The 72,089-nt window shown below is 42.1% G+C and overlaps 1 protein-coding gene across 1 annotated transcript; it reads right to left on the reverse strand.

The window, feature by feature from the left end:
• Nucleotides 1–17,575: 17,575 nt before the first annotated feature.
• On the reverse strand, nucleotides 17,576–29,913 carry LOC106575389 (gastrula zinc finger protein XlCGF17.1-like). Its single transcript, XM_045696785.1, has 3 exons — nucleotides 29,859–29,913; nucleotides 23,611–23,859; nucleotides 17,576–21,506 (listed from the first exon to the last, which is right to left on the reverse strand). Exons 2-3 carry the CDS (start codon nucleotides 23,711–23,713, stop codon nucleotides 20,656–20,658), a joined length of 954 nt encoding a protein of 317 aa, XP_045552741.1. The 5' UTR covers nucleotides 23,714–23,859; nucleotides 29,859–29,913; the 3' UTR covers nucleotides 17,576–20,655.
• Nucleotides 29,914–72,089: the final 42,176 nt, after the last annotated feature.

The raw sequence follows: 72,089 nt of genomic DNA on the forward strand, positions 1-72,089 counted from the left end.
GCAGGAGTAAGGCTTCTCTCCAGTGTGCACTCTCTGATGAACTGTCAGAACCTTTGATGTAGAGAAATTCTTCCCACAGTCAGTACAGGAATACAGATTCTCTCCTAGGTGTATTTTTAGGTGTAATTTTAGTTTTGATAGAACTGAAAAATTCTCCTCACAATATGGGCAGTGGTGAGACCTCTTAGCTCCATAATCTTCCTGCTGTTGCTCTCTGGATGTAGAGAATGTCTCAACACGGTATCCTGTGTGAACAAAATCAGAAGAACCAGTCAGTTGTGTGATATACACTACAGGTCAAACGTTTTAGAACACCTACTCATTCAAGGGTTTTTCTTTATTTTACGATTTTCTACATTGTAGAATAATAGTGAAGACATCAAAACTATGAAATAACACATATGGAATCATGTAGTAACCAAAACTAAAATCTGTTAAACAAATCAAAATATATTATATTTGAGATTCATCAAATAGTCACCCTTGGTATTCTCTTACCATGAGAAACAGATTTCCCAATCTTCTCTTCTTCATCTTAATGTTGACATTCAGCTCCAGTGTTTGACTGCAGTCTTCCAGCTTCACTGATGTCATCTCTGGATCCTGCAGTGCAAACTGGGCTCCACTGTCACAATCAGGACCCAGTGACTGTAGGTTTAGACTCAGTGTGGAAGGAGAGAGGCAGGCTGGGTTTGTCCTCACTATTGATGTTACCGGCCTCAGACTTAATTCTAGTTGTCCTGTAGTAACATTGAGAAACAGACACAAAAAGTTATTGTCTTGACAGTTCTGGCACTTTATTCTCTATTAAATACATTATATTTCTTCTTGTTCAATTATCTAATTCAGTGCTTGACTTGGACTGAAATAGGTACCGGTACTGTTTATATTTAGGTTGCAGGAGCTCCACAATACTGTTGAGCTAATATTCTATAAGAGGAACATGATCTCAAACAGTAGACATTTGAGGTGACGGTACTCAGCTCCGGTGAACTCCTGTCCATGTCAAGCACTGACCTCATTTCAATAAATCTGGTAGCTAAGCACAGACAACAAAACATGAATTCATTGAAATTAGACAAAGTATACACTTTAAAATTAGTCTACACAACGTAAGTGCACTTAACCTCTCGTAGATTTTCCCAAATTCGCATAAATGACTAAAAAAACATTTAGTACAAGGTTTCTGTATGCTTTAAACAGCACTATGTACTATTTTCCTGAATAACCTCGTCTTCACTGTATTATTTAAATCAAAAACCAATTGTATTTCCCATTCACACCATAGTAGCATTTACAGATAAATATAGAAAGAACTGCATGCGTCTGAAGATTAGTACAGATGTAGAAAACCGATAATAATTACATTTAGCATTTAAACAGTAGAGCAACCGTAAAATGGTCTCCCTTTGCTGCATCCACACTGCCTGCACTGAAGTCTGTTGACGCAGACCGAGTGGGTGCCGCCATTTTACCAGCTTGTGAATGTTTCCTTTCATGGAGCTCTACGGACAACTCCTTCAACCTCAGGGCTTGGTTTTTGCTCTGACATGCACTGTCAAATGTGGGACCTTATATAGACAGGTGTGTGCCTTTCCAAATCATGTCCAATCAATTGAATTTACCACAGGTTGACAACAATCAAGTTCTAGAAACATCTCAAGGATGATCAATGGAAACAGGATGTACCTGAGCTCAATGTCGAGTCTCATAGCAAAGAGTCTGAATACTTATGTAAATAACGTATTTCTGTTTCAAATTTTTTATAAAATGTGAAAACATTTCTAAAAACCTGTGTTTGCTTTGTCATTATGGGGTATTGTGTGTAGATTGAGGAGTGTTTTATTTGATCAATTTTAGAGTAAGGCTGTAACGTAACAAAATGTTGAAAAAGGCAAGGGGTCTATATACTTTCTGAAAAGAAAAGGGGGATACCTAGTCAATAGTACAACTGAATGCATTCAACTGAAATGTGTCTTCCACATTTAACCCAACCCCTCTGAATCAGACAGGTGCGGGAGGCTGCCATAATCGATCTTCGGCGCCCGGGGAACAGTGGGTTAACTGCTATGCTCAAGAACAGAATGACATATTTTTACCTTGTCAGCTCAGGGATTCGATCCAGCAACCTTTCGGTTACTGGCCCAATGCTCTAATCACTAGGCTACCTGTACATATTCATATAAGTAGGCTGTATAATACAAAAGGGAATAAAAATTATTCTAAAAGTATCTCATAAGTCATGAATATGATGAGCTATACCATCCTCCACTCACTATCACAAGGGTTAGTAACTACAGACTAATTTCATAGATCTTTAAAATACTGGCAGTGTGTCTACTTCACTTCTTTAGTCTACTCTCTGATCACTCCAGGTAGCCCAGTGAATAAAACAAATTCTGGCAATACTGGTGTCAAACCATGCAAGTCTCAGTAGCATGAAATAACATCTACTTTCTCATTGAAACAGTTCATCATGAAACAGTTCTACTGCAACTTTTCATACACAGTGAGAAGTTGGAATGAATAACAAACTAAGTTAAATAGAACCTGTTCTTACCATGAGAAACAGATTTCCCAATCTTCTCCTCCTCTTCTTCATCTTTAATGTTGACATTCAACTCCAGTGTTTGACTGCAGTCTTCCAGCTTCACTGATCCCATCTCTGGATCCTGCAGTGCAAACTGGGCTCCACTGTCAAAATCAGGACCCAGTGACTGTAGGATTGGACTCAGTGTGGAAGGAGAGAGGCAGGCTGGGTCTGTCCTCACTGTTGATGTTACCGGCCTTAGACTTAATTCTAGTCGGCCAGTAGTAATGAAGAGAAACGGACACAAAAAGTTATTGTCTTGACAGTTCTGGCACTTTCTTTATTCTCTAAAAATATGGTTTACATTTAGGTGCAGGAGCTCCACAATACTGTTGAGGTAATATTCTATAAGAGGAACATGAGCTCAAACAGTAGACATTTGAGGTGACGGTTCTCAGCTCCAGTGAGCTCCTGTCCAAGTCAAGCACTGTTCTCATTTCAATAGATCTGGTAGCTAAGCATTGACAACAAAACATTAATTCACATTAGACAAAGTATACACTTTAAATTAGGCTACACAACTTAAGTGTACTTAATCTATAGTAGATTTTCTGAAATCACATAAATGCATCAATGACTCAAAAACCATTTAGTACAAGGTTGCAGTATGTTTTAAGCAGCACTATTTTCCTGAATAACATTTTCTTCGCTGTATTATTTCAATCAAAATCGAATATTATTTCCGTTCACACCATAGTAACATTTATAGACAAAGATAGAAACAACTGAATGTGTCTGAATATTATTACACATGTAAACTGATAATCATTACATTCAGCTCCAAAACAGTAGTGCAACCGTAAAATTGTCTCTCTGCTGCACCCTCACTGCCTGCACTGAAGTACGTTGATGCAGACCGAGGGGGAACCGCCATTTGACCATCTCGTGAATTTTACACAAAACCAAAACCACAAAACCAAAACAAATAAAGCGAATTCAGAAATCTCAAGTAAATAGATTCTTTATGAAAATAAATAAATTACCTTGAGAAAATTATGAGAAAATTATGTACATACACTCAGACAAACCCCAACTGCTCTAACTATTGTTAGGGTTGAACTGGATATTTGTTTGCATAACTTATATAATATACCGGGGAAGCTATGCTACAATATTAAGTATACTACAAATAAATCAACTGCTGAAGACAGGAAGAACGACACCCGGCGACAGGAAGTGCGTCACGAGGCTGGGACCAGCCTGCACGCCGACGATAGGAGGAGCAAGTTTAAACCACGCTCCTCCTCCCTCTGACAGGCCAGCATTGAGCAGGAACTATCTCTGTCAGAGAATAAAAGAGAGAACAAAGGAGGTGTCGTCCTCTTCTCTGTTTTTCCTGCGAGGTGTCACAGAGAGACCGTATACGAACGACATATTTACCATACACGTGTTTGCATTAATTAAAGTTCAGATAAATTAGAAGTTACTATGTGCTGACTATTTTGTTCTGATACCAGAAACGAACTGTCGCAATATTAACACTATGTAACTTGTAAAATAGTTGCCACTTCCTTCACTCGGCTTGACACAAAAAGAACACATCTTACCTTTACCAAACGTGATAATACCGTATCAGATGTATCCCCTAAAATGGTATCACATGTTCTTTCGATATTAGAAAGTTTAAACCTATTACATACCTGTAGTAATAAATATAAACGGACACAAAGGTTATCTTCTTGACTGCACCGTTTTGGCGCTTTCTTTACACTGAAGAATGGTGCGCGTCTGTCCGGAACTTCCTGTTCCCCAACTAACACCGTCCGTGCATTCCGGGATCCTTGGGATGGCCCTACTCCATGACATGAGAAGGGTTCGCTGTCTCCTCCGGGACACATCTCTTTTGCATAGAGTTGATCAAGCTGTTGATTGTGGCCTGTGGAATGTTGTCCCATCCCAGCTAGCACAGTGGATCTGGGCCGATTCCAGCTGAGAGTCAGACTCGGCCGACGTCTTGTGGCCCGAGTCTGGTCCGCCTTAGGCAGTCTTACTTATGGCTGGGATGCGGGGATTGAGCTCGGACCGATTCCGGTGTGAGTTTTCTGGACCAAATGTGTTACTTGGGGCTCGGGCCGATTGGGGCTACTCTCTGGCAGATGATTACACGTGCTGCTTTATATAATTAATAACATTCATTATTTATTTATTTTTCCAAATTTTCTCAGTTAACATTTAAATTCTTTAAGAGTCCTGTTTAAGTTGCATTTGAGTATTTTGATACTTTGTGCAAGGCAATTGATAAGCATTAAAAACTTTGTGGATGGAGCCTCCCGAGCCGCACAGTGGGTCTAATTTTTAAAAATGTAACCTTTTATATAACTAGGCAAGTCCGTTAAGAACACATTCTTATTTACAATGACATGGCAGAACAACAGATTTTCGTCTTGTCAGCTTGCGGATTCGACACAGCAACCTTTAGGTAACTGGCCCAAAGCTCTAACCGCTAGGCTACCTGCCGCATCAAGCAGTGCGAACTGCGTTCCCGTGCCGGCCGCGTCGTCCGAGTAAGGGCAGGGTTTGGCTGGCTGGGAATCCTCTTCAATTGCGAAGTTGCTAAACTCAGCAAAAAACGAAACATCCCTTTTTCAGGACCCTGTCTTTCAAAGATAATTCGCAAAAACCCAAATAACTTCACAGATCTTCATTTTAAGGGTTTAAACACTGTTTCCCATGCTTGTTCAATGAACCATAAGCAATTAATGAACATGCACCTGTGGAACGGTCGTTAAGACACTAACAGCTTACAGATGGTAGGCAATTAAGGTCACAGTTATGAAAACTTAGGACACTAAAGAGGCCTTTCTACTGAAAAACACCAAAAGAAATCGTGCGTGCGTGAACATGCCTTGGGCATGCTGCAATGAGGCATGAGGACTGCCGATGTGGCTAGGGCAATAAATTGCAATGTTCGTACTGTGAGACGCCTAAGACAGCGCTATAGGGAGACAGGACGGACAGCTGATCGTCCTCGCAGTGGCAGACCATGTGTAACAACACCTGCACAGGATCGGTACATCCGAACATCACACCTACGGGACAGGTACAGGATGGCAACAACAACTGCCCGAGTTACACCAGGAACGCACAATCCCTCCATCAGTGCTCAGACTGTCCGCAAAATGCTGAGAGAGACTGGACTGATGGCTTGTAAGGCAGGTCCTCAACAGACATCACCGGCAACAACTTTGCCTATGGGCACAAACCCACCGTCGCTGGACCAGAAAGGACTGGTAAAAAGTGCTCTTCACTGACGAGTCACAGTTTTGTTTCACCAGGGGTGATGGTCAGATTCGCATTTATCGTCGAAGGAATGAGCATTACACCGAGGCCTGTACTCCTGAGGGTCCGTCATGGTCTGGGGCGGTCTGTCACAGCATCATCGGACTGAGCTTGTTGTCATTGCAGGCAATCTCAACGCTGTGCGTTACAGGGAAGACATCCTCCTCCCTCATGTGGTACCCTTCCTGCAGGCTCATCCTGACATGACCCTCCAGCTTGACAATGCCACCAGCCATACTGCTCATTCTGTGCGTGATTTCCTGCAAGACAGGAATGTCAGTGTTCTGCCATGGCCAGCGAAGAGCCCGGATCTCAATCCCATTGTGCACGTCCGGGACCTGTTGGATCGGAGGGTGAGGGCTAGGGCCATTCCCCCAAAAATGTCCAGGAACTTGCAGGTGCCTTGGTGGAAGAGTGGGGTAACATCTCACAGCAAGAACTGGCAAATCTGGTGCAATCCATGAGGAGGAGATGCACTGCAGTACTTAATGCAGCTGGTGGCCACACCAGACACTGACTGTTACTTTTGATTTTGACCCCCCCTTTGTTCAGGGACACATTATTCCATTTCTGTTAGTGACATGTCTGTGGAACTTGTTCAGTTTATGTCTCAGTTGTTGAATCTTGTTGTGTTCATACAAATATTTACACATGTTAAGTTTTCTGAAAATAAACGCAGTTGACAGTGAGAGGACGTTTCTTTTTTTGCTGAGTTTATATATTGGCGGGAACTGGAACAAACTGTGGTACACGTCGATCCAGACCACCCCAAACAGGCTCAATGCCATGTTTGGTGAGTATGCAGGCCATGGAAGAATTGGGATATTTTCAGCTTCCAGGAATTGTGTACAGATCCTTCAGAAATGGGCGGCAGATGAATGGTTGGGCAATGGGCCTCGGGATCTTGTTATGGTATCTCTGTGCATTCAAATTACCATCGATAAAATGCCATTGCGTTCGTTGTCTCCCATACCATAACCCAATGCTACCATGGAGTACTTTGTTGACAACATTGACATCAGCAAATGCTCCCCACACAACACCATAAACGTGGTCTGCAATTGAGAGGCTTATTGGGCATACTGCCAAATTCTCTAATACAACTTGGAGGTGGCTTATGGTAGAGAAATTAACATATAATTATCTGGCAACAGCCAATTGCATGCTCCCTCAAAACTTGAGACATCTGAGGCATTGGGTTGTGTGATAAAACTAAACATTTGAGTGGAATTGTTGTATTTATATTTATTAGGGATCCCCATTAGCTGGTGCCAAGGCAGCACCTACTCAGCTACTCCTGTCCCCAGCACAAGGTGCACCTGTGTAATGATGATCATGCTATTTAATCAGCTTCTTGATATGCCACACCTGTCAGGTGGATGGATTATTTAGACAAAGGAGAAATGCTCACTAACAGGGATGTAAACAAATTTGTGCACATTTGAGAGAAATAATATTTTTGCGTGTATGGAACATTTCTAGGATGAAACATGGGACCAACACTTTACATGTTGTGTTTATATTTTTGTTCAGTACATACAATATACAAAAATAATACAAACTATCAATAACAAAATGTAAATTAAACTAAAATCAGCCTGCTTTTCTGTTCTAATCAGGTTCCTACACAGGCTCAGAAGGATCATTTTCTGGCAACAGTAGTCCTTGCAGTCCTTCTGCCGTGAAGTCTTGGAGGCCCAAAAACTTCTCAGCTGCAGATATAATTATGTCCAGCTTCTTGGACTTCTTGTGCAGTACAATTCATAACTGTGGCTATAAATACTAAAATATCCACCTTCTTCACAGGGGCGGTTCTGGGGGGGGGGGGACCAGTGCCCGTGACAACAATTTTGGACCCCCTTGTGGCCCCCCTAAATCAAATCAAATCACATTTATTTATATAGCCCTTCTTACATCAGCTGATATCTCAAAGTGCTGTACAGAAACCCAGCCTAAAACCCCAAACAGCAAGCAATGCAGGTGTAGAAGCACGGTGGCTAGGAAAAACTCCCTAGGAAGGTCAAAACCTAGGAAGAAACCTAGAGAGGAACCAGGCTATGAGGGGTGGCCAGTCCTCTTCTGGCTGTGCCGGGTGGAGATTATAACAGCACATGGCCAAGATGTTCAAATGTTCATAAATGACCAGCATGGTCAAATAATAATAATCATAGTAGTTGTCGAGGGTGCAACAAGTCAGTAACACAAGAGTAAGTGTCAGTTGGCTTTTTCATAGCCGATCTTTGAGAGTATCTCTACCGCTGCTGCTGTCTCTAGAGAGTTGAAAACAGCAGGTCTGGGACAGGTAGCACGTCCGGTGAACAGGTCAGGGTTCCAGCAGGTCTGGGACAGGTAGCACGTCCGGTGAACAGGTCAGGGTTCCATAGGCAGAACAGTTGGAACTGGAGCAGCAGCACGGCCAGGTGAACTGGGGACAGCAAGGAGTCATCAAGCCAGGTAGTCCTGAGGCATGGTCCTAGGGCTCAGGTCCTCCGGGAGAGAGAAAGAAAGAAAGAGAGAAAGAGAGAATTAGAGAGAGCATATTTAAATTCACACAGGACACCGGAAAAGACAAGAGAAATACTCCAGATGTGACAGACTGACCCTAGCCCCCCGACACATAAACTACTGCAGCATAAATACTGGAGGCTGAGACAGGAGGGGTCAGGAGACACTAAATGTGGAGTATGAAATAATTTTTACATAACTAATTTTTGCTATCGTTCTTTTTTTACATCCGTTATTAGACAGTGGCAACATGGAACACTAATGATTATGAACATGGTCTTTTGCCTGCTAATGCCTGCAATGCAGTGAAGAAAACGATATGAAAAAATAACGTCTAATGTAACTGGCCCCACTAACAGTACAACTGGGCCCAGCTTGGCCCCCCCAGTTGAAATGGTCTAGACCCGCCACTGCTTCTTCACAATAAGTGTATCCAGATCACTTGATTGACGTACAACATTTGCAACTGGTTGCAGTGCATCCACCACCATATCTTCTTCAGAACTGTGGCCTCTTGCCCCTATAACTCTGTTCACCACCTCCACATAGGAGATTTGCTGTACAGTCCTGATCCTTGACACCTCAACCTCTTTCACCCAAACAGGGCACTCTGGGAATTCGGTAATATGATCCCCACCACAGATGCAACATTTTACATTCACAAACTCTTCAATGCCCCCCAAAATAAAATGCTAATTAGCTGCTAATGTGGCTATCATAAAGAACTACAAGTGACATGATGGGCCAGACTGCCGAATCGAGGCAAAGGTAAGGATCTCTGGGTTAACTATCTAATGTTAGCTAAACGTCGTAATGAATAAATACGCTACATTTATTTAAATGGACAATTCTGTGAACTGTCTTGTGCAAATTTTAAATTGACACAATACCTGTTAGCAAAAGGTGTCAGCTAGAGATGATGTGATTGTTCTTTTGCATGATGTCTACTTCGATGCTAATTAGCATTATATCATCTCATATATCATCTCAAACACAGCCCTTATTTTAAGTGTTTCTAAAATGAATGAAAAATGAATGGTGTAAAACGATTGGAACTATTTCCCTGTTTGACTGCTAGGTTTTATGGGTATTATTACATCTCCACTGTGGGGCTCTATATGGCTACCATAAGGGCAAGTGGGTGTGTCTAAAGGAAAGTATTAGACGTCTGGAAAGGAGTGGGTGTGTCTAAAGCGCTTTAGGTTAGATGGTTTTGATTGAGCAGTGTTTTTTCTCTTCTGTTTCTTACCATGCAACTACTGTACTTTTCGTTATAATGCCATTGATTGGCTAGCTAAATGGGTGGTGGTACCCATACAACAGGATGTTTACATTGCAACATGGTGGACTCACAGCAAGGTTGTTGGCATGTGGACTAATATGTTGTTGAATTGTGTTCTTACACTGGTACAGTCATGCCCTATGAGAGATGTATGACTGCGCATGTGCGAAAATAAATAAAGTGCATTTTCCCCCGTTCTGGTTGAAACACCAATGATGAACATGTGTGTTTATTCCTCCGTTAAGTAAACCGGTATTCCTGTCCTGAAGATGTCAGCACCAACAGGTTATGGGCCCAGGAGGGAACATGGAAGCCGATGGAATAGATTATATTTCGACGGAGATGAAAAAAAACTACGAGTTATGGGAGACAAAGTTTTTGGGGCACTTGCGTTTGCTTGGGCTAAAGGCCGCCATATTGAGCGTGGATGAAGATGAAGAAGACGGAGAGAAAAATGAAGAAGCCTACGCCGAATTGATACAGCTTTTGGATGATAAAAGTCTTTCCCTGATAATGAGAGAAGCAGCAGATGATGGGAGAAAAGCGTTGAAGATATTGAGGGAACATTATGCAGGTAAAGGGAAGCCACGTGTGATTAGCCTCTACACTGAACTAACTTCTCTTCAGAAAGCCGCTGACGAAAGTGTTACGGACTATATCATTCGTGCTGAGACGGCTATTACAGCACTGAGAAATGCTGAAGAGACTTTAAGTGACGGGCTGTTGATTGCAATGATTCTGAAAGGTTTGCCCGAATCATTTAAGCCGTTTGCCATCCACATTACGCAGAGTGACGAGCCGACAACTTTTGGCAAGTTCAAAACCAAGTTGAGGAGCTATGAAAGCACCGAGAAGTTTAGCGCCATTTCCACTGACAACGTGATGAAGGCAAGTAACATTAAAGTTAGCTGGCCAAGAGGGAGAGATAAAGGGACCGAGATAACCTGCTTCAACTGTGGCCAGAAAGGGCACAAGGCCCGGGAATGTACCGTTACTGGAGAGCGCAAAGAACGGAGACAGTGTTGTAGTTATTGCAAGAGATCCACTCATACTGACGCAAATTGCAGACGAAAAAGAAGAGACAATGTGAAACAAGCAACAGATGCTGAAAGCCACACATTTGCATTCAGAATAAGTGACTGTCAGGTTAGTGGACTGAAACAGAAAGGGCTGATGGTGGATACGGGAGCAACGTCACATATAGTCACGGACATCGGGAAGTTTAAGGAGTTTGACGAGACTTTCAAACCGGAAAAACATTCCGTGGAGCTGGCTGACGGAACAAGAACGAATGGTGTCGCGGAGAGGAGAGGTGCAGCGGAGGTTTACCTGAGAGACAACACGGGTCGTCGGGTAAAAACAACGCTGACGAAGGCGCTGTACGTGCCGTCGTTTCCACGGGACATTTTCTCTGTTAAAGCAGCGACAGCCAACGGAGCTTCAGTCAACTTTCGACAGGGGTGTAACAAGCTCATCCACAAGAACGGTACCACTTTTGACATCAAGGAGTACGATAGACTTTACTATCTTAACACTGTAAGTGATGAAAATGATGATGGATGTCATGGGTGCTATGATATTCACACATGGCACAAAATTCTTGGCCACTGTAATTTTGAGGATGTGTCAAAGTTAGAAAATGTGACAGAGGGAATGAAAATCACAGGTAAGATTGACAAATCTACCCTCAACTGTGAAATCTGCACTCAGGGAAAATTTGTTCAGAGCAGAAACAGAGAGCCTGATGAAAAGGTAAAAGCGGCTCTTGAGCTTGTGCACACTGATTTGGCTGGCCCTATTGAGCCAGAGGCGAAAGATGGGTTCAGATATACTCTAGCATTTACGGATGATTATTCAGGGGCAGTTTTTGTGTATTTCCTAAAAGCAAAGAGTGATACTGTAAAAGCTACTGAGAAGTTTATTGCTGATGTGGCCCCTTATGGGAAAATAAAGTGTGTCAGGTCAGATAATGGCACAGAATTCACAGCCAAAGAGTTCCAGTCACTGCTCAGTAAGAACGCCATAAGACATGAAACTTCAGCCCCTTACTCACCCCATCAAAATGGGACCGCTGAGAGAAATTGGAGAACACTGTTCGAAATGGCAAGATGCATGCTACTTGAAAGCAACCTACCAAAGAACTTGTGGACATATGCTGTAATGACTGCTGCAGTAATTCGCAATAGGTGTTACAATAAGCGTGTAGGACAGACTCCACACTACATGTTTACTGGGAGAAAGCCTGATCTTTCAAAGATGAAAGAATTTGGATCTGTTTGCTATGCATATAGACAGAACAAGAAAAAGTTAGACTCAAGATGTGAAAAGGGTATTTTTGTCGGGTATGATAAAAATAGTCCAGCATACCTAGTCTACTACCCAGACACTGGGAAAGTTCTTAAAAACAGATTAGTCAAGTGTGTTACAAAAGGTGTAGTCGAACACCAAACTCAGACAGATTTGGAAAACAGTGATGATCTTCATGGGGAGAGATTTGAAAACCCCATGCCGAAAGCCAAGATGGCAGATCAAAACTCAGAAGAGACACAAGATGTGCAAATTGAGACTTCAGATGGTCAGAGTCCATGCTATCCAGACAGAGCGAGGAAGAAACCCCAGTACTTAAAAGACTATGAGTGTAAAGTGAAATGTGATGACCAGATACCACCTAGTGTTGACTACTGCTACAGAGTAATGTGCAATGCACCACAAACCTTCAAAGAAGCAATGATTTCACCAAAATCAGAGATTTGGGCTACTGCTATGAAGGAGGAGATGGATTCCCTTAGGGAAAATGATACATTCACATTAACCACACTGCCAGAGGGTAAAAATGCAGTGGGGGGCAGGTGGGTCTATGCGGTCAAAAACAATTCAGATGAGACTGAGACATACAAGGCAAGATATGTTGCAAAGGGGTATAGTCAAGTGGCAGGAATAGACTATAAGGAGACTTTTTCTCCAACTGCAAATATGACATCAGTACGCTGTTTGATGCAGCTAGCAGCTCAGTATGACTTAGAGTTACATCAGATGGATGTCAAAACAGCATATCTACATGCTCCTATTGACTGTGAAGTGTACATGGAGCAACCAGAGGGTTTCGAAGTCAGGTCAGATACAGGTGAGCAACTAGTCTGTAAACTGAACAAGTCACTGTACGGCCTGAAACAGTCAGGAAGGAACTGGAACAAAATGTTGCATGATCACCTTAGTGAAAATGGTTTTACACAGAACCCAGCTGATCACTGTGTTTATAACAAACAAACTGCAACAGAAAGGATCATTTTGATAATTTGGGTCGATGATCTAATTATCGCTGCTAGTGATAGTGACTCACTCACAAGTGTAAAAGAAATGTTAAGTGAAAAATTTAAGATGAAAGATCTTGGGAGGCTTGGACATTTCCTAGGCATTGATTTTACACAAAGTGAAGGGAAAATAACGATGAACCAAACAAGGTACATAACAAAGATACTGGAAAGGTTTGGTATGTCAGACTGTAAGACAAGGTCAACACCATGTGAACAAAAACTCAACTTTGATGGTGATGGTGAACTTATTGATTCAAAAAGGTATCGTGAAGTGATAGGCAGCTTGATATATGTGATGACATGTACAAGACCGGATATCAGTTGGATTGTCAGCAAGCTGTCACAATACCTATCAGAACCAAAAGAGCAACACTGGATAACAGCTAAACATGTGTTGAGGTACTTGAAGGGAACAATGAATCAGGAGTTGTGTTACAAAAAGGGGGTGGAAAAACTCAACCTCGTAGCATATAGTGATGGTGATTGGGCAGCAGATCAAAGTGACAGACGAAGCATAACAGGGTATTGTTTTAGTTTAACTAAATGTGGACCTGTCATTTCATGGAGGTCTAAGAAGCAGCCAACAGTAGCTTTATCTACATGTGAAGCAGAGTACATGGCACTGGCTGCTACTACACAAGAAAGTTTGTACCTTGTACAGTTATTGGGCGAGATGGATAGTGAGTGCCAATATACACCAGTAACAATCTTTGAAGATAACCAAGGTGCAATTGCTCTGTCAAAGAACCCAGTATGTCGTCAGAGATGTAAACATGTCGACATCAGATATCATTTCATTCGATCTGCACTCAGTGATGGTAAAATAAGTATTGAATATTGTCCAACGGCAGACATGGCTGCAGATGTTTTGACTAAACCTGTAACGAAGTTCAAAAATGAAAAATTCTTGGGTTACATGTTTGGAATATAAACTGACATTTGTGAGATGAATAACTGTAAGCTAAATGTGTTGATAAAGTTAGGTTGAATACGACTTGTACAGTATAAGAGCAAGTGGGGGTGTTGGCATGTGGACTAATATGTTGTTGAATTGTGTTCTTACACTGGTACAGTCATGCCCTATGAGAGATGTATGACTGCGCATGTGCGAAAATAAATAAAGTGCATTTTCCCCCGTTCTGGTTGAAACACCAATGATGAACATGTGTGTTTATTCCTCCGTTAAGTAAACCGGTATTCCTGTCCTGAAGATGTCAGCACCAACAAAGGTGCTTGTTATCATGTAAGAAATCTAGCTAGCTAATTCAGCCAAATGCTATTTCAACATGTTTTTGATGATCTCATTTATGTAAAGATTTGTCAGTGGATATCTCTAATGGTAGACTCAGTAATTCCAGTCTGGCTATAAACCTTTTTCTGATGTGATGTCGTTCTTTGGATTTCATCAATCAATTATCTAAGGTTAGCTAATGTCCCCCATATAGCTAGTAATGTCACACATTGCATTCATCCTAGCTATTGTACTATCAACTGGCTTGCTGTATTAGGCAGCTCTAGAAGCGAGGGGAAACTTCATATATTTGTATTATCTATCAAGTTTATAAAAAGGCCATTAGGTAACTAGCTAGGATGAAACTGCTGGGGATTAGCTATATAGCTAGCTAACTCCCACTATAAACTGAATTCATCAATGTATCTAAGGATATATTTTTTGAAAATAAACAATATATTAAGCACATAACACCCAGACAGATGTAGAACTTCAGAGACCTCCTGAGCATCAAGAAAATCTCCTTGTTCTTGAGGTTTATTCTGGGGAACACATGTTAGATAAAAACACAGCTAACTGATGGAAACACAATAGAAAAAAAGAAAGTCTATATACAGTGTGTGTAAATGGCATGAGGAGGTAAGGCAATAAATAGGTCATAGTAGCAAAGTAATTACAATTTAGCAGATTAACACTGGAGTGATAGATGAGCAGATGGTGGTGTGTAAGTAGTGATACTGGTGTAGATTGGGTGGGTTATTTACAGATGGGCTATGTACAGCTGCAGCGATCGGTTAGCTGCTCAGATAGCTGATGTTTAAAGTTAGTGAGGGAGATATAAGTCTCCAGCTTCAGCGATTTTTGCAATTCGTTCCAGTCACTGGCAGCAGAGAACTGGAAGGAAAGGCGGCCAAAGGAGGTGTTGGCTTTGGGGATGACCAGTGAGATATACCTGCTGGAGTGTGTGCCATGGGTGGGTGTTGTTATCGTGACCAGTGAGCTGAGATAAGGCGGAGCTTTACCTAGCATAGACTTATAGATGACCTGGAGCCAGTGGGTCTGGCGACGAATATGTAGCGAGGGCCAGCCGACTAGTGCCTACAGGTCACAGTGGTGGGTGGTATAAGGTGATTTGGCAACAAAGCAGATGACACTGTGATAAACTGCATCCAATTTGCTGTGTAGAGTATTGGAAGCTATTTTGTAGATGACATCGCCGAAGTCGAGGATCGGTAGGATAGTCAGTTTTACTAGGGTAAGTTTGGCGGCGTGAGTGAAGGAGGCTTTGTTGCAAAATAGAAAGCCGATTCTAGATTTGATTTTGGATTGGAATGTTTGATATGAGTCTGGAAGGAGAGGTTACAGTCTAGCCAGACACCTAGGTATTTGTAGTTGTCCACGTATTCTAGGTCAGAACCGTCCAGAGTAGTGATGCTAGTCAGGCGGGCGGGTGCAGGCAGCGAACAGTTGAAAAGCATGCATTTGGTTTTACTAGCGTTTAAGAGCAGTTGGACGCCACAGAAGGAGTGTTTTATGGCATTGAAGCTCGTTTGGAGGTTAGTTAACACAGTGTCCAAAGAAGGGCCAGATGTATACAGAATGGTGTCGTCTGCGTAGAGGTGGATCAGGGAATCACCTGCAGCAAGAGCGGCATCATTGATATATACAGAGGAAAGAGGCGGCCCGAGAATTGAACCCTGTGGAGAGACTGCCAGAGGTCCGGACAACAGGCCCTCCGATTTTACACACTGTACTCTGTCTGCGAAGTAGTTGGTGAACCAGGCGAGGCAGTCATTTGAGAAACCAAGGTTATTGAGTCTGCCGATAAGAATGTGGTGATTGACAGAGTTGAAAGCCTTGGCCAGGTCGATGAAGACGGCTGCACAGTACTGTCTTTTATCGATGGCGGTTATGATATCGTTTAGTACCTTGAGCGTGGCTGAGGTGCACCCGTGACCAGCTCGAAAACTGGATTGCACAGTGGAGAAGGTACGGTGGGATTCGAAATGTGTTAAATGTGTAGTGTAGCCTACACTGTGTAGGACTATGAATTGGGCAGCTATAGGCTATTTGTTAATAGGATAATTATGTTCTGGCCCACAGACTAGCTACAAGTGTCACGCCCTGATCTGTTTTACCTGTCCTTGTGCTTGTCTCCACCCCCCTCCAGGTGTCACCCATCTTGCCCACTTATCCCCAGGGTTTTTATACCAGTGTTTTGTGTCTGTCTGTGCCAGTTCGTCTTGTTAGTTCAAGCCTAACAGTGTTTTGTGTCTCAGCTCCTGCTTTTTCCAGTCTTTCTTTTCTCTCCCTCCTGGTTTTGACCCCTGCCTGTCCTGACACTGAGTCCGCCTGCCTGACCACTCTGCCTGACCCTGCCTGCTGTCCTGTACCTTTGGTTTTACTCTGGGTTACCGACCTCTGCCTGACCTGACCCTGGGCCTGCCTGCTGTCCTGTACCTTTGGCTTTACTCTGGGTTACCGACCTCTGCCTGACCACTCTGCCTGACCCTGCCTGCTGTCCTGTACCTTTGGCTTTACTCTGGGTTACCGACCTCTGCCTGACCTGACCCTGGGCCTGCCTGCTGTCCTGTACCTTTGGCTTTACTCTGGGTTACCGACCTCTGCCTGACCTGACCCTGGGCCTGCCTGCTGTCCTGTACCTTTGGTTTTACTCTGGATTACCGACCTCTGCCTGACCTGACCCTGGGCCTGCCTGCTGTCCTGTACCTTTGGTTTTACTCTGGGTTACCGACCTCTGCCTGACCTGACCCTGGGCCTGCCTGCTGTCCTGTACCTTTGGCTTTACTCTGGGTTACCGACCTCTGCCTGACCTGACCCTGGGCCTGCCTGCTGTCCTGTACCTTTGGTTTTACTCTGGATTACCGACCTCTGCCTGACCTGACCCTGGGCCTGCCTGCTGTCCTGTACCTTTGGCTTTACTCTGGGTTACCGACCTCTGCCTGACCTGACCCTGGGCCTGCCTGCTGTCCTGTACCTTGGCCCCACTACTCTGGATTATCAACCCCTGCCTGCCTTGACCTGTCGTTTGCCTGCCCTTGTTGTTACAATAAACATTGTTACTTCTACACAGTCTGCACTTGGGTCTTACCTGAAACCTGATAACAAGTTAGGCAAGAAATTGACTGAAGGCCACACCTAGTTTCCAACCACTGTTGTATATTGTCAATTCAATCTCCCCCTTCACCATCATCATCAAACAGATCATTAAAACGTGTGGATATAGTGCTAAACTTGAAGGACTCATTGTCTCAGTGAATTGAAATTATGTTCCCCACCAGTGACCTCAGAAGAGGAAACAATGATACAATGTAGTCTAACATCTCTCTCAAACAGCACAGATGTGAGATGTGTTTCACTGTAGAAGCACTGGTCCTCTTACATTTTAATTCCAGGTTACATATTACAATATTTAAGGGCATATCAGATGGTCTGCTCTGCCCATAACAGTCACACCAAGCATAGGGTTGGTTGGTAAAAGATTGAAAGGAGTAAATAATGTACCTGTGAAAAGCTCCCCAATACCATCTGATGTATATATTTAATGTATTACATGAATGGTGACCACAGCCCTTCCAACAATACATTTGAATCGTATTTTACTGTGATTGAATACATGCAGCAGGGTGGAGACAATGTAATCCATTTCAAATGTGTCTCCAAGTGCAGCGTTACTTCCGGGCTATTATGACACATCTGTCAGTTTCTTCTATGTTCCAAGTTTTGTGGTCCCTACCATTCCACAACAATACCATGCTATGTATTTTTAATTGTACTACAATCGTACATTTTTGTAAGGGCTGTTCTTCACTTCAGAGTGCTGCTGCAGGCTCTCTGCGTCTCTTGACCATCTCGGGCGGGCCGGGTACAAAGTTCAAGGCGGCTCTCCACTTCCCTCCAGTAGTTATATAGCCTGATAATACGTCACTCCCGAAAGACACAAGCAAAAACTCTTGCATAAATGTAGCAGCCTAAACACAGACTCATTAGTGATCTGACATGCTGTATTGCATGGAAACTGTAGGCTACTAACAACAACAGCTACATAATCTAGCTTACTATGGCCCTGTCCGTCTGACCAGGGTAAACAAAGTGGTAATGTTGTGTATTGTATATACAGTATTTCACTTCAAACAGTTTATTTCATTTAATTATACACAAGAGAAAAAGAAGTGGTTGCGCACCGGGGCAGCAGGTAGCCTAGTGGTTAGAGCGTTGGACTAGTGACCGGAAGGTTGCAAAATCGAATCACGAGCTGACAAGGTAAAAATCTGTTGTTCTCCCCCTGAACAAAGCAGTTAACCCACTGTTCCTAGGCCATCATTGAAAATAAGAATTTGTTCTTAACTGACTTGCCTAGTTAAATAATGGTAAAAAAAAAATCATGTACAAACATTTTTCATTACATTCTTGTCACTTTGCAGATGCTCTAATCCAGAGCGATTTACAGGAAATATTCAGGGTTAATTGCCTTGCTCAAGGGCACAATGACAGATTTTTCACCTAGTCGGCTCGGGATTCAAACCAGTGACCTTTCAGTTACTGGCCCAACACTCTTAACCGCTAGGCTACCTGCCGCCAGATCAATTACCTTCAATACAGTTATTCAAATACATTTATCAATGACTAAAATAATACATCCAGTATTAAAATACAGTTCATAGTCTGTTTATCATTAAACAAAAGTTGTTTAGTAATATAAAATAATCCACCCAAACTAATGCTAAAAACTGATCATTTCACCATCTTTATCTGATATACACGGAGTGCACAAAACACTAGGAACACCTTCCTAATATTCAGTTGCAGCCCCGTTTGTCCTCAGAACAGCCTTAATTCATCAGGGCATAGAGTGTCCAAGGTGTTGAGAGCGTTCCACAGGGATGCTGGTCCATGTCGACTCCAATGATTCCTACAATTGTGTCAAGTCGGCTGGGAGTGGATCTACTCCGAATAGCTCGTTCCATCTCCTGCCACAGATGCACAATTGGATTGAGAACTGGTGACTCAGCAGGCCACCGCAGAATTCACTGTCATGTTCTTGGAACCATTCCTGAACAAGCTTTGTGCCATGGGGCATAATCCTGCTGAAAAAAATCTATTTGCAGATGGATACACTGCTGCCATGAAGGGATGCACCTGATTGGCAAGGATGTTTAGATATCCTGTGGTATTCAAACGCTGCTCCACTTCTATCAAGGGGTCCAATATGTGCCATGAAACACACTCCACACCATCACCACCAGCCTGCAATGTTGACACAGCAGGGATACATGTACTCGTGGTTTCCTCCATTCCCTAGTCCTCCCATCAGCATGACACAGCAGGAACCAGGATTCATCAGACCAGTCCATGTTTTTAAAATGTTCCAGTGTCCAGTGTTTTCATTCCTTAGCCCACTGCAACCGCAGTCTCTTGTTTTCTGCTGGAAGCTAATGAGGATCCATAATAAATACACAAAAACTACATCATTAAGGATCATAGCTTTTCACCTGGATTCACCTGGTCAGTCTATGTCATGGAAAGAGCAGGTGTCCTTAATGTTTTGTACACTCAGTGTATGTTGTGTCAACCATCTCATGGAAGCAGTACCACCCAGTCAACCACTCCATTGTGAGACGCCTCACAGAGGATATTCAACCCTAAGGGCAAATCCATGGTCATCTCAATATCTTTACAGTAGAAGCTAACAAAACACACCAAAACTGACAAGGTGCACACTGATCAGTAAAGAGAGGCTAACATTCTGTAATGCTCCCTTTCCTCTGCACAGTTCTCTCACAGTGAGAAACAATAGGATTTCAATAGAGTGTTCTACACTTTCTTCACTTGATCCAGTTCACAGTTATCACTTATTTTACGAGACTTAAGGGATGGAGTGACTTTAATCTCAGCTGGTCTTTGAGAACTGAAGAGGCTCTTCTGATTTTATGTATATTTTATGTATTTTTTGTGTCTTTTTAACTGGCCCATTCGAGAGAAACTCTTTCCAAAGTCTGAGCAGGTGTAAGGCTTCCCTCCTGTATGCATACGATTATGTTTTTAGGTGGCCCAGTCGAGAGAAACTTTTCCCAGTCATGAACGTATGCATACACAGTCAGAGCAGGAGTAAGGCTTCTCTCCTGTGTGTGTTCTCTGATGACCTATTAACCCAGAGTATGTTGTGAAGCATTTTACACAATCAGAGCAGGAGTAAGGCTTCTCTCCTGTGTGTGTTCTCTGATGACCTTTTAGCTCAGTTGATGTTGTGAAGCATTTTACACAGTCAGAGCAAAAGTAAGGCTTCTCTCCTGTATGTATACGTTCATGTGTTTTTAAGTTGCACATTCGAGAGAAACCCTTTCCACAGTCGGAGCAGGAGTAAGGCTTCTCTCCTGTATGTATACGTTCATGTGTGTTTAGGTGGCCCAGTCGAGAGAAACTCGCCCCACAGTCAGAGCATAAGTAAGGCTTCTCTCCTGTGTGTGTCCTCTGATGAATTTTTCAGCTTCGTCGATGATGTGAAGCTTTTTACACAATTAGAGCAGGAGTAAGGCTTCTCTCCTGTGTGTGTTCTCCGATGACCTTCAAGCCCAGAGCATGTTGTGAAGCATTTTAAACAATCAGAGCAGGAGTAAGGCTTCTCTCCTGTGTGTGTTCTCTGATGAACTTTTAGCTCAGTTGATGTTGTGAAGCATTTTAAACAGTCAGAGCAGAAGTAAGGCTTCTCTCCTGTATGTATACGTTCATGTGTTTTTAGGTGGCCGAGTCGAGAGAAACTCTTTCCACAGTCAGAGCAGGAGTAAGGCTTTACTCCTGTATGCATACGTTCATGTGTTTTTAAATTGCCCAGTCGAGAGAAACTCTTTCCACAGTCCGGGCAGGAGTAAGGCTTCTCTCCTGTATGTATACGTTTATGTGTTTTTAGGTGGCCCAGTCGAGAGAAACTAGCCCCACAGTCAGAGCATAAGTAAGGCTTCTCTCCTGTGTGTGTTCTCTGATGAATTTTTAGCTTAGTTGATGATGTGAAGCATTTTACACAATTAGAGCAGGAGTAAGTCTTCTCTCCTGTGTGTATCCGTTCATGCACTCTCTGATGAACTGTCAGAACCTTTAATGTTGTGAAATTCTTCCCACAGTCAGTACAGGAATACAGATTCTCTCCTGTGTGTATTTTTAGGTGTATTTTTAACTTTGATAGAATTGAGAAACTCTCCTTACAACGTGGGCAGTGGTGAGACCTCTTAGCTCTGTGATCTTCCTGCTGTGTCTCTCTGGATGTAGAGAATGTCTCAACACGGTGTCCTGTGTGAACAACATCAGAAGAACCAGTCAGTTGGTATTGGTAAAAATAAACCTGTAATGTCAGATCAAAAAGACTGGTTCTAATGAAATAAAGATTTCATGGTAAAAACAAAAAAATATATAATTGCACAAGGGGTTCAGACTTTCAAGCAGCACTGTATATACACTGCTCAAAAAAAATAAAGGGAACACTAAAATAACACATCCTAGATCTGAATGAATGAAATAATCTTATTAAATACTTTTTTATTTACATAGTTGAATGTGCTGACAACAAAATCACACAAAAATAATCAATGGAAATCCAATTTATCAACCCATGGAGGTCTGGAGTCACACTCAAAATGAAAGTGGAAAACCACACTACAGGCTGATCCAACTTTGATGTAATGTCCTTAAAACAAGTCAAAATGAGGCTCAGTAGTGTGTGTGTCCTCCACGTGCCTGTATGACCTCCCTACAACGCCTGGGCATGCTCCTGATGAGGTGGCGGATGGTCTCCTGAGGGATCTCCTCCCAGACCTGGACTAAAGCATCCACCAACTCCTGGACAGTCTGTGGTGCAACGTGGCGTTGGTGGATGGAGTGAGACATGATGTCCCAGATGTGCTCAATTGGATTCAGGTCTGGGGAACGGGCGGGCCAGTCCATAGCATCAATGCCTTCCTCTTGCAGGAACTGCTGACACACTCCAGCCACATAAGGTCTAGCATTGTCTTGCATTAGGAGGAACCCAGGGCCAACCGCACCAGCATATGGTCTCACAAGGGGTCTGAGGATCTCATCTCGGTACCTAATGGCAGTCAGGCTACCTCTGGCGAGCACATGGAGGGCTGTGCGGCCCCCCCAAAGAAATGCCACCCCACACCATGACTGACACACTGCCAAACCGGTCATGCTGGAGGATGTTGCAGGCAGCAGAACGTTCTCCACGGCATCTCCAGACTCTGTCACATGTGCTCAGTGTGAACCTGCTTTCATCTATGAAGAGCACAAAGCGCCAGTGGCGAATTTGCCAATCTTGGTGTTCTCTGGCAAATGCCAAACGTCCTGCACGGTGTTGGGCTGTAAGCACAACCCCCACCTGTGGACGTCGGGCCCTCATACCACCCTCATGGAGTCTGTTCAAACGGTCAGAAACAGACACATGCACATTTGTGGCCTGCTGGAGGTCATTTTGCAGGGCTCTGGCAGTGCTCCTCCTGCTCCTCCTTGCACAAAGGCGGAGGTAGCGGTCCTGCTGCTGGGTTGTTGCCCTCCTACGGCCTCCTCCACATCTCCTGATGTACTGGCCTGTCTCCTGGTAGCGCCTCCATGCTCTGGACACTACGCTGACAGACACAGCAAACCTTCTTGCCACAGCTCGCATTGATGTGCCATCCTGGATGAGCTGCACTACCTGAGCCACTTGTGTGGGTTGTAGACTCCGTCTCATGCTACCACTAGAGTGAAAGCACCGCCAGCATTCAAAAGTGACCAAAACATCAGCCAGGAAGCATAGGAACTGAGAAGTGGCCTGTGGTCCCCACCTGCAGAACCACTCCTTTATTGGGGGTGTCTTGCTAATTGCCTATAATTTCCACCTGTTGTCTATTCCATTTGCACAACAGCATGTGAAATGTATTGTCAATCAGTGTTGCTTCCTAAGTGGACAGTTTGATTTCACAGAAGTGTGATTGACTTGGAGTTACATTGTGTTGTTTAAGTGTTCCCTTTATTTTTTTGAGCAGTGTATTTGCCACTGATCGACTTAAAAAAGCTTGGTCGACCAACATCTACCCACCAAACAATCGATCAGTTGACTAAATAAGGTCAGCAATTTAGGCCAAAAGGGCATAAGGGGTGAATATTATGAGTCATATCATCCTCTGCTCACTATCACAAGGGTTATTAACTTCACAGACTCATTTCATAGAACTTCAAAACACTGGCAGTTTGTCTACTTCACTTCTTTAGTCTACTCTCTGACCACCCCAGATACCCCAGTTGTTCAGGGATGTGTGATGTCAGAATTACAGAATTCAACCTATCAATAGACTGGGTCATAACTTATGGAGGTCTAATTTATGAAGATAACTTATACATAGATAGAACCTGATCTTACCATGATTAACAGATTTCCCAATCATCTCCTCCTCTTCTTCATCTTTAATGTTGACATTCACCTCCAGTGTTTGACTGCAGTCTTCCAGCTTCACTGATGCCATCTCTGGACCCTGCAGTGCAAACTGGGCTCCACTGTCACAATCAGGACCCAGTGACTGTAGGATTGGACTCAGTGTGGAAGGAGAGAGGCAAGCTGAGTTTGTCCTCACTGTTGATGTTACCGGCCTCAGACTTAATCTGAGTCGGCCTGTAGTAATAAAGAGAAACGGACACAAAAGTTAGTCTTGAAAGTTCTGGCAATTATTCTAAAACTATACTAGATCAGGTAGCTAAGCATTGATAACAAACCATTCAATCAATTTCAAATTAGACAAGGCTCACACTATAAATTAGTCTACACAATGTAAATGCACTAAACCTATAGTAGATTTCCTAAATGCACACACAGAGCACTGGGAAAATATTCAGACCCCATGACTTTTCCACGTTTTGTGAAGTTACATCCTTATTATAAAATGGATTAAATAGTTTTTCCCTCACCAATCTACAGACAATACCCCATAATGACAAAGCAAAAACATGTTTTTTGATTTTTTTCCCCAAAATGTATTAAAAATTACAAATTGAAATATCACATTTACATAAGTATTCAGACCATTTACTCAGTACTGTTTTGAAGCACCTTCGGCAGCGATTACAGCCTCGAGTCTTCTAGGGTATGACGGTACAAGCTTGGCATACCTGTATTTGGGGAGTTTCTCCCATTCTTCTCTGCCTTTCCTCTCATGCTCTGTCAGGTTGGATGGTGAGCATCGCTGAACAGCCATTTTCAGGTCTCTCCAGGGATATTCGATCTGGTTCAAGTCCGGGCTCTGGCTGGGCCACTCAAGGACATTTAGAGACTTGTCCCAAAGCCACTCCTGCATTGTCTTGGCTGTGTGCTTAGGGTCATTGTCCTGTTGGAGGGTGAACCTTCACCCCAGTCTGAGGTCCTTGGAAGGTTTTCATTAACCTCTCTGGGATCGTTCGGGATGCTAGCGTCCCACCTCGCCAACAGCCAGTGAAATTGCAGGGCGCCAAATTCAAACAGAAATCTCATAACTAAAATTCCTCAAACATACAAGTATTATAAACCATTTTAAAGATAAACTTCTTGTTAATCCAGCCACAGTGTCCGATTTCAAAAAGGCTTTATGGCGAAAGCACACCATGTGATTATGTTAGGTCAGCGCCTTGCCACAGAAAACCATACAGCCATTTTCCAAAGAAGGAGAGGTGTCACAAAAGTCAGAAATAGCGTTAAAATGAATCACTAACCTTTGATGATCTTCACCGGATGGCACTCCCAGGACTCCATGTTAGACAATGCCTCGTGTGTTTTGTTCGATAAAGTTCATCTTTATGTCCAAAAACCTCATTTGAAATTGGCGCGTTATGTTCAGAAATGCATTGTCTCAAACAAACATCCGGTGAAATTGCAGAGAGCCACGTCAAATTACAGAAATACTCATCATAAACATTGATGAAAGATACAAGTGTTATACATAAGATTAAAGATAAACTTCTTGTTAATCCAGCCGCTGTGTCCGATTCCAAAAAGGCTTTACGGCGAAAGCACCATGCGATTATGTTAGGTCAGCGCCTAGCCACAGAAAACCATACAGCCATTTTCCAACCAAGGAGAGGTGTCACAAAAGTCAGCAATAGCATTAAAGTTAATCACTTACCTTTGATCATCTTCATCTGATGGCACTACCAGGTCTCCATGATAGACAATAAATGTTTGTTTTGTTCGATAAAGTTAATCTTTATGTCCAAATACCTCCTATTTGTTTGCGTGTTTAGTCCAGTAATCCAAATGCACAAAGTCCAGACGAAAAGTCAAAAAAGTTCCATTAAAGGTCGTAGAAACATGTCAAACGATGTATATAATCAATCTTTAGGATGTTTTTATCATAAATCTTCAATAATATTCCAACCGGACAATTCCGTTGTCATTAGAAAGGAAAAAGAACGACCATCGTGCTCATGGCCACGCGCGAGACTAAACTAAAAGCTTTCAGCCTGACCACTTGTTGAAACAGCTCAGATCCCCTTTCACAATACAAGCCTGAAACACCTTCTAAAGACTGTTGACATCTACTGGAAGCCTTAGGAAGTGCAATCTGACCCCATAGACACAGGATATTGGATAGGCAATCACTTTAAAAAACTACAAACCTCAGATTTCCCACTTCCTGGTTGGATTTTTCTCAGGTTTTTGCCTGCCATATGAGTTCTGTTATACTCACAGACATTATTTTAACAGTTTTGGAAATGTTAGTGTTTTCTATCCAAATCTACCAATTGTATGCATATCCTAGCTTCTGGGCCTGAGTAACAGGCAATTTACTCTGGGCACGCTTTTCATCTAAACTTCCCAATGCTGCCCCCTATCCGAATGAAGTTAATTTGCTCCATTCTTCTTTCCCTCGATTCTGACTAGTCTCGAAGTCCCTGCCGCTGAAAAACATCCCCACAGCATGATGATGCCACCACCATGCTTCACTGTAGGGATGGTGCCTGGTTTTCTCCAGATGTGTTTCATCAGACCAGAGAATCTTGTTTCTCATGGTCTGAGAGTCCTTTAGGTGCCTTTTGGCAAATTCCAAGCGGGCTGTCATGTGCCTTTTACGAAGGAGCGGCTTCCGTCTGGACACTGCCATAAAGTCCTGACTGGTGGAGTGCTGCAGAGATGATTGTCCTTCTAGAAGGTTCTCCCATCTCCACAGAGGAACTCTGGAGCTCTGTCAGAGTGACCATCGGGTTCTTGGTCACCTCCCTGACCAAGGCCCTTCTACTCGATTACTCAGTTTGGCCGGGGGGGGGGCAGCTCTAGGGAGAGTCAATCCTGTCTCAGAGCTCCGCAGACAAATCCTTCGACCTCATGGCTTGGTTTTTGCTCTGACATGCACTGTCAAACGTGGGACCTTCTATAGACAGGTGTGTGCCTTTCCAAATCATGTCCAATCAATTTAATTTACCACAGGTGGACAACAATCAAGTTGTAGAAACATCTCAAGGATGATCAATGGAAACAGGATGCACCTGAGCTCAATTTTGAGTCTCATAGCAAAGGGTCTGAATACTTATGGAAATAAAGCATTTGTTTTTTGCAAACAAATCTAAAAATCTGTTTTCACTTTGTCATTGTGGGTTATTGTGTGTAGATTGATGAGGAATTGTTTTATTTAATCCATTTTAGAATAAGGCTAACGTAACAACATGTGGAAAAGGGGAAGGGGGTCTGAATACTTTCCGAATGCACTGTAAGGAATTGGCAACTCGTTCTCATTCTGAGAAATAAGGTTGGCCACTTGATTTTAACATCTGAACAAAGTGGACAGGCTAACAAGCTTTTCAAACAGTTGGAGACAGAAAGAAGGGTGTGTTCATAACAATTCAACTGTTCAACCTTGTTAGCAAATAGATCCAAGTTGACTAAACTTGAAATATAAAGATTAGCTGGCTAGTCACTAGCATGTGGGCTTGAGAGATTTTTGAGACCTGTGTTAATTTTCTATAATGCCTACAATAAGTTAGTCATTGCTAGTTACATTTGTAACAAAAAAGGGTATTTTAATAGACTTGAAAGCCAGATCAGTGATTATTGCGACAACAACAAAAAAACAGGTTAAACAATTTTTATCAAATAACAAATTATTAGTGGGTGTTATGGTTGTGGAAGGCTTATATTTAGCCTCGGTATAACTTCACAAGCCCTGAATTCATTCCATTATTGCTGACTGTTAGAAAGGCAGTGTATTTGACCTTTAATTGTACAACTTACTTAGAGAAAAACTAAATAGAAATATATATCGTGAATCACCATTAAGTTTGAAAAACTGAAGATACAGCTGTATGATTTTTAGTCCATATCGCCCAGCCCTAACGGAGTGCATTAGAGTAAAGTAGAGTACAGTACATTATACTGTACTATACTCTATACTGTTGTCCTGTACTGAACTAACCGTTAAGTACTCTACTGTGCTTTCCAATCTTGTGAAACAGTAGCTATGTTTCCAAGTTATCCAGTGATTGTTTTGTTGACATTTATTAAAGGTTTGAATAGAAAATAGATCAGACAATTGCCCGCTAGTGTTTCCATTTAACTATCTTGTGTTGATAAAAACAGCTGGACGTAATGACGCACTCCATATTATCAAAATGATTTGGCAATGATCATTTATTTCATAAATACTGTTTTCTTCCTCATTTGTCAGAATAAAGAAACTTTGACAAAAGAAAGATCCACCCGTCAAACAGATAAAAATGTTGTCGAGCATTAAAATATTTCTCCTATATCTGGCGTTTCCATTACACATGTCGCAAATACTGTTTTTGCCACATAGCTTTTGTTGAATTCACCCGAGTCAATGGAAACCTGCCTAATGATGTCTGAGTGAGTGGTTCATACTTGGTCAGGTCTAATGTTTGGGTCAAGTAAAAAAAAAAAAAGACATCCAAAGACGTCGACGTCAGTCCGTGCTTACTGGGGTGTATCCTACAGTGTCGGCCTATAACTTTATTTTATAAATGTCCATCCATGTGGTAGGCCTAGCGTTTGTAAAACAGCCAGTTGCATTGGCTTTATTAGTCCTGGTTCCTGTGACTAATCATTTTGTCTATTTAAGCTCTGAATAGACCCATCAGCTACCCAACTTTATCAGGAGTTATCCTGAGCCTATTGGAAATGAGAATCAATGCGTTTACACAGCGGAAATGCAAAAATATTTTTTGCTATGATCAACTCATCAAAAATGTAGAGAAACTTGAAACCACTGATGATCATGACAATTTAGCTGACGGGGTTCAACTCCCGGACAACAGTGGTTTCAGAGTCCTGCAATAGAGCGGAAATGCTAATATTTGTGTAAACTCGACATAGTTGTGTTCTGTGGGTGTCACTGAGTAGACTGAACAATCCATAGGTAAGGCTGTAGAGTGCAATATGAATGTCCAACACAAACAAAAGACCCTCCATATTCAACTGGCGGACTGCGGTCCGGATCCGCGGTCCCCCTAATTTTTGCCTTTGGGCTTCGACCCCTGGTATCATATAAACACACAAAACAGGTTTAGAATTGAATTGCAGGAAATTAGCTTTAAAACAGCTAAATGTTTTCTCCGCCAATTAGAGGGTTGTTTAGATTTTGGGGTTGCAAGTTTGAGGTTTGTTACTACGCCAATAAATGACAATATCCATCTGGACCTTTGCCACCTAGGAAATTTGTGTGACTGGACCTTCTCAAATAGTACTGGAGTATCCCTGCAATAGACTGACTGGGAAGGTGATTTTTCAGTCAAAGTACTGCAGTAAGAGCTAAGACGCTAATATTTGTGTAAACTATTGGTAATTGTTTTCTGTGGGTGTCACCTGTTTCATGGGTGCACAATCCAACTAGATTCATAAGTGCATATATGAATGCCCCCAATGTTATTTTGCGGTCTAAAACCACCAGTGTGATTTCAACAGTTTTTTTCTGGTTATTTTTAAACTTTTTAATACATTTCCTTAACTATGCAAGTCAGTTAAGAACAAATTCTTATTTACAATGACGGCTTAGACCGGCCAAACCTGGACGACGCTGGGCCAATTGTGCGCCGCCCTATGGGACTAATACCTTATTGTAATTTATTATAAATTAAGTAACAACATTCAAACCATGTTTAGCGTTACCTAGTCCAAATATGGCACGATAACAGTATTTTGTATCAGTTTGCGTCACTTTCAACGAGGGACTTATTTTGAGGGCGAACCGCAAATTCCACTATTGTGGCAAATCGTTAATGTTGCTATCTTCACATAGGTAGGGACAAGCGAGTACCAGGGCTGAGTCCAGCAGGAGGACGGAGACGTTGGACACATTCAGATATAAATGTATTATGTAGAACAAACATGCCTCTGATCCTAAGTAATCAGGTCAGTTTTTTTCATTATATTTCTATCTGCAATTTTCCAAAACGTTTTTGTTCTGAACATCCCCAGGCGAAACCCACTGAGCTATAAACGAAACTGCAAAGCCTCACAAATGAACGTGTGGTGAACTCCGCATCGTGCGCTTGTAAAATATTTTTTGCACGTTCTTCACTCACTCGGTTTGGCACAAAACCTTTCCCAAACGTGATAATACCTTGACGGGTGTGTTATCTAACATGTTATTGCGTTCTTTCGATATTAGACAGTTTAAACGTGGTATTACATACCTGTAGAAATAAAGTGAAACGGACAGCACAGTTTAGGCGTTTTCTTTATTGAAAAGATTGGTGTGCGTCTACCGGAACTTCCTGTTCCCCCCACTACCACAGTACTCCAAATAGCGACATCCATTGGATTGATGGACTTACTACTGCTAAAGCATGTAGAATATAAAAGTGAGATTGATTAGCTACACAAATAAAACTTGGTTTAAAAAACGAAAGCGGTGTCTGTTTTAGTATCTAAGTTTTCAATCCATTACATATTCATTGTAGATGATCTCTGTGGAAGGCCAAGAAGATCATCAAGAATCTCAGCCACCAGAGACACAGCCTGTTCACCCTGTTACCATCTATCAGGCGGAGACAGTACAGGTGCATCAAAGCTGGGACAGAGAGAATGAAACCACTTCTATCTCCAGGCCATAAGACTGTTAAACAGTCATCGCTGATTTGATTTAGAGAATATTGGTGGCTAGCAAATTGTCTTGTCCCAGTGTGTAGAGGTGTCGTGACATGTATTGAGTAGATAAATACAGATATACAGTACCAGTCAAAAATTTGGACACACCTACTCATTCCAGGGTTTTTCTTTATTTCTTACTATTTTCTACATTGTATAATAATAGTGAAGACATCAAAACTATGAAATAGCACATATGGAATCATGTAGTAACCAAAAAAGTGTTAAACAAATCAAAATATATTTGAGATTCTTCAAAGTATCCACCCTTTGCCTTGATAACAGCTTTTCACATGTTTGGCATTCTTTTAACCAGCTTCACCTGGAATGCTTTTCCAACAGTCTTGAAGCAGTTCCCACATAAGCTGAGCACTTGTTGGCTGCTTTTCCTTCACTCTGCGGTCCAACTCAGCACAAACCATCTCAGTAATGTGTTGAGGTCAGTGATTGTGGAGGCCAGGTCATCTGATGCAGCACTCCATCACTGTCCTTCTTGGTCAAATAGCCCTTACACAGCTATTCCTGTTGTTAATTTCAATGCCATGAATTAAACAAAAGCATTATATTTACCCCCAAAACTACAATGATTCAGTACATCAATAAAGTTACAGTTCTCTAATAGGTCTCACAGCTGATTATGCTGACAGAACATGTTAGAGAATAGGTCAGATTTAGCTTTGTGATGCTCCTTTCAACATCCTGTCTTGTTCAGCTTCAGAAAAACAGTAAATATGTCACTTGAAACATCGTTTTTTTAGTAATTCATTACACAGAAGAGAAGAGTTTGATCAGTATGAATTCATGTACAAACTTTAATTTTCATTGGCAGATAAATCAAGCAGGTTTCAATTAAGTTATCCAAACATATTCATAATTAAAATAACTAATCTAGTTTTAAAATACAATTTAATAAACAAAAAGTATCCACCCAAACTAATGGTGAAAACTGATCATCACACCATCTCCATCTGATACATGTTGTGTCTACTAACTCCTTCCCACAGAAAACTGCAGAGGGAAGCAGTACCACCCAGTCAACCAGCCTCACAGAGGGTATTCAACCCTAAAGGCAAATCTAAGGTGCTCCAAATATCTCCACAGTAGAAGCTAACAAAACACACCAAAACTGACCAGGTGCTGATCAGTAAAGTAAAGAAAGGCTACATTTATATAACGCTCCCTTTCCTCTGCACAGTTCTCTCACAGTGAGAAACAATAGGATTACAAAAGAGTGTGTTACAATTTCTTGATAATTAAGTGATGGAATGATTTTAAATCTTCACTAGTCAGAGAACTGATGAGGATTCTCACATTTATGTATATGTTGGTGTCTTTTTAAGTGACCAAGTTGAGAGAAACTCTTCCAACGTTCAGAGCAGGAGTGAAGCTTCTCTCCTGTGTGTATAAGTTGGAGTGTTCCTAAGTTGCTCTGCTGAGAGAAAATATTCCCACAGTCAGAACAGGAGTAGGGATTCTCTCCAGTGTTGAATTATGAACTGTCAGATCCCTTGATATTTTGCAGCTCTTCCCACAGTCAGAGCAGGGATACAGATTCTCTCCTGTGTGCATTTTCAGCTTTGATAGAATTGGAAAAATCTCCTCAATGTAGGCAGTGGTGAGACCTCTTAGCTCTGTGATCTTCCTGCTGTTGCTCTCTGGATGTAGAGAATTTCTCAACACGGTCTCCTGTGTGAACAACAGAAGAACAAGTCAGTTGGTGTGATACACATGTCAATCAAATGTATTTTATAAAGCCCTTTTTACATCTGCAGTTGTCACAAAGTGTTCTACAGATAACCTAACGTATCAGGCGTAAAAGATACACAAGCTTGCGGATTTCAGGCTTTGGCTTCCTCTGCCTTTTCCCTGAAAAACGGATGCTTCCCGTGTTTGTTGACTCCGCTGAGGGTGCAGGTACCGAGACTAAAACCCCAAAGAGCAAGCAATGCAGAAGCACAGTGGCTAGTAAAAACTCCCTAGAAGGAAGGAACCTAGGAAGAAACCTAGACAGGAACCAGGCTCCGAGCAGTGACCGGGCTCTGGCTGGGCCACTCAAGGACATTACGAGACTTGTCCAGAAGCCACTCCTGCGTTGTCCTGTTGGAAGGTGAAACTTCACCCCAGTCTGAAGTCCTGAGCGCACTCTGGAGCAGGTTTTCATCAAGAATCTCTCTGACATCTACTGTCAACTGTGGGACCTTATAGAGACAGGTGTGTGCCTTTCCTAATCATGTCCAATCAATTGAATTTACCCCAGCTGGACTCCAATCAAGTTGTAGAAACATCTCAAGGATAATCAATGGAAACAGGATGCACCAGAGCTCAATTTCAAGTCTGATAGCAAAGCGTCTGAATACTTGTGTAAAAAACTATTTCTGTTTAAATTTGTGTTTTTTTGCTAACATTTCTAAAAACCTGTTTTCATTGGTATTATTGGGTATTGTGTGTAGATTGCTGATAAACGTTTTATTTAATACATTTTAGAATAAGGCTATAAAGTAACAAAATATGGAAAAAGTCAAAGGGGTCTAAATACTTTCCAAAGCACTGTAGTTAATTTAGAAAAACGGGATTGTCTTTTTGTCCTCCTTTTTAATGTTACAAATAACAATGGAAATCAACAACTCTGTCTCTGTTGTCATATGTTTCTTTCTAGTAGGCATTTTCCCATCCTGGAGTCTGAGACCTTGTGGAAATCTGTGGTAGAGAAGAATGTATGACAATTTAGACACTACGTTACCCTATAATAGTTATCATCATGCTTTCCATAGCTTTCCATCATGCTTTCCATAGCTCGCTAGGCCTTGCTAACTGTAGTTATTTTGTTGTCCAGCTAGCTATAAAAGTGCACGCTAACACGAAAGATTTGTATAACTTACCCAAGATTGACCACACCCTGTTGTTTCCAATTGGGGACTTTTATTATGAAGGCGAGCCGTAAATTTCCACTGATGAGGATAATCGTTATTGTGGCTAGCTTCACACAAAGTTGAGCCCAGCTAGCTAGCGAGTAGCGCCCATATCATAGCTATTTGTCAGCTTTAGGTTAGGTAAATCAGCTAGCTACAGTAGCTAGTCGAGGTTAGAAAACTACCTAGCTAATCCAAACAAAACTCAACATACTACATGGAAAGTATATTCTGTACAATGTGATATGGTAACCAGTTAGCAGGCCTAACAATAACGCTAGCTAACGTTTGCTACCTAACTAGGTACGTTTGCTAGCTACAGTTATGGCACTGCAGTTAGCTAGCAGGCCAAAATGCTAGCTAGCTAACTTCCAATGCTAAATCGCCCAGCAGAATCCATTTATCCCCAAAAGAAACTAAAATTAATTGGTAAACGTACCTTTCTCTCAACTGTCTTGACGTTTTTATCTCGTCTATAACGTTTTTTCTTTCACGACAATCTACTAGACTATATACTTGACATTTATAGAACAAATCATACATAGTTTGTTTCTGTGACAAAATGTGAATTAGTTGTTTTATACAGTTTTATGACATTTGACCGATTGTATTTCTATCAAGTCAAAACTGGAAATTCTACTCAAAACAAAGGTTGTAAAAGTATGCTAGACATTTATAGAATAAACCATATCTATTTTTGTGACCATCAATTTATTAGTTATTGATTTTTCGATTTTAAATGGCGTTTGACGAATGAATGAATGAATATAAAACCAACTTTACCTCGGTCTGCCTACTCATGTGATTTAAAAAAAAATATATATTTAACAAGGCAAGTCAGTTAAAAACAAATTCTTACTTACAATGACGGCCTACCAGGGAACAGTGTGTTAACTGCATTGTTCAGGGGCAGAGAGATAACATTTTACCTTGTCATTTCGGGGATTCTATCCAGCAACATGTTGGTTACTTGCCCCAACGCTCTAGGCTACCTGTGATGCTGGAATATGTATGATACGCAGTGAGAGCTATTGTGAAGAAGCCACTGCAGTTATGAAATTGATCAAATAATGGCCATGTTTCAAGTGTGTGCCGACGGAATCTATTAGGTATATATTAATTAGGATACCCATTAGCCGCTGCAAAAGTATCAGAATTGTTCACTTCTCTCATTGACTTCTCAAACCCCGGCTTGGTCCGCTTCACAGGCGTTCTCTGAAGTCTCGCGTTGTTACGTCTCTGGGTTTAGAAACTGGTAGTGGGGAGAAGGCAGTTCCGCGCAGGCGCGCATCATTCTTCAGAATAAAGGATACGCCAGAATTGTGCAGTCGAGACGACAACTTTGTGTCCGTTTCAAATATATTACTACTGATATGTAATAGCACGTTCTAATACCGAAAGAACATGTAATAACATGCTCGGCAACAAATGTTATTATCACGTTTGAAAAAGGTTTTATGTGCTATTTTTGCATCAAACCGCATGAGTGAACGTGATCACTTTTTTACAAGTCACAGTTATAGACTTTGGGTTAGTCTGAGTGGATGTATATCACTTCGTCAAGGTCATTTCATTAAGGATCAATTTATTTGATATTTCTGGGTTCGTTTTACATGTCGTCTTTTGTTTTGTGTAAAATTCACGAGATGGTAAAATGGCGGTTCCCCCTCGGTCTGCATCAACGCACTTCAGTGCAGGCAGTCAGGTTGCAGTAGAGAAAGACAATTTTACGGTTGCACTACTGTTTTGGAGCTAAAAGTAATGATTATCAGTTTTCTACATGTGTACTAATATTCAGAGACATTCAGTTGTTTCTATCAATAAATGTTACTATGGTGTGAACGGAAATACTATTGGTTTTTGATTGGAATAATACAGTGAAGACAAGGTTATTCAGGAAAATAGTACATAGTGCTGCCTAAAACATACTGCAACCTTGTACTAAATGTTTTTGAGGCATTTATGTGAATTCAGGAAATGTACTATAGATTAAGTGCATTTAAGTTATGGAGCCTAATTTAAAGTGTATACTTTGTCTAATCTGAATTAATTAATGTTTTGTCAATGCTTAGCTACCAGATCTATTGAAATGAGATCAGTGCTTGACTTGGACAGGAGCTCACTGGAGCTGAGTACCGACACCTCAAATGTCTACTGTTTGAGCTCATGTTCCTCTTTTATAGAATATTAGTTCAACAGTATTGTGGAGCTCCTGCACCTAAATATAAACCATATTTTTTGAGAATAAAAAAATTCTTGACAGTTCTGGGACTAACCTTTGTGTCCGTTTCTCTTTATTACTTCTGGCCGACTCAGATTAAGTCTGAGGCCGGTAACATCAACAGTAAGGACAAACCCAGCCTGCCTCTCTCCTTCCATACTGAGTCCAAACCTACAGTCACTGGGTCCTGATTGTGACAGTGGAGCCCAGTTTCCACTGCAGGATCCAGAGATGACATCAGTGAAGCTGGAAGACTGCAGTCAAACAAGATTGGGACATCTGTTTCTTATGGTAAGCACAGGTTTGATCTAAGTTTGTTATTCATTCCAACTTCCCACTGTGCATGAAAAGTTGCTGTAAAACTGTTTTATTTATTTATTTTCACCTTTATTTAACCAGGTAGGCCAGTTGAGAACAAGTTTTCATTTACAACTGCGAGCTGGCCAAGATAAGGCAAAGCAGTACGACAAAAACAACAACACAGAGTTACACATGGGATAAACAAACGTACAGTCTATAACACAATAGAAAAATCTATATGCAGTGTGTGCAAATGTAGAAAGATTAGTGAGGTAAGGCAATAAATAGGCTGTAGTGGTGAAATAATTACAATTTAGCATTAACACTGGAGTGATAGATGTGCAGATGATGATGTGCAAGTAGAGATACTGGGGTGCAAAAATGAATAACAATATGGGGATGGGGTAGTTAGGTGGGCTATTTACAGATGGGCTGAGTACAAGTGCAGTGATCGGTAATCTGCTCTGACAGCTGATGCTTAAAGTTAGAGAGGGAGATATAAGACTCCAGCTTCAGTGATAAAAAAAAAAATAAATTGCAATACGTTCCAGTCATTGGCAGCAGAGAACTGGAAGGACAGGTGGCCAAAAGAGGAGTTGGCTTTGGTGATGACCAGTGAAATATGCCTGCTGGAGCGCGTGCTACGGGTGTGTGTTGCTATGGTGACCAGTGAGCTGAGATAAGGCAGTTCTTTACCTAGCAAAGACTTATAGATGACCTGGAGCCAGTGTGTTTGGCGACGAATATGAAGCAAGGGCCAGCCAACAAGAGCATACAGGTCGCAGTGGTGGGTAGTATATGGGGCTTTGGTGACAAAACGGATGGCACTGTGATAGACTGCATCAAATTTGTTGAGTAGAGTGTTGGAGGCTATTTTGTAAATGACATTGCCGAAGTCGAGGATCGGTAGGATGGTCAGTTTTACGAGGGTATGTTTGGCAGCATGAGTGAAGAAGGCTTTGTTGCGAAATAGGAAGCCGATTCTAGATTTAATTTTGGATTGGAGATGCTTAATGTGAGTTTGGAAGGAGAGTTTACAGTCTAACCAGACATCTAGGTATTTGTTGTTGTCCACATATTCTAAGTCAGAACCGTCCAGAGTAGTGATGCTAGTCGGGCGGGCGGGTACGGGCAGCGATCGGTTGAAGAGCATGCATTTAGTTTTACTAGCATTTAAGAGCAGTTGGTATTGTATGGCATTGAAGCTCGTCTGGAGGATAAACACAGTGTCCCGTGTGAACATAACAAGATTCAAGAACTGAGACATAAGCTGAACAAGTTCCACAGACATGTGACTAACAGAAATTGAGTAATGTCTCCCTGAACAAAGGGGGGGGGGGTCAAAATCAAAAGTAACAGTCAGTATCTGGTGTGGCCACCAGCTGCATTAAAGCTCAGTTTGAAGAACTTTCCACCTCAAAGGCTGCAAACAGCTTAACTAGGCTGAAACAGTCCTTCTATGATCCAGGTGAAAACCTGGTAAATTGCTGGCCTGGCGCATTAAGAAGTTCAATTCAGCCAGAGCCATTAATGCAATTGATAATTAACAAGGACAATTATCAATGGATCCTGTAGAAATAAACCAAACATTTGCTTCCTACTACAACACACTTTACAACTCTGAATCTCCTGAGAACTAATCAGGTCTTGATATTCCCTCTAGTTCAGAAAACACTAAATTTGATCTGGAAAAGGAAGTAGATGGTGTTGAAATATCTGATGCTATTTTCAATATGAAGGGAGGTAAAGAGGCAAGTCCAGAGGGGCTCCCAATAGATATTTAAGGACAAACTTCTAGGTCCACCTCTGGATATGTACAGTGTATTGGGATATGGTATCCTCTAAAGCTCAGAGACAATAAACACCCGTCTGAGATAGTTGCAATACAATTGGATAATGAGAACCTATATCACCCTTGTTAAGCTCCACAAATGTGACCCTAATATCCCAGACCTGTGTGTTAAATGTAACACACATTTACGCACTTTGTATCATTGCCTGGAGGAATGTGCTGAGAGCTCAGTACTGTGCTATATCTCTTAGATGACCTCTACCCTAATACCACTATTCCCTAAACTATGCCTCCTAAATCTTTTTCCATAGAATATCTCTTTACATAGGAGAGAAAATAAAATGGTTGACCTCAGTCTATTACAAGCTAGACATTCAATTGCTCTCCACTGGAAGTATGTCAGTCCCCCCTCACTTGGTCATTGGTTAAAATAACCAATGACCAATTTAGTGTCTTCTGAACAAGAGGGAACATCAAGACCGGATTAGTTCTCAGGAGATTCAGAGTTATAAATTCATATATAAATGAATGATGGAGGCCACTGTGTTCTTGGGGACCTTCAACGCTTCAAGGGGCGCCTGAGTGGCGCAGCGGTGTAAGGCATTGCATCTCACTACAGACCCTGGTTTGATTCCAGGCTATATCACAACCGGTCATGATTGGGAGTCCCATAGGGTTGCGCACAATTGGTCTAGCATAGTCCGGGGTAGGCAGTCATTGTAAAAAATAATTTGTTCTTAACCGACTTGCCTAGTTAAATAAAGGTTCAAGAAAAAATAAACACTGCGGAAATGTTTTGGTGCCCTCCCCCAGATCTGTGCATCGACAGAATCCTTTCATGGAGATCTATGGACAATTCCGTCGACCTCATGGCTTGGTTTTTGCTCTGACATGCACTGTCAAATGTGGGACCTTATCTAGACAGGTGTGTGCCTTTACGAATCATGTCCAATCAATTGAATTTACCACAGGTTGATAACAATCAAGTTGTAGAAACATCTCAAGGATGATCAATGGAAACAGGATGTACCTGAGCTCAATGTTGAGTCTCATAGCAAAGGGTCTGAATACTTACGTCAATAAGGTAATTTTTTTTTTTTTGTGAAAACATTTCTAAAAACTGGTTTGCTTTGTCATTATTGGGTATTGTGTGTAGATTGAGAAATGTTTTATGTACTCAATTTTAGAATAAGGCTGTGACGTAACAAAATGTGGAAAAAGTCAAGAGATCGCACTCCGGATTTCGCGATTGGGGATAATAATTGTGACTCGAATTGCTCTCCGGAACAGGGCGGCATTGAAAGGAGTGATAATGGGATTAGGTTTAAGTGTTAAGGAGGAGCAGTTGAAATGGAAGATTCCAGGTGTCTGTGATGCTCGCCGTTAGGTGAGACGTAGATCCGGTGTAGAGCGTTGGGAAACGGAGAATACATTGTCATGTGGAGTTTTGATGCAGAGTCTCTGCCAGAAAGGTAAAGGTAGAAAGTGTCAGTTATCCCGTGGGCGCTTTTGTTCCGTAAATACTGCAGTGTTTTAGGTGTCAGGTTTATGGGCCTGTTGCAGCAGTGTGTAGGCGTGAGAAGTGTGCAGGAGGGCATGAGATGAAGGAATATGTGGTATCGTGGAGAAAGTTCTCTGTGTTAGTTGTGGGGTAACCAATGGGGCTGGAGATCTGAGGTGTCAGGTGAGAGAAAGGCAGATTGAGGATGCCAGGGTTACAGTAGTACAGAAAGTGTTGTATGCCGATGCAGTGAAGAGAGTGGTAGAGGAAGATGGGTACAGGATGAGGGATACTGAGAGGATTCCTGTGAGTAGGCAGAGACATAGAGAGAGTGATGGGAAAAATATGTGCTTCAGCATGGTGGGCTTTTTAGCATTTATAGCCATGGTTGTCAATTGTACTGCAGAAATGGATAGAAAGTCACAGAAAATAGAGGTTGTGATGGCCGCGGCAGAGAAGTACTTGGGATATTGAGGATTTACTGCAGAGCAGCTACAGAGGGTGTTGATTGGTAGTGGTCTGGTGTAGGACTAGATAGGGTTAACTGCCTTGTTCAGGGGCAGAACGACAGATTTTTACCTTGTCAGCTCGGGGATTCAATCTTGCAACCTTACGGTTAACTAGTCCAACGCTCTAACCACCTGCTTTACATTGCACTCCACGAGGAGCCTGCCTGTTACGTGAATGCAGTAAGAAGCTAAGGTAAGTTGCTAGCTAGCATTAAACTTATCTTATAAAAAACAATCAATCAATCATAATCACTAGTTAACTACACATGGTTGATGATATTACTAGTTTATCTAGCCTGTCCTGCGTTGCATATAATCGGTAGGTACACGTTGCTCCAACATATACCTAACCATAAACGTCAATGCCTTTCTTAAAATCAATACACAAAAGTATATATTTTTAAACCTGCATATTTAGCTAAAAGAAATCCAGGTTAGCAGGCAATATTAACCAGGTGAAATTGTGTAATTTCTCTTGCGTCCATTGCACGCAGAGTCAGGGTATATGCAACAGTTTGGGCCGCCTGGCTCATTGCGAACTAATTTGCCAGACTTTTACGTAATTATGACATAACATTGAAGGTTGTGCAATGTAACAGGAATATTTAGACTTAGGGATGCCACCCGTTAGATAAAAGACGGGACGGTTCTGTATTTCACTGAAAGGAAAAACGTTTTGTATTCGAGATGATAGTTTCCAGATTCGACCATATTAATGACCTAAGGCTCGTATTTCTGTGTGTTTATTATATTATAATTAAGTCTATGATTTGATAGAGCAGGCTGACTGAGCGGTGGTAGGCACCAGCAGGCTCGTAAGCATTCATTCAAACAGCACTTTCATGCGTTTTGCCAGCAGCTCTTCGCTGTGCTTCAAGCATTGCGCTGTTTATGACTTCAAGCCTATCAACTCCCAAGATTAGGCTGGTGTAACTGATGTGAAATGGCTAGCTAGTTAGCGGGTGCGCACTAATAGCGTTTGAAACGTCACTCGCTCTGAGACTTGGAGTAGTTGTTCCCCTTGCTCTGCATGGGTAACGCTGCTTCTAGGGTGGCTGTTTTCGATGTGTTTCTGGTTCGAGCCCAGGCAGGAGCGAGGAGAGGGACGGAAGCTATACTGTTACACTGGCAATACTAAAGTGCCTATAAGAACATCCAATAGTCAAAGGTGTATGAAATACAAATCGTATAGAGAGAAATAGTCCTATAATTCCTATAATAACTACAACCTAAAACATCTTACCTGGGAATATTGAAGACTCATGTTAAAAGGAACCACCAGCTTTCATATGTTCTGAGCAAGGAACTTAAACGTTAGCTTTCTTACATGGCACATATTGCACTTTTACTTTCTTCTCCAACACTTTGTTTTTGCATTATTTAAACCAAATTGAACATGTTTCATTATTTATTTGAGGCTAAATAGATTTTATTGATGTATTATATTAAGTTAAAATAAGTGTTCATTCAGTATTGTTGTAATTGTCATTATTACAAACAAAAAAATCGTACGGCTAATCGGTATCGGCTTTTCCGGTACTCCAATAATCGGTATCGGCGTTGAAAAATCATAATCGGTCGACCTCTAGTTTCAGGCTTTTTCTCTGAAAAATGAGGGAGAAACACCCCTTTCAATGAGAGGACAGTAGACATTTCCAGACATGAGTCCAGCGCGTAACCGGGAGCGCACCTTTCTTGTTTCTCCTTTTCTATTGATGAAGCTATTGTCCGGTTGAAATATGATCGATTATTTATGACAAAAACAACCTGAGGATTGATTATAAAAATAGTTTGATGTGTTTCTACAAACGTTTATGGTACTTTTTTTATTTTTCGTCTCTCTGTTGTGACCGCGCTTTGTTCCAAAACGCACCAACAAAACAGGTTTTTGGACATAAAGAGGGATTTGATCGAAACACAACGGACATTTATTGGCTAACTGGGAGTTTTGTGAGTGTAACCATATGAAGGTCATCAAAGGTAAGTGATTAATTTTATCATTATTTCTTATTTCTGACTTGATTTGTCTGCTGTGCGCTGTTCTCAGATAATCGCATGGTTTACTTTCGCCTTAAAGTCTTTTTGAAATCTGACACCGTGGTTGGATTAACAAGAAGTTCATCTTTAAACCGATGTATAACACTTGTATGTTTCATGAATTTTCATAATGAGTATTTCTGTTTTTGAATTTGGCGCTCTGCAATTTCACTGGATGTTGGCCATGGATGTTGGCCAGGTGGGACGGTAGCGTCCCACACACCCTAGAGAGGTTAAATAGTGGAATGGGCTGGTGGATTTTTATTGTGGAAAGTCACCACAAAGGGACTCAGTCAAACTTAAATGAATAATTTTTTATTATCAGCAAGCTGGAGAGGTTCCAACAAACCTAAAGCACCAGAGTACACGTCGGTCGGGAGCTCTGCCGGGGCAGCCCCGTTAGTTCTCCTATGTACTGCTTAGACATACAAGTTCTATTTGAATGATTTAGCTTATTCATTATTCATAATTAATTCATCATTAACGTTTGGTTCCTGCATGTGACCGACCAGTACCTCACAAGCCTTCTTCTTTCCAAGCTGACATTTTGAAACTGAGATATCCCTTTTGGTTCCCAGAACAATGTTCCGGGCGTACTGACAATTGGTCTGAGGAGGAGGTCACAATCTCATGCACTAATTATTTTTCACATTTTTTTAGAGGGCTAATAGTTAGCAAGGCATTTCTGTATTAATTACTGTATCAGTGAATTGAATGTATGTAGGCTGTGAAATCCCTCACACCAGTACAGTAGGTGGAGGTGTATCTAGCTGAAAGTTGCGATCTGCCAACCAAATCCCAAAGAAGAAGGACGCAAATGCACGTCTCTTGACCCGTATGTAGAATGTGAAAAAGCAGCAAAGTTACTCTAAATCAAACATCAATAATAGATTATCTACCACCCTATGTAAAGTTGGGATATATAAGATACCCCATAAGAGATTTGGTGTAAAACCCGATGCAATGGAAGAAATGTAAAAGGTTTGGCCACATGTCAAGTGTTTGCAGACAGACACTTTTTATTGAAGAGTATGTGAATGTAAAATGTTGCAACTGTGGAGGGGGTCATGTTCCTGAATTCCCAGAGTGCCCTGTTAGGAGATTTGCTGTACATTCACCCTATGTGGAGGTGGTGAAGAGTGTTATAGGGCCAAGAGGCCACAGTTCTGAAGAAGATATGGTGGTGGATGCACCACAACCAGTTGCAAATGTTGTATGTCAATCAAGTGATCTGGATACACTTATTGTGAAGAAGGTGGATATTTTAGTATTTATAACCACAGTTATGAATTGTACTGCACATGAAGTTCAAGAAGCTGGACATCATTATATCTGCAGCTGAGAAGTTTTTGGGCCTCCAAGACTACGACTACTGTCACCAGAAAATGTTCCGCTCTTACAGGATCCTTCTCAGCCTGTGTAGGGACCTGATTAGAACAGAAAAGCAGGCTGATTTAATTTAAATGTTGTTATTGATAGTTTGTATGATTAAAAAAAAATCTGTTTACACTGAACAAACAAACGTAATAATGTAAAGTGTTGGTCCCATTTTTCATGAGGTGAAATAAAAGATCCCCGAAATGTTCCCGACAGAAACTTATTTCTCACAAATGTTGTGCACAAATTAGTTTACATCCCTGTTTGTGAGCATTTCTCCTTTGCTAAGATAATCCAACCTTCTGACAGGTGAGGCATATCAAGAAGCTGATTAAATAGCATGATCATTACACAAGTGCACCTTGTGCTGGGGACAAGAGTAGCTGAGTAGGTACCTTGGCAGCAGCTAATGGGGATCCCTGATGTCAACGTTGTGAACAGAGTGCCCCATGGTGAGGTTATGGTATGGGCAGGCATAAGCTACAGACAATGAACACAGCTGCATTTTATCAATGGCAATTTGAATGCACAGAGATACCATGACACGATCCTGAGGCCTATTGTCCTGCCATTCATCTGCCGCCATCACCTCATGTTTCATCATGACAATGTGCAGCCCCATGTCGCAAGACTCTGTACATAATTGAAAATGCTGAAAATGTCCCAGTTCCATGGCCTGCATACTCAGACATGTCACCCTTTGAGAATGTTCGGGATGAACCGGATCGACGTGTACGACAGCTTGTTCCAGTTCCCTCCTATATCCAGGAATTTCACACAGCCTTTGAAGAGTGGGATAACATTCTAGATGCCACAATCAACAGCCTGATGAATTCTATGCAAAGGAGATGTGTCCCGGAGGAGGCAGCGGCAGCTACCCACTTCTCCAGTGCTTACTGTGTACATTGGGAGGTGCTGGAACCAAAAGTGAGCCCGAGAACACATTAAATAAAATACCTTTATAATAAAGCATTGCATGCATTTTCATGACTTTTGCATACTGGCATATTATACTTGTTTTATTTTATTTAACTAGGCAAATCGGTTAAGAACAAATTCTTATTTACAATGACGGCCTACCCATACCAAACCCAGACGATGCTGGGCCAATTGTGCACCGCCGTATGGGACTCCCAATCACGGCCGGATGTGATACAGACTGGATTCGAACCAGGGACTGTTGTGATGCCTCTTGCACTGAGGTGCAGTGCCTTAGACCGGTGTGCCACTTGGGAGCAGTGGTGTTGAGCCCCTTACAGAAGTTACACACATGGAGTACATGTGGATCCGGCTCAAATTAACCTTTTGGGCTCACCCTAGGATAGGGGGTGCCACAGCGCATTTTGAAAAACATTCGTGCCCATTTTCAACGGCCTACTAATCAAACTCAGAAGCTAGGATATGCATATAATTAATACCTGTGGATAGAAAACACCCTAAAGTTTCTAAAACTGTTTGAATGGTGTCTGTGAGTATAACAGAACTCATATGGCAGTCAAAACCCCGAGACCGATTGAAACAGGAAGTGGAATTCTGAATTGTGGACTCAACTTCACATCTTTCCCTATTAATCACACCGTGAGCTATGGTTCATTGAGCACTTTCTATTGCTTCCACTAGATGTCCCCAGTCTTTACACAGTGGTTTGAGCCTTCTACTGTCGAAACTGAATGAATGAGACGCTGTGGAAATTGGTTACAGGGGGAGGGCCATCACCATTATGACGCCGGCGGCCCTGTCTACCCCCTCCTTTTGAAACGTTTTGAAACACAATACAATCGTCCCCCTCGATTCTTATTGGCTCTCTTGTTGAAACAGGCCCTGAAGATTTATGTTATACAACGTTTGACATGTTTGAATGAACCTAAATGGGGGAAAAATGTTATTTTTCGAAACCGCTGTCCCGCGCCCGACGGAGCATTTGGATACAGCCTTCAGACGCGCTAACAACAGCAAGCTAATGGAACATAAAGGATGGACTTTTTCGACCGAAAATACATTTGTTGTGGACCTGGGATTCCTGGAAGTGCTTTCTGATGAAGACAACTAAAGGTAAGGGATTATTGACGATAGTATACAAGATTAGATGTGATATGCGATTGTTCCAAGATGGCGCCGAGCTGGAATTACTAGCTAATTTTCTGAGTATTGCATCCCCTTTTATCGCAAAGTGTGATTACCCAGTAAAGTTATTTTTAAATCTGGTATGACAGGTGCTTTCAAGAGATATTCATCTATAAATCTTAGAATGACAATATTACATTTTAAAAATGTTTTCGAATAGTAATTCAGTAAATTGTAGTACTGTTTCCCGGGATGCATTTGAGGGAAAATAGTTAGTCAACGTCAGACGCCGATGTAAAATGCTGTTTTTATATATAAATATGAACTTTATTGAACAAAAGAATGCATGCATTGTGTAACATGATGTCCTAGGTGTGTCATCTGATGAAGTTTGTAAAAGGTTAGTGCTGCATTTAGCTGTTTTTTGGTTATTTGTGATGCATGTGGTTGGTCGGAAAATGGCTATGTTGCTACTTTTACCATGTACTCCTCTAACATAATCTAATGTTTTGCTTTTCCTGTAAAACCTTTTTGAAATCAGACGACGTGGGTCGATTCAGGAGAGGTGTATCTATAAAACGATATGAGACAGTCCTATATTTGAAAAAATATATATATTAAATTTCGTTATGCTAATGTCGCTAGGAGTTTTTCGCTGGATGTTGATCCCGCTTACGGGACGAGACGCTCAAGAGGTTTTAAGCACCGCCCTTCTCATATAATGGGGTAGCACCATCCCAGGAATCCCTGAATGCATGGATGATTGCACCAAAGATTTTTTTATAACTAAACAAGATAGACCACAACCAGTCATTTCCGATGGGGAACAGATGAGTCATCGCGGGCAGAGCCAAGCACCAGTTCCCGAGATCCTATTTGCACGTTCTAGCACACATCTGCATATTTCTGTTAGTCAATGCCTTCTCTGAAGCGCTCGTGTGCTATAACTCAATTCACCTTTACATTCCTTCTAAACAAAGCCATTTTTTATAACTTTTGCAAAGAGTAAAGTCTACAAAACTTAGTCCACTCTGTTCATAACAGATTTTAGTTTTGGGAACAGAAAACTGTATTAAGATCAGATGTTTCATCGATTACAACATTTGCAGAATGTCAGCCAAAATCCATCTCGTTCCATCTTCTCCCACTTCCGGCCAGTGGGCTTCCTCTCACTACCATATTTGGTATTGAGTGGAAATGCTAAGCGGATGCTTCACATTTATACCTCCGGTGAAATATCTGTCTCATTGTTCTATCTGTGGCAGCACTGTGGTCGTGGGGGAACAGGAAGTTCCGGGCAGGCACGCACCAAATCAAAGTTTATTTGTCATGTGCACCGAATACAACAGGTGTAGACCTTACAGTGAAATGCTTACTTACCAATAGTGCAAAAAAGGTGTTAGGTGAACAATAGGTAAGTAAAGAAATAAAACAACAGTAAAAAGACAGGCTATATACAGTAGCGAGGCTATAAAAGTAGTGAGGGTACATAGACACCGGTTAGTCAGGCTGATTGAGGTAGTATGTACATGTAGATATGGTTAAAGTGACTATGCATATATGATGAACAGAGAGTAGCAGTAGCATAAAAGAGGGGGTGGCGGGACACAATGCAGATAGTCCTGTTAGCCAATGTGCGGGAGCACTGGTTGGTCGGCCCAATTGAGGTAGTATGTACATGACTGTATAGTTAGTGACTACGCATATATGATAAACAGAGAGTAGCAGCAGTGTAAAAAGAGGAGTTGGGGGGGCAAACAATGCAAATAGTCTGGGTAGCCAGTTGATTACCTGTTCAGGAGTCTTATGGCTTGGGGGTAAAAACTGTTGAGAAGCCTTTTTGTCCTAGACTTGGCACTCCGGTACCGCTTGCCGTGCGGTAGTAGAGCAAACAGTCTATGACTGGGGTGGCTGGGGTCTTTGGCAATTTTTAGGGCCTTCGTCTGACACCGCCTGGTGTAGAGGTCCTGGATGGCAGGCAGCTTAGCCCCAGTGATGTACTAGCCCGTAAGCACTACCCTCTGTAGTGCCTTGCGGTCAGTGATGCAACCAGTCAGGATGCTCTCGATGTTGCAGCTGTAGAGCCTTTTGAGGATCTCTGGACCCATGCCAAATCTTTTTCATTTCCTGAGGGGGAATAGGCTTCTTCACGACTGTCTTGGTGTGTTTGGACCATTCTAGTTTGTTGTTGATGTGGACACCGAGGAACTTGAAGCTCTCAACCTGCTCCACTACAGCCCCGTCAATGAGAATGGGGGCGTGTTCGGTCCTCCTTTTCCTGTAGTCCACAATCATCTCCTTAGTCTTGGCTACGTTGAGGGATAGGTTGTTATTCTGGCACCACACGGCCAGGTCTCTGACCGCCTCCCTATAGGCTGTCTCGTCGTTGTATGTGGTCAGGCCTACCACTGTTGTGTTGTCTGCAAACTTAATGATGGTGTTGGAGTCGTGCCTGGCCATGCAGTCGTGGGTGAACAGGGAGTACAGGAGGGGACTGAGCACGCACCCCTGTGGAGCTCCATTGTTGAGGATCAGCGTGGCAGATGTGTTGCTACCTACCCTCACCACCTGGGGGCGGCCCGTCAGGAAGTCCAGGATCTCGGATCCAGTTGCAGAGGGAGGTGTTTAGTCCCAGGATCTTTAGCTTAGTGATGAGCTTTGAGTGTACTATGGTGTTGAACGGTGAGCTGTAGTCAATGAATTGCATTCTCACATAAGTGTTCCTTTTGTCCAGGTGGGAAAGGGCAGTGTGGAGTGCAATAGAGATTGCATCATCTGTGGATCTGTTTGGGCGGTATGCAAATTGGAGTGGGTCTAGGGTTTCTGGGATAATGGTGTTGTGAGCCATTACCAAGCTTCAAAAGCACTTCATGGCTATGGACGTGAGTGCTACGGGTCTAGTCATTTAGGCAGGTTACCTTAGTGTTCTTGGGCACAGGGACTATGGTGGTCTGCTTGAAACATGTTGGTATTACAGACTTAATCAGGGACATGTTGAAAATGTCAGCGAAGACACCTACCAGTTGGTCAGCACATGCCCGGAGCACACGTCCTGGTAATCCGTCTGACCCCGCAGCCTTGTGTATGTTGACCTGTTTAAAGGTCTTACTCACGTCGGCTACGGAGAGCGTGATCACACAGTCGTCCGGAACAGCTGATGTTCTCATGCATGCCTCAGTGTTGCTTGCCTCGAAGAGAGCATAGAAGGGATTTAGCTCGTCTGGTAGGCTCGTGTCACTGGGCAGCTGACAGCTGTGCTTCCCTTTGTAGTCTGTAATAGTTTGCAAGCCCTGTCACATAAGACGAGCGTCGGAGCCGGTGTAGCATGATTCAATCTTAGCCCTGTATTGACTCTTTGCCTGTTTGATGGTTCATCACAGGGCATAGTAGGATTTCTTGTAAGCTTCCGGTTTAGAGTCCCGCACCTTGAAAGCGGCAGCTCTACCCTTTAGCTCAGTGCGAATGTTGCCTGTAATCCATGGCTTCTGGTTGGGGTATGTACGTACAGTCACTGTGGGGATGACATCCTCGATGCACTTATTGATAAAGCCAGTGACTGATGTGGTGTACACCTCAATGCCATCGGAAGAATCCCGGAACATGTTCCAGTCTGTGATAGCAAAACAGTCCTGTAGTTTAGCATCTACTTCATCTGACCACTTTTTTTATAGACCGAGTCACTGGTGCTTCCTGCTTTAATTTTTGCTTGTAAGCAGGATTCGGGAGGATAGAGTTATGGTCGGATTTAGCAAATGGAGGGCGAGCTTTCTACGTGTCTCTGTGTGTGGAGTACAGGTGATCTCAAATTTTTTCCCTCTGGTTGCACATTTAACATGTTGATAGAAATTTGGTAGAACTGATTTAAGTTTCCCTGCATTAAAGTCTCCGGCCACTAGGAGCGCCGCCTCTGGGTGAGTGGTTTCCTGTTTACTTATTTCCTTATACAGCTGACTGAGTGTGGTCTTAGTGCCAGCATCTGTCTGTGGTGGTAAATAAACAGCCACGAAAAGTATAGCTGAAAACTCTCTAGGCAAGTAGTGTGGCCTGCAATTTATCACAATATACTCTACTTCAGGCGAGCAAAATTATAGAGACTTCCTTAGATTTCGTGCACCACCTGTTTACAAATATGCACAGACCGCCCCCCTCGTCTTACCGGAGTGTGCTGTTCTATCTTGCCGGTGCAGCGTATATCCTGCTAGCTGAATATCCATGTCGTCATTCAGCCACTATTCCGTGAAACATAGGATATTACAGTTTTTGATGTCCCGTTGGTAGGATATTCGTGATCGTACATCGTCTAATTTATTGTCAAATGATTGCACGTTGGCGAGTAGTATTGACGGTAAAGGTAGCTTTCCCAGTCGCCTTCGCCGGCTCCTGACCAGGCATCCGGCTCTTTGTCCTCTGTACCTGCGTCGCTTCCTCTTGCAAATAACGGGGATGTCGGTCCTGTGGGGTGTTTGGAGAATGTCTTGTGCGTCGTCTTTGTTGTGGAAAAAATCTTCGTCTAATCCGAGGTGAGTGATCGCTGTCCTGATATCCATAAGCTCTTTTTTTGTCGTAAGATACGGTTGTAGAAACATTATTTACAAAATAAGTTACAAATAAAGCGAAAAAAACACATAGTAGCACAATTGGTTGCCATTTCTTCCAGCACCATTCTTCAGAATAAAGAAATCTCCAGAACTGTGATGTTAAGAAGATAACCCTTGTGTCCGTTTCTATTTATTACAACAGGTATGTAATAGCAGGTTTAAACCTCCTAATATCAAAAGAACATGTCATACCATGCTAGGTAACAAGTCTGTTAAGGTATTATCACGTTTGGTAAAGGGTTGATTTGTTATTTTTGTGTCAAACCAAGTGAAGAACGTGAACTTTTTTAAAAGCCACATAGCTAGAGACTTTGGGTTTGTCTTTTTTTTCACCTTTATTTAACCAGGTAGGCTAGTTGAGAACAAGTTCTCATTTGCAACTGCGACCTGGCCACGATAAAGCAAAGCAGTTCGACACATACAACAACACAGAGTTACACATGGAATAAACAAACATACAATCAATAATACAGTACAAAAATCTATATACAGCATGTGCAAATGAGGTAGGATAAGAGAGCTAAGGCAATAAATAGGCCATGGTGGCGAAGTAATTAAAATATAGCAATTAAACACTGGAATGGTAGGATGTGTAGAAGATGAATGTGCAAGTAGAGATACTGGGGTGGAAAGGAGCAAGATGAATAAATACAGTATGGGGATGAGGTAGATTGGATGGACTATTTACAGATGAGCTATGTACAGGTGGAGTGATCTGTGAGCTGCTCTGACAGCTAGTGCTTATAGCTAGTGAGGGAGGTAAGAGTCTCCAGCTTTAGTGATTTTTTTGCAGTTCGTTCCAGTCATTGGCAGCAGAGAACTGGAAGGAAAGGCGGCCAATGGAAGAATTGGCTTTGGGGGTGACCAGTGAGATATGCCTGCTGGAGCGCGTGCTACGGGTGGGTGCTGCTATGGTGACCAGTGAGCTGAGATAAGGGGGGGCTTTACCTAGCAGAGACTTGTAGATGACCTGGAGCCAGTGGGTTTGGCGACGAGTATGAAGCGAGGGCCAGCCAACGAGAGCATACCGGTCGCAGTGGTGGGTAGTATATGGGGCTTTGGTGACAAAACGGATGGCACTGTGAAAGACTGCATCCAATTTGTTGAGTAGAGTGTTGGAGGCTATTTTGTAAATGACATCGCCGAAGTCGAGGATCGGTAGGATGGTCAGTTTTACGAGGGTATGTTTGGCAGCATGAGTGAAGGATGCTTTGTTGCGAAATAGGAAGCCGATTCTAGATTTATTTTTAGATTGGAGATGTTTGTGTCTGGAAGGAGAGTTTACAGTCTAACCAGACATCTAGGTATTTGTAGTTGTCCACATATTCTAAGTCAGAACCGTCCAGAGTAGTGTCGTGTCTTTGGCGTCATTAAAACTGAAGACGTATTTATCAAATACTCTCTGTAATTATTATTACGCGATTAACCTGATTAATCATGTAACTGTAATTAACTAGGAAGTCGGGGCTCAAAGGAAAATATTCAGATTTCAAAGTTATAATTTTCCTAATATAACTTTCAGATATTTTAATATCTGATCAATTCGTCTTCGAATTAATGAATTATTATTTACCTCACGTTAGTCTCATTCCAAACGACGTAAATTGTTGGTTATCTGCACGAACCCAGTCTTCACTGAGTCATCCATACATCAATTGTCTTAAAATAATTTATTTACTAACTAGGTAATTCACAGAAATGCATAACAAACAGTAGATATGGTTACAAGGAAATTATAGGAGAATGTGCCCTAGTGGGCTAAACCGGCATGGCGGCTTGTTAGACAAAAGGGGAGTGGGGGTCAGCTGAGAAGGCACTGCAGAGTTGAATATTAAAACAATGGAAATGCCTATCCTTTACACATGAACGCTCACTCATTCGGGAACAATTGCAATCAATATATATATTTACGCTCAGTGTGTCGTCAGGATCTCTGTTGAAAAGTTTGTTTCTGTTGGAGAGTCTGTCCGCCCTCTCTGTCGTGGTTAGAATGGTTAGTTCAGAGTGACATTCATGTCGTTATAGAATAGATGTTTCGGCGGTTGTCGGTCTTCGCGTTCAATGATACCGAATTCCTAGCTGCAGACTAGTAATTAATATCAAAGACTTGTTCTTATTCTGTCAGTATCGATAGTCTAAGAGTTTAACCACGTGGTATGGTTAAAAGTTCAGCAAGAGAAATGCATGGTCTGCAACCTTTAGCCATCTCGTAATTGAGGTAAGCTTGGTCTGGTCTCACACCTTGGCCCTGTCGTTATCGAGGTAAGCTGGTCTGGTGATAGAAAACCTAGGTGGGGGTTTTATTCGGGACATAGAAAAAGGCTGTCTCATGACGCCAGGTCCTGTCTGTGCCCCTGGGGGCGTGCCAATGATTTAGTGAAACTTTAAACAGGAATAGAATTCTCTGACATTAACATCATTACATAGCATCCCATCATCTCACAAAAAGCTTCATCCTTATTCATTCATTTTATACAACCATTAGATGTAAGTCTCATACCTGAGACTCTTCTATAAACATGGTTATGGTAATGTGGCGGTATTGTCTCTCATGAGTTTCACAAAATTGTACCAAATGGACCAGTTCGTAGCTGGATTCTTCACCGATCTTTTATACCTTCTCCAGAACATAAATGTCGTTCAGTTCTGTGAGGTGGAAGAAATTCCTTTGTTCTCTCTATGAAACTCACTCTCTCTATATACTGTGGCCATGAGGAGAGGATCACCTCCAGGAATTTACGACCTCTCTTACAGAGCCTGGTGAAAGGGGGATGGAGAGGGGGATGGTGCTCACTGTACCCAAAGAGGGCAACGTCATGACAGTAGTGATGCTGGACGGGCGGGCAGGTGCGGGCAGCGATCGGTTGAAGAGCATGCATTTAGTTTTACTTGCATTTAAGAGCAGTTGGAGACCACGGAAGAAGAGTTGTATGGCATTGTAGCTCATCTGGAGTTTAGTTAACACAATGTCCAAAGAAGGGCCAGAGGTATACAGAAAGGTGTCGTCTGCATAGAGGTGGATCAAAGAATCACCAGCAGCGAGAGCGACATCATTGATGTATACAGAGAAGAGAGTCGGCCCGAGAATTGAACCCTGTGGCATCCCCATAGAGACCGCCAGAGGTCCGGACAACAGGCCCTCCGATTTGACATACTGAACTCTATTGGAGAAGTAGTTGGTGAACCAAGCGAGGCAATCATTTGAGAAACCAAGGCTGTCGAATCTGCCAATAAGAATGTTGTGCTTGACAGAGTCGAAGCCTTAGCCAGGTCGATGAATACAGCTGCACAGTAATGTCTCTTATCGATGGCGGTTATGATATCGTTTAGGACCTTGAGCATGGCTGAGGTGCACCCATGACCAGCTCTGAAACCAGATTGCATAGCGGAGAAGGTATGGTGAGATTCGAAATGGTCGGTAATCTGTTTGTTAACTTGGCTTTCAAATACCTTAGAAAGGCAGGGTAGAATAGATATAGGTCTGTAGCAGTTTGGGTCTAGTGTCTACCCCTTTGATGACCGCGACAGCTTTCCAATCTATGGGAATCTCAGACGATACGAAAAAGAGGTTGAACAGGCTAGTAATAAGGGTTGCAACCATTTCGGCAGATAATTTTAGAAAGAGAGGGTCCAGATTGTCTAGCCCGGCTGATTTGTAGGGGTCCAGATTTTGCATCACTTTCAGAACATCAGCTATCGGGATTTGGGTGAAGGAAAAGTGGGGGAGGTTTGGGCGAGTTGCTGTGGGGAGCACAGGGCTGTTGACCGGGGTAGGGGTAGCCAGGTGGAAAGCATGGCCAGCTGTAGACAAATGCTTATTGAAATTCTCAATTATTGTGGATTTATCAGTAGTGACAGTGTTTCCTAGCCTCAGTGCAGTGGGCAGCTGGGAGGAGGTGCTCTTATTCTCCATGGACTTTACAGTGTCCCAGAACTTTGTTGAGTTTGTACTACAGGATGCACATTTCTGTTTGAAAAAGCCAGCCTTAGCTTTCCTAACGGCCTGTGTATATTGGTTCCTAACTTCACTGAAAAGTTGCATATCACGGAGCCATTCAATGCTAATGCAGAACGCCACAGGATGTTTTTGTGCTGGTCAAGGGCAGACAGGTCTGGAGTGAACCAAGGGCTATATCTATTCCTGGTTCTACATTTTTTTGAATGGAGCATGCTTATTTAAGATGGTGAGGAAGGCACTTTTAAAGAAAAACCAGGCATCCTCTACTGACGGGATGAGGTCAATGTCATTCCAGGATACCCCGGCCAGGTCGATTAGAACGGCCTGTTCGCTGAAGTGTTTTAGGGAGCGTTTGACAGTGATGAGGGGTGGTCGTTTGACCGCAGACCCATTACGGATGTGGGCAATGAGGCAGTGATCGCTGAGATCTTTGTTGAAAACAGCAGAGGTGTATTTGGAGGGCGAGTTAGTTAGGATGATATCTATGAGGGTGCCCATGTTTACGGATTTGGGGTTGTGCCTGGTAGGTTCATTAATAATTTGTGTGAGATTGAGGGCATCAAGCTTAGATTGTAGGGTGGCTGGGGTGTTAAGCATGTCCCAGTTTAGGTCACCTAGCAGCACGAGCTCAGAAGATAGATCGGGGGCAATCAATTCACATATGGTGTCCAGGGCACAGCTGGGGGCAGAGGGTGGTCTATAGCAAGCGGCAACGGTGAGAGACTTGTTTCTGGTAAGGTACATTTTTAGAAGTAGAAGCTTGAATTGTTTTGGTACAGACCTGGATAGTAGGACAGAACTCTACAGGCTATCTCTGCAGTAGATTGCAACACCGCCCCCTTTGGCAGTTCTATCTTGGCAGAAAATGTTATAGTTAGGGATGGAAATTTCAGGGTCTTTGGTGGTTTTCCTAAGCCAGGATTTAGACACGGCTAAGACATCCGGGTTGGCAGAATGTGCTAAAGCAGTGAATAAAGCAAACTTAGGGAGTAGGCTTCTAATATTAACATGCATGAAACCAAGGCTTTTACAGTTACAGAAGTCAACAAATGAGGAGCTAGGCACCGCAGGTCCTGGATTAACCTCTACATCACCAGAGGAACAGAGGAGAAGTCGGATAAGTGTTCGGCTAAAGGCTATAAGAACTGGCCGTCTAGCACGTTCGGAACAGAGAGTAAAAGGAGCAGGTTTCTGGGCACGATAGCATAGATTCAAGGCATAATGTACAGACAAAGGTATTGTAGGAAGAGAGTACATTGGAGGTAAACCTAGGCATTCAGTAATGATGAGAGAGAAATAGTCTCTAGAGACGTTTAAACCAGGTGATGTCATCGCATATGTGGGAGGTGGAACAACATGGTTGGTTAACTTCTATGGGCTAGGTGGGACGTTTGCATCCCACCCTAGTCAACAGCCAGTGGAATCTCGTGGCGCGAAATACAAATACCTCAAAAATGCTATAACTTCAATTTCTCAAACATATGACTATTTTACACCATTTTAAAGACAAGACTCTCGTTAATCTAACCACATTGTCCGATTTCAAAAAGGCTTTACAGCAAAAGCAAAACATTAGATTATGTCAGGAGAGTACCCTGCCAAAAACAATCACACAGCCATTTTCAAAGCAAGCATATATGTCACAAAAACCAAAACCACAGCTAAATGCAGCACTAACCATGGATGATCTTCATCAGATGACACTCCTAGGACATTATGTTATACAATACATGCATGTTTTGTTCAATCAAGTTCATATTTATATCAAAAACCAGCTTCTTACATTAGCATGTGATGTTCAGGACTAGCATACCCACCGAAAACTTACGGTGAATTTACTAAATTACTCATGATAAACGTTGACAAAATACATAACAATTATTTTAAGAATTATAGATACAGACCTCCTTTATGCACTCGCTATGTCAGATTTTAAAATAGCTTTTCGGCGAAAGCACATTTTGCAATATTCTGAGTACATAGCCCGGCCATCACAGGCTAGCTAATTTGACACCCACCAAGTTTGGGGCTAGCCCATGCTAAGCCCATCTCCTGGCTAGGGCTCCTGGGCTACTCCTGAAGCTCACTCCTCGGCTACAATATCCGGACCCCTTCTACTGCTAGTACGGGGCACGGAACCCCCTGATCCTTCACGACTGGAATACCGACATAATCTGCCCGAGGATTCCAACAGACCCCTCAGTTCGTGCTAGCTCCGGGACGGAAACGTTAGCCAGGAGTAGTCAACCCGGGTTGCGGTTAGCTAGCTGCGATGATCCAGATGAAAAGGTTCAGAGTTTGCTGCAGGAATCCGGAGGATATGGAGAGAAAAATAGGTCCGGGTTGAAACGCGTTGTACGAACTGGCGAGAGCTTTCCGAGCTAAAGGTTAGCTGATGACCGCTAGCAGTGGTTAGCTGACTGATAGCTGGTAGCTAGTTAGCTAGCTAGCTTCAGTTGAGGGATTCCAGTTCGGCGGTAAATGGAAATAATTTAGAAAAGAAAACAGATACACACCACATTGGGTGAGGCGGGTAGCAGGAGAGTATTTAGAAGTTGAGGTTTAGGAAAAATATACTGCTCAAAAAAATAAAGGGAACACTTAAACAACACAATGTAACTCCAAGTCAATCACACTTCTGTAAAATCAAACTGTCCACTTAGGAAGCAACACTGATTGACAATACATTTCACATGCTGTTATGCAAATGGAATAGACAACAGGTGGAAATTATAGGCAATTAGCAAGACACCCCCAATAAAGGAGTGGTTCTGCAGGTGGGGACCACAGACCACTTCTCAGTTCCTATGCTTCCTGGCTGATGTTTTGGTCACTTTTGAATGCTGGCGGTGCTTTCACTCTAGTGGTAGCATGAGACGGAGTCTACAACCCACACAAGTGGCTCAGGTACTGCAGCTCATCCAGGATGGCACATCAATGCGAGCTGTGGCAAGAAGGTTTGCTGTCAGCGTAGTGTCCAGAGCATGGAGGCGCTACCAGGAGACAGGCCAGTACATCAGGAGACGTGGAGGAGGCCGTAGGAGGGCAACAACCCAGCTGCAGGACCGCTACCTCCGCCTTTGTGCAAGGAGGAGCTGGAGGAGCACTGCCAGAGCCCTGCAAAATGACCTCCAGCAGGCCACAAATGTGCATGTGTCTGCTCAAACGGTCAGAAACAGACTCCATGAGGGTGGTATGAGGGCCCGACGTCCACAGGTGGGGGTTGTGCTTACAGCCCAACACCGTGCAGGACGTTTGGCATTTGCCAGAGAACACCAAGATTGGCAAATTCGCCACTGGCGCCCAGTGCTCTTCACAGATGAAAGCAGGTTCACACTGAGTACATGTGACAGAGTCTGGAAATGCCATGGAGAACGTTCTGCTGCCTGCAACATCCTCCAGCATGACCGGTTTGGCGGTTGGTCAGTCATGGTGTGGGGTGGCATTTCTTTGGGGGGGCCGCACAGCCCTCCATGTGCTCGCCAGAGGTAGCCTGACTGCCATTAGGTACCGAGATAAGATCCTCAGACCCTTTGTGAGACCATATGCTGGTGCGGTTGGCCCTGGGTTCCTCCTAATGCAAGACAATGCTAGACCTCATGTGGCTGGAGTGTCAGCAGTTCCTGCAAGAGGAAGGCATTGATGCTATGGACTGGCCCGCCCGTTCCCCAGACCTGAATCCAATTGAGCACATCTGGGACATCATGTCTCGCTCCATCCACTAACGCCACGTTGCACCACAGACTGTCCAGGAGTTGGCGGATGCTTTAGTCCAGGTCTGGGAGGAGATCCCTCAGGAGACCATCCGCCACCTCATCAGGATCATGCCCAGGCGTTGTAGGGAGGTCATACAGGCACGTGGAGGCCACGCACACTACTGAGCCTCATTTTGACTTGTTTTAAGGACATTACATCAAAGTTGGATCAGCCTGTAGTGTGGTTTTCCACTTTAATTTTGAGTGTGACTCCAAATCCAAACCTCCATGGGTTGATAAATTGGATTTCCATTGATTATTTTTGTGTGATTTTGTTGTCAGCACATTCAACTATGTAAAGAAAAAAGTATTTAATAAGATTATTTCATTCATTCAGATCTAGGATGTGTTATTTTAGTGTTCCCTTTATTTTTTTGAGCAGTGTATATCCTTTCAACTAGGATGTCCTCCTGTGCACAGATGACAAAGTCACACCAGCTTCAACCTGTGAGAAGGATTTGACCTTGCACTTGCCAGTAGTAAGCATGAGATCTCTTCAACTTCAGCTCTCCATTCTGTATCTTCAGGTAAGGGCAGTCAACATAACTTGATACATTAGGGCACTTGACCTCTAATATTCCAAAGTGTGGTCTCACACTGGGATCAAATATGATTCCATCTGGAGAGGATCCTAACCACGGAGCATCAGGGTGCACTACGAAGCCACACGGAAAGAAAAGTTAACATTCTTCAGTGTGCAGTACTCCTGTACAGCCACTGGCTCCATGGCTAGCCCCCTCTTCATCTCCATGGTCTGCATACACAGAGCACTTCCTGCAACACAGGAGCAGTGGCTTTGGACCACTATCACTGGTACGGAGTGCTTTAACACCATCTGTGAAGATAAGTGTGATGAAAGACTGAAGTGAGAAACAAGAATGATGCGGCCCATAAATAACAATAAACATAGTCTAGTCTTTTTAACTAGGGGCTCATTTAACTATACAGGAATAGATTGTGTCTCAGTAACACAATTACCAAACACTGCATCTACAGATCTTTACCAAATAACCTGTTATTAAGTGAGCAATTCTAAATTGGGATTGGGACCCATCATTAAAATCTATCTACTGATAAGATTAAACGTTGACACTATCTCCAACACATTTTGACCATGATGACAGTGTCTCATAGGAGATGTTTAACAAGGTCCCTAGTAGCTATCTATAACCTTTCCCTACTCTCATGTTGTGTTGCATTTCACTCTTCCTCATGGACCTGTGACAGGCAGCCCTCACGGTGATCTGCCCTGTCAATGTATCTTTGTTAGATACTGTGTAGAAGATTTGAATAACAACTATTTTTAGCTAGCAAATATAGCTAGCAAGCATAACTTAACCAAGCTAACGAAAATACACACATTCTCAGGTAGATTCTGTCAATGTTACATCATTTTACGAAGTAACTAGCTAGCTACAGTTAATAGTTAAATTAGCTAGCTAATGATTGTAGCTAGCTAACGTTATATCTGTCACTTACTTGGTACTCACTGTTAGGGTTGAACTGGCTATTTGTTTGCATAACTTATATAATATACCGGGGAAGCTATGCTACAATATTAAGTATATAAACTACGGATAAGTCAACTGCTGAAGACAAGAACTACAACCGGCGACAGGAAGTGCATCACGAGGCTGGGACCAGCCTGCACGCCGACGATAGGAGGAGCAAGTTTAAACCACGCTCCTCCTCCCTCTGACAGGCCAGCATTGAGAGGGAACTATCTCTGTCAGAGTATATAAGAGAGAACAATAGAATGTGACTTTCTCTTCTCTGTCTGCCCTGCGAGGTGTCACCGAGAGACCGTATATATACGTACAACATATTTACCATACACGTGTTTGAATTAATTAAAATACAAATAAATCAGAAGTTACTATGTGCTGACTATTTTGTTCTGATACCAGAATTGCAACTTTAACATGGTGATTCCGACGTTCTGGTAGAGAACGACTTCGCTGAGCATTGATCAGCCAATTGGATTTCGCTCTCGGGAAACGGTGTGGTTCACAAAGAGTCCGGACAACTAAAAACAGGTAAGCAGACACCTATTGTTATAATAACTAAAGATCTGCATATTGGCTTTAACCAAATTAATTTTGTGAAGCACCTGTTTGATGTAAGTGAACTAAATTATGAATTGTTATGAGTAGATAGAGTCACTATTGTGACATGCAAACCTGTGGTGAATGTGTTGTTAGTACCATGGTACCACAGAGTATTGATCCTCTGGAAAGATCCGTAAAAGAAAGGTGCGGTTAGGTTCAGGGAGAATACTGAAATCATTCGGCAAGATTCGTAATTAGAAGGTACGATTAGGTTCGAAGATATAGGGAATAATTGGTTTAGTAATTGGTATCGGCAAGATTCGTACATATAAAATTACGATTAGGTTCGAGGAATTACCCCGACAAGGATCGGGAAATTTTAGATAGAATACTGGGTTTAGTAATTGGTATCGGCAAGATTCGTACATATAAAATTACGATTAGGTTCGAGGAATTACCCCGACAAGGATCGGGAAATTTTAGATAGAATACTGGGTTTAGTAATTGGTATCGGCAAGATTCGTACATATAAAATTACGATTAGGTTCGAGGAATTACCCCGACAAGGATCGGGAAATTTTAGATAGAATACTGGGTTTAGTAATTGGTATCGGCAAGATTCGTACATATAAAATTACGATTAGGTTCGAGGAATTACCCCGACAATGATCGGGAAATTTTAGATAGAATACTGGGTGAGGTTATAAGGCGAGGTAAAAGAGGAATACTGAATTAAGGATTTAAAGATAAGAGAATAATGGTATAATAAAAGGATTGGAAATAAAATAATATGATAAATTTAGGTGTAGAATAAAAGGAGATATATAGCTGATAGAATTTACAAACAAAAAGACATCAAAGGGATTGGAGGAATATTAAAGGTAGGACGATAATTGTGGCTATTGGCAAGGCCCATACTGCGGGAGTGGTTGGGTCTGAAGAATATATGGTTTAAATGAGAGATATTGTTGACTCGACTGGAGAGTTATCAATTGAGTTGATGTTTGAAGCTTGACACTGTAAAACACGGGTTTAAATAATTGGGTTGAAATGTTATGGAGTGATATTTGAATTGTATTGAATAACTCCAGTTCCAAATAATTAGGTTAAAATAAGAACAGAGTTTGACTAAATAGGTTGGAACAAGTTGATTTAAATAAATAGTTAACGTGCTTTAAATAAGGGACTAATTATCAAATTGGTTAGAAATAAAAACTAAAATAATACAGTAAAACAAAAACATGACTACCAGTGAAGAAGCGGAGAGGGCTTCTAAAAGGCTCTAAAATCCACGCTCAAAATCAATGGAGGGAAGGAATGGAAGAGACGAGGAGAGAAACTCTATATGGAATGGATAGAGGATGGTTGGGTATTGTCCCCCGATGGAGTTCCCACAGAAGGTGAGCCAGGTAGAATACTGGGAGCATTGAAGCGGAAAACTCAGAAAGCAGAGGGGGAATGGAAGAAAGCGGGAGAACCCAGAAAAGGTAAAATCAAGGAAGCAATGGAGAAAGCTAGACAGAAGGAGAGAATAGGATTGACAATGATAGAGAAACTTAAGAAAATGGGGAAAGAAAAACAAAGTAACGAGGAGGAACAGGAAAAGACAGAGAGGGCTCCCACAGAGACACCATCTAAACCCATATTATACCCCTCCCTGGCTGACCAGGGGTGGCGGGAGAACCCAGATAATGAGGTGGTGGTAGTGAGACGGAGGCAACCATATCAAGTGCCGCCCGTAGCGTTACCCCCTCCCCCATATGCTGGTCCTCAGGGAGCCGAGGGAGGTAGAGAGGAAGAGACACAGGGAGGAGGACAGGATTTTGCCACTTCATTAAAAAAGTGGATAGAAACAGAGGGAGATATAATGATGAGAACTAGGGGTCGAGAGCGTGTTGGTGGTGCTGCACAACCCAGAGCCCTCAGTAGACTCGTTTACCATAACCAAAGTCCGGATAGGAATAGACAAAAGAAAGGGGGAGATGGATGCTTTAACTGTAACAAACCGGGTCATTTTGCTAGAGAATGTGAGGTTCTGTGTAAACACTGCAATAAAATAGGTCGAAACTGTAAAAAGAGTGAATCGGTTGAGATAGAGCATCTAACAGTAACTGTCGGGGTAACAAAGTACCTGATAGCAACCCTAGGAGAAATAGCGGGGAGGAGCAGAGACTCCGTAGACAGAAGGGGAAAAACAGGGAGACACGCTGGCAGAGACGGAGAGAAGCGGTGTTTTAACTGTGACAGAACGGGACATCTCGCCAGAAACTGTAAAACACCCTGTAAACATTGTGACCGAGTAGGACACAACCACCGAAATTGCAGCTCTAAGCAATAGCATTGGTGGTTCAGTGGTAGAATTCTCGCCTGCCACATGGGAGGCCCGGGTTCGGATCCCAGCCCATGCACCATGGGACTAAAATGTAATTATTGGTATGTTTTGCCTGGAAAGATACGGTTGTTAGTGGTTGTTTAAGATATAAACCGAACGTTTTGATGGCTTGTTTAGTTTAAATTGAAGAGACAGTTACCGAAATCTAATGAATTATAATGAGCGGATAGGTTTGAAGGGACTTGTATTAAGTTGTATTAAGTATTTTATAAATTTGGCAATTTACATGGTACATAAAAGGTCATAGACATTTCATAAGTGTGAAGCCGAAAGAGAGATACAGTTGTAACATTGGTTTTAATCTTGCAATAGAGGAAAGGCAGAACGCTGTTTGAAAAGAGGTAATATTTTGGTCCTATGAGTATGTGGCTGGAAGCGATTCTGGTCTGTATAATGGAATCGTAAAAGTTTTGTGATGAATTCTGGTTATTGATTCGTGGTATTGATTGTTTAGTAACACCAGTGAATTGAACATTGCATGGAAAAATATCAAGTCATTAAAGTGAATTACAGGTGGTGTTAATTTTATTTTTACAGGGACGGTGCACATTAAACACAGTTGTGTATAATGGCAGGGTATTCCTAGCAAACAGAATGGGCCGGTTTGTAGAGAAACTAAAGGGGTTTAAGGTTTTAAGGAATCTTGGGTTAAATTAGTCAAGTAGTATGCTAAAGTAGGGGCGTTTAGTAGGTTTGAAGTACAGTATTGTATCCAAGGGTAGCGCATGTTCAATTAAGTTTAAAACTAATGATTGGGGGGAGTACAATGGAATTATAAGCATTTTTAGGTTTTGTTTGTAGTTAACTTTTGGGTTTTTGAATCGGTGTAGTATGATGAAATGCTGACCAAATGGCTCTTTTATTGAAAAAGGAGCGCTTTGGGAAAAATTCCTAGGGACAGGATATCTTAAAGGGGTATACACACATGGCATTTTGAAGTTTTGTTTTCTGAGTTTTAATTAAGCACGTGAAATTCTTTTGATAGGGAATGTTCTGGGAACCTGGGATACAAAATGTAGATAAAACTTATTAGCCTTCATTTGTCTAATATAGTAAGAAATACGGTTCTGAAAGGGTGGTATGACTTTTGACCCCTCTGGTGACTTTTCCTTTTGTGGTCTGATCAGCCGCAATGAAAAGCCATTTGGATGGTGAATTTAAGGTCATTTGTGATACTGACTTTAAGGAAATTTGGAGAACTGATAAATATGATGGAGTTAAAGTTCTTAGACAAAATTGATAATTTGAACCAATGAGAAGACAGAATGACGATAAGGGTAAAATAATTTTTCTTTGTGGAGTAGTTCAGATTAGTCATTTTGATCTGACAATATTATGTGAATATCATTTGATAATTAGGGGTACTTTTTACATTATCTAGATAAGTATATTTTCCCTTAGGAAGTCAGCTGTGGTTGTATTCAGTGGAAGAGATTTAACACAACAAGACTGTGGAATTAATATAATAGTAATATTATATTTTGTTGTTAAATAAGGTTAATAAGAGTACACTTTTGTCAACAAGACAGGAATATATGTCATCTGTAGGTGATCCAGGATCATTGAGGGTATCGAGATAAATTTAAGTAGCTATGTAATAAGACAATGAGACATTTAGTACTCCCCTGCACTGCTGAGACCTTGATGGGTTGGAAGTAGAAGGAGGAGAGCATAAGCAAGGAAGAGAAGATAAATGTGACACAGAAGAATTAGATAACGGTTAGTGAGTGTCGACCAGCATAGTTAAATTATAAACAGGTGAGGACAGAAATAACACTGGGAGAGACAGAAAAGACATAAGAATAGAAGATAGCAGGATAATTTAGTTAGGTTCGTTTAGTTAGTCTCTCCATTAATTAATATCCTATCGGCTCCATAAGCATGTATTTTAGTTTTGATTTTAAGGTATGTTTGGTAAAATTCGCTAGGAAAAGATATGATAATTTTGTTGAAAGTAGTTGTTAAATCTTAAAGAAGATAAGACACTTGATAGAGAATTGTTACAGGGTAGCTAAGGATGAATGCCCCAGGGATAATTGGACATGTGGAAAATGAAAGGGGGCAATCCTACAAGAGAAGGGCTGACATAAGGATAATTTACTAACCTTACCAAAGACACTGTCTAGATATGCAGCAAAATTGATACATGGCTTGAGCCATGTATAAATAGGGGGAGTATGGTAGAGCAGGCGATAGAACAGGTTAGGATAATTACTTAAACAAATTGTTTGTTGTAGAGTATCCATTCCAACATTTGGAAATGGACTTATTGAACTATTCTGAAATGAGGGGAAGAAGGGGTATTTAACAATAACAGATAAGCATAGCAAATGGGTAGAAGCGTTCTCAACTTACGTGGTGGACATGATTATGGTAACTAAAAAATGAGGTCAAGATATTATCCCTAGTGTTGATTTACTGGGATCTGTCTCTTTAAATGATGGATGACATTTTAGCTAATCAGGTAGAGCCTATAGAATGCCAGAGTTAGGGAGAATAGAGATACCAGAACAGGTAGACATAGAAGTTGAAGAAATACTAGCAGAGCACATGAGAAGACTGTTAACCAAACCCGTATGTTCAAGATTTTGTGTCCAACAGGTGAATTACAGGAGAAGGTGATTCACTCAATCCAACCAGGAGACTGGGTGTAGATCCAGTCCTTGAGGAGAAATAACTGGAAGCAGTCCGGTTGGGTAGGCCCATACCAGGTGCTGTTAAACCATTGCCTTTGCTATTAGAAAAGCTGAGAGAGTCACTTGGGTCCACGTTATCCACTGCAAGAAGGTATGTACACATATGAGCACTGCTGATCACACACAGAGTTAGGAGAAGAACCGAGTACCAACAGGGTCCGGGGGATACCTCCTTAACGAAGATTTCCTATCCCGACCGTTCATCACTGTGTGTGCTCCTAGAGGTGTGAGTATGGGGTGGTACCAAGCAGAGAGACTAAGGGCAGGAGAGGGTTGGCGGTTTTTGGGAAGAGTAGAAACTCTGAGCTGCATCATAATCTAATCTTACCGATACATTCAGGTCCACCACCTTCTGGTACTAATCATAGGATACCGTTGTCATTGAGAAGAAGTAGGAGATAAACTGTATAATACACTGATGAGTGACATACAGAATAAGGAGTCAAAGAAGAACAAGATGTAGAATTTTAGGTAAACATTAAACAATTTCCTGGGGAAGCAGACAACTGTACAGGAATTGGGGTTGGCCAGATTGAAGTACTTAGCCAAACCAACTAGGTTCACCTTAACTCCTGATGAGCACCAGTGTTATAGATACAAGAATGGCACCGAGAACTAAGATGATTTTAATGGCTGGAAAGGTAATCGTTAATGTGACTGACTTAGGTTTGAAAGCACAGGAGAAAATGTTTAACCTCATAGCACCTATGTAGGGTGGACTAGTACCAGCAAAGGACGCATACAACAGAAATTACCATAAAGGGTGGTTAGGAACTTGCGCCCTGGGGTTATTGGTCCAACCAGTTCGAATTAGTGATCAGAGACCAGTTATAGGAGGCTAAAGTAGGCACAGGAGGAGTTTTGACCAGGATGGGAATAGCTTTTTCTAGATGGATGCTATTGGCATCCTCAGGGAAGTTCCAGATGAATACAAAGCTATGAATCAAATATGTGAGGGCTTTAACACTACATTATTATGGTAGTTGACAATAAATAAAATTGTGGATTGAATTAATGACATCTTATATAATCAAAAGAGATTCATAAATGAAGCCGAGGATGCAGTAAAGAGGTTCTCTGACCAATTATCCGCCACCTCCCTCATGACCTGGTAAAATAGACTGACTCTCGATATGTTACGGGCAAAGAGGATGGTGTAGGTAGAATGATTAGGTTCATTACTGTACGTACATTCCTGATAACACAGCTCATGTTTGGGAAATGGAAAAGTGTTGCAAGAACTGTATTATGGGCTGTTTTCACCTGTATGAGGTTTAATCACCAGAACTCTAGAGAGATGGATAACGGAGCAGATGGTGAGCTACGGACCGAGTCAAAGTTCAGACCAATGGGACGACAAGTACCTACCGCCGAGCTTGGTGGAGGATTCATTCAAATATGAGGAGCACATGTTAGATGAGACCAACTATTCGGATTCATGAATTAGTTTGAATTTGTGGGAAATTACTGAATCCAATAAAAATAGAGGGGTTATAATGTATGTGAAATATCTAGCAAAACGGATGGATTGTAATGGAAATGAGATGATTTTAAGCCCTATTGAGACTTGACAAGCTATCTGCTGAAATGAAGGGTGTAGCAGGGGTAGGCGAGGGGAATTGGATGAATATCTTTTTTGGCAAGTACACATCTATGGTGGTTACTGGAATTCTGACCCTAGTACTGGTGTTCCTATTATTGATATGTTGTACTGCCTGTATAATCCCTTGCTAAAGAAAGTCTCTTACAGATGTTGTCAGAGCAACCGGAATGTTGCCCTTGATGGAAGTGACCCCAGTGGATACTGAATCAACCTCTGGCCAAAAGAAGGGTCTGTCTGAGGACGATCCTTGGTTTGCTGTTGAGGAAGTGGTTGAATAAAGTTTATCCAAAATATTCTTATATGTATTGAATGTAATGGCAGGTGGATGTGAAGGTTTAAAGTTCTGGGACAAAGAGTCTGTCCCACACATGTTAGGTGTAGCCCCTGCCGCAAGAAGGTTTTCTTTTTATACGTGTTGAATAATATGTTATGAATATATCCTGTGTATTATTTGTCTTTCCTGATGTGAGGGTTTGAAGTTCCTGGTTGACTGATAGTCAACCTAGTACAAGTGAGGTGTAGACGGAAGGATGTGAGGGTTTATAAGGAATCATCTAATCATTAAAATGGAGATATAGAAATTGTGTTGAGTGACACCCTAGGGGGTGTCAAAAGGGGGACTCTTAAATTTCCCTGAAATTTCTTATTGGAGTATGTTCACACTCCAAGGGGTGTGAAAAGGGGGATTGTTAGGGTTGAACTGACTATTTGTTTGCATAACTTATATAATATACCGGGGAAGCTATGCTACAATATTAAGTATATAAACTACGGATAAGTCAACTGCTGAAGACAAGAACTACAACCGGCGACAGGAAGTGCGTCACGAGGCTGGGACCAGCCTGCACGCCGACGATAGGAGGAGCAAGTTTAAACCACGCTCCTCCTCCCTCTGACAGGCCAGCATTGAGCGGGAACTATCTCTGTCAGAGTATATAAGAGAGAACAATAGGATGTGTCGCTCTCTTCTCTGTCTGCCCTGCGAGGTGTCACCGAGAGACCGTATATATACGTACAACATATTTACCATACACGTGTTTGCATTAATTAAAGTACAAATAAATCAGAAGTTACTATGTGCTGACTATTTTGTTCTGATACCAGAATTGAATTGACGCAACTTTAACATCACCTTCATAGTTGTCTATGTAGCTTCCTATATACATATTCAACCCCTTTTCATTCTTGCTAGCTGGAGTCTCGGAGGCTGATTTAACAATTCGACGTACATCATTAATATTAATTTGAGGCAAGTCCTGAAGAGTAAAAAACTGCGACATAGTGGTAGTAACGTTATATCGTCGATAACTAGACTGACCGGAAATTGCCACACCGATAGGAAGTGTGTTTAGAACGTTCGATCATGGAATGTGCATAAGGGCTATTGGCCCAGCGTCATCTGGGTTTGGCAGGGGTAGGCCGTCAATATAAATAAGAATATGTTCTTAACTGACTTGCCTCGTTAAATAAAATAATAATTTACCTTTTAAGATTCGGTGAAAGTCTCCAGTCATCTAAAATGTAGAATTGCATGAAATCCATTTACAAAAGGCCACATTTTTCCCAGACTCTAGGCTACAATAAATGCACTCCATGTGTGCAACTTCTGCAAGCGGAGCCACACCACTGCTCTATGCCAGTATGCTAAAGCCATGATAATGCATGCAATGCTTTATTATAAAGGTATTTCATTTAATATGTGCTCTGGTACCTCAGACCCCCCCTCTTGGGATCACTTTTGGTTCCGGCACCTCCCAATTTACAAATTAAGCACTGGAGAAGTGGGTAGCTGCTGCTGCCTCCCCGGGACAAATCTTCTTTGAATAGAGTTCATCAGGCTGTTGATTGTAGCCTGTGGAATGTTGTCCCACTCCTCTTCAATGGCTGTGCGAAATTCCTGTATATTCGCGGGAACTGGAACAAGCTGTCGTACACGTCGATCCCAAACATGCTCAAAGGGTGACATGTCTGAGTATGCAGACCATGGAAGAATTGGGACATTTTCAGCATTTTAAATTGTGTACAGATCCTTGCGACATGGGGCTGTGCGTTGTCATGCTGAAACATGAGGAGATGGCGGCGGATAAATGGCAGGACAATGGGCCTCAGGATCTTATCATGGTTTCTCTGTGCATTCAAATTGCCATCATTAAATGCAATTGTTTTGGTTGTCTGTAGCTTATGCCAGCTCATATAATAACCCTGATACCACCATGAGGCACTCTGTTCACAACATTGACATCAGCAAACCGCACACCCACAACGCCATACACGGCAGTCTGCAGATGTGAAACTGGTTGTGCATACTGCAAAATTCAAAAAAGCAACGTTGGAGGCAGCATAAGGTAGAGAAATTCACATTAAATTATCTGGCAACAGCTCTGGTGGAAATTCCGGCAGTCAGCTTGCCAATTGCATGCTCCCTCAAAACTTCAGACATCTGTGGCATTGTGTTGTGAAAAACAGCACATTTGAGTGGCATTTTTGAATTTATTAGAGATCATCATAAGCTGCTGCCAAGCACCTACTCAGCTACTCTTGTCTCCAGCACAAGGTGCACTTGTGTAATGATAATCATGCTATTTAATCAGCTTCTTGATATGCCACACCTGTCAGGTAGATGGATTATCTTGGCAAAGGAGAAATGCTCACTAACAGGGATGTAAACAAATGTGTGCACAAAATTTGACAGAAATAAGTTTGTGTGTCTTGAACATTTCTGGGATCTTTTATTTCACCTCATGAAACATGGGACCAACACTTTACATGTTGCATTTGTTTGTTCAGTGTAAACAGTATTGTTATTTTTTTAATCATACAAACTATCAATAACGAAATGTAAATTAAACTAAATCAGCCTGCTTTTCTGTTCTAATCAGGTGCCTACACAGGCTGAGAAGGATCCTGTAAGAGCGGAACATTATCTGGTGACAGTAGTCCTTGTAGTCTTGGAGGCCCAAAAACTTCTCAGCTGCAGATATAATGATGTCCAGCTTCTTATACCTCTTGTGCAATTAATAACTGTGATTATAAATACTAAAATATCCACCTTCTTCACAGTAAGCGTATCCAGATCACTTGATTGATGTACAACATTTGCAACTGGTTGCAGTGCATCCACCATCATATCTTCTTCAGAACTGTGGCCTCTTGCCCCTATAACTCTCTTAAATACACTTAGGTTGGAGTCTATAAACTCGTTTTTCAACCACCACAAATTTCTTGTTAACAGACTATAGATTTGGCAAGTCGGTTAGGACATCTACTTTGTGCATGACACAAGTAATTTTTCCAACAATTGTTTACAGACAGATTATTTCACTTATAATTCACCATATCACAATTCCAGTGGGTCAGAAGTTTACATACACTAAGTTGACTGTGCCTTTAAACAGCTTGGAAAATGATGTCATGGCTTTAGAAGCTCATTTGAGTCAATTGGAGATATACCTGTGGATGCATTTCAAGGCCTACCTTCAAACTCAGTGCCTCTTCACTTGACATCATGGGAAAATAAAAAAGAAATAAGCCAAGAAGTCAGATTTGTTTTTTTGTAGACCTTCACAAGTCTGGTTCATCCTTGGGAGCAATTTCCAAACACCTGAAGGTAAAACGTTCATCTGTACAAAAAAATAGTATGCAAGTATAAACACCATGGGACCACGCAGCCATCACACCGCTCAGGAAGGAGACGTGTTCTGTCTCCTAGAGATTAACATACTTTGGTGCGGAAAGTGCAAATCAATCCCAGAACAACAGCAAAGGACATTGTGAAGATGCTGGAGGAAACAGGTGCAAAAGTATCTATATCCACAGTAAAACGAGTCCTATATCTACATAACCTGAAAGGCCACTCCGCAAGGAAGAAGCGACTGCTCCAAAACCACCATTAAAAAAGCCAGACTACGGTTTTCAACTGCACATGGGGACAAAGATCGTACTTTTTGGAGAAATGTCCTCTGGTCTGATGAAACAAAAATAGAATTGTTTGGCCATAATGACCATCGTTATGTTTGGAGGAAAAAGGGGGAGGCTTGCAAGCCAAAGAACACCATCCCAACCGTGAAGCACGGGGGTGGCAGCATCATGTTGTGGGGGTGCTTTGCTGCAGGAGGGACTGGTGTACTTCACAAAATAATTGTCCTCCCTCATGATGCCATCTATGTGGATATATTGAAGCAACATCTCAAGATATCAGTCAGGAACTTTAAGCTTGGTCGGAAATGGGTCTTCCAAATAGACAATAACCCCAAGCATACTTCCAAAGTTGTGGCAAAATGGCTTAAGGACAACAAAGTCAAGGTATTAGAGTGGCCATCACAAAGCCCTGACCTCAATCCTATAGAATATGTGTGGGCAGAACTGAAAAAGCGTGTGCGAGCAAAGAGGCCAACGAACCTGACTCAGTTACACCAGCTCTGTCAGGAGGAATGGGCCAAAATTCACCCAATTTATTGTGGGAAGCTACCCGAAATGTTTGACCCAAGTTAAACAATTTAAAGGCAAAGTTACTAAATACTAATTGAGTGTATGTAAACTTCTGACCCACTGGGATTGTGATGAAAGAAATAAAAGCTGAAATAAATCATTCTCTCTACTATTATTCTGACATTTCACAATCTTAAATAAAGTGGTGATCCTAACTGACCTAAGACAGGGAATTTTTACTAGGATTAAATGTCAGGAATTGTGAAAACTGAGTTTAAATGTATTTGGCTAAGGTGTATATAAACTTCCGACTTCAACTGTACATTATCCACACGCAGGTCAAGAGGTGTGTTTTCCCTTCAGCATCTGCATGTGGCATAAGCTCACACACCTCACAGCATGAATCTAAAATGGTTAATAACTTTGGCTGTGTGTGATGTGAAAAAAATCAGACTCAAAGGCAATTACTTCAATAATTCAATGGATGTTTTGTTTACAAACTTGATGAGTGAATTGTCTTGTTTTAAAAAGAAATATGTGACTTCGCTATGGGGCCGTCAATGGGAATTGGGCCGTGCTTCAGCTGAACTGCAGTACCGAACATGCCCTCAGCACAGTGGAAAACATGCTTATAGACTGGAAGCCTGGCCCCTTGATCCGAGAAGGGTGTAATTGTATACCACAGTTAGGGGGCGTTCTCTGATATCGGGTGTTTCATGATATCAAGTTTACACTAATTGATGCTCCCCATTGGTCCCCTTTTCTTTTGCGTTGGGGACAACAGTTGTTGACTACTGTAGCATTGTAGATAAACATAACCATAACCCGTTTCCTAACCTTAATCTCAGTCTCCTAACCACCACGTTAATTATCATAACCTGCCACGTTAGTTATCCAAACCTGCATGGTAAACAAGTCCCTAACCCTCACCATTTTCCTAACCTTAACCTCAGTCTCCTACCTGCCACGTTAGTTATCATAACCTGCCACGTTAGTTATCCAAACCTGCATGGTAAACAAGTCCCTAACCCTCACCATTTTCCTAACCTTAACCTCAGTCTCCTACCTGCCACATTAGTTATCCAAACCTGCATGGTAAACAAATCCCTAACCCTAACCCGTTTCCTAACCTTAACCTCAGTCTCCTACCTGCCACGTTAGTTATCATAACCTGCCACGTTAGTTATCCAAACCTGCATGATAAACAAATCCCTAACCCTAACCCGTTTCCTAACCTTAACCTCAATCTCCTAACCTGCCACGTTAATTATCCTAACCTACCACTTTAATTATCCTAACCTGCCACGTTAATTGTCCTAACCTGCCACTTTAATTATCCTAACCTGCCACTTTAATTATCCTAACCTACCACTTTAATTATCCTAACCTGCCACTTTAATTATCCTAACCTGTTATGTATGCTATGTGCCTAGTTAAATAATAGTCTCCATCAGTTTCATAACACCGGAACTGACCAATGGCATGTATCATTTTTTATTATATCAGGGAACATCCACATCAAGAATCTGTACAGCAGTTCTCCTACTGGGAGGCGCGGGAAATAGTTTAAAGAGCGATTGGTGCTGAGG

Source organism: Salmo salar, chromosome ssa16, assembly GCF_905237065.1.
Source record: "Salmo salar chromosome ssa16, Ssal_v3.1, whole genome shotgun sequence".
Taxonomy (NCBI): Eukaryota; Metazoa; Chordata; class Actinopteri; order Salmoniformes; family Salmonidae; genus Salmo; species Salmo salar.

Excerpts from the sequence above, each read along its gene's own strand:
- LOC106575389 (XM_045696785.1), bottom strand. The coding sequence starts at position 23,713 with ATGGCATCAGTGAAGCTGGAAGACTGCAGTCAAACACTGGAGGTGAAT. Across the intron at positions 21,507-23,610 it reads TGGGAAATCTGTTAATCATG|GACACCGTGTTGAGACATTC; the intron begins GTAAGATCAGGT and ends TTGTTCACACAG.